This window comes from Lithobates pipiens, unplaced genomic scaffold, assembly GCF_037356315.1.
Source record: "Lithobates pipiens isolate NorthernLeopardFrog02 unplaced genomic scaffold, aLitPip1_a1.2 Scaffold_3, whole genome shotgun sequence".
NCBI classification, from domain to species: Eukaryota; Metazoa; Chordata; class Amphibia; order Anura; family Ranidae; genus Lithobates; species Lithobates pipiens.
The window spans coordinates 126,352,719-126,424,807 of NW_027507790.1; the positions used below are offsets into that span (position 1 = coordinate 126,352,719).

The window sequence follows — 72,089 nt, forward strand, 5'->3', positions numbered from 1 at the left end:
ACTGCCGGAGGGAGCCAAGGGCCAGGATCCTACAGCCTTTACAGGGACTTTTCTCCGCACCCTCCTTCCCGAGCATCGTTTTCTCAGCATTTTGCCATAGAGAGGGCCCACAAAATGCCACCTGTACGAAGCCAACCGGGCCCCCCGTACACCTTAATTTTCAGGCTACTAAACTTCCATGATCGGGATCTGACACTCCATGAAGCACGAAAAGTGGATTAGCTTCGGTTCGAGCATACAAAGATTATGCTGTTCCTGGATTACTCTGTTGACAGCCAGAGGCTTCACAGAACCTTCGACCTTTGGAAAGCTCAACTTCACACCCGAGGCCTAAAGTACAGCATGCTGTTTTCGTTTCGCTTGTGGTTTGTGGATATAGAATAGGTAACTATGTGTTTTTAGTGTATATGCCCAGGTACATCTCCCTGTGCCTCCCTTCCTTCCCCAGGGTTGTGCATGGCCAGGACTTTCAGTCATGAAGTGAACAATGTGCTTTTTTTGTGACACTTAAGCATCTGTCCTTTCCCTACTACGTGTCTCCGCTGTAGTTACCCGTCTAATGTCTGTTACGGGATGCCCCTTTTTACCGGGCTACTCTATAGCCGACTGGGATGAAAGCCCTTCCCGGATGTCTGCTCCCTGCCGCAGCACCTTTGACGCAGAATGCATGGGGGAGCCTGCTATTCTTTCATTGTGTTGCAGCACTGGTCAAGTCCTGAGAAGCTGGGCAGCAATCCTGGAGCCATTTGTTACCCAAACTACCTTGCCTCTCGGAGCTGCCCTCGGGGTACTCGGCAGTGTTGTACCTGGCCCTCGGGCCCCCTTGGTCACTCGATTTTTCCCTTCCACTGATGATACATTCCCAGGGTGCGCCCCCTCATGGAGAACTGGAGGGTATACAGGGAGACCCTTGCCCAGGGAGTTTATAGTTTCAATTGTTTTATTCTGTTAAGTTGCTTAAGTGTGTGCCCTTAGCTAGTACTAGGTGTTTTTTTTTTTTTTTAATTCTTCACATATACCTTTTTCTTTTATACAGGTTTTACAGGCAGTTGCCTACAGACTGAACTGAATCTACAGACCACTTTGGTGTTTGGTGGTCGTTCACTTCTCCATTTACCCCCATAGGAGAATTTCCTAGTGTGTGAAGGGTATGGTTTTGATTCTGAGCACTCCGAGTTCCCCAACGTATGTGCAGGGTGGATGGGGATGGGATTATATGTTATGGCTGTTCTTTTTTTTTTTTGAGTTGGTTGTTACTGTATGCAGTGGTTTGACATGGATACCTCCATTAGCCTTTGTCATAACCAAGGGCTGGGTGTACAATGCTTCATTTGTGGAAGGTTCTGTATTGCATCAACCTTGTCACTGCTCCCCTGGTGGTTATACTCTGCTATTACTGACATGGCCCCCATAAGATTAATTTCCTGGTATGTCCAGGGACACAGTTCATTCCAGTTCATCTGACCCCGGTGATGTACCTCCTGACTCAGAGATGTGCTGCTTGGAAAACTTTGCCCCTTACCCCAGTTGGAATGATCAACCTCGTTAAAATGTCTGTGCTGCCTAAATTTCTGTACATCTTTAGACAAACCCAGGTTCACATTCCGAACGTGTTCTTTAGCAGATTGGACAGCTTGATTATCTAATTTATTTGGAATGGTAGCGTCCCTAGAATAGCCAAATCCACTCTGCAACTACCTATCACATTGGGTGGCCTTGCCCTGCCCTTTCTCAAATACTATTGGGCTGCTGTCCTTGCCAATCCCACGTCCACACTGGAGGTGGCATTGCATGGGTCCTATTCTGAACTGCGAAATTGAATACATTGTGGGCCCAGATCCCACCCAAATATCACTCCCTCAATGTGGACCACACTAAGGGTTTGGGAGATTGTTAGGACCAGGGTTCAGAAGCCTAGTGGCTGGTCCCCCCACACTCTGCTGTGGGGGAATCAACAGTTGCTGCATTTCCAATCTATTTTGGATCCTGTGCTGTGGGGCCCGCTTTGAAATTAAGACATTGGCAGATATTGTATCTCCTGATTACTTACCGTACGTTTGATGACTTAAAAAAAGCAATGGGGGGTTACCCAATCACATGTTTTTTAGGTATCTACAGCTCCATCATGCTTTTCGGTCCCAATTCCGTCAATTCATTGTGATAGAGATCACTGGTATTAAACGATTACTGAGTGCAGCAGATTAAACTAAACCCTTCTCTACTTAATACTCTGTCCTGGTGGGGCTGGACACCTCCAAAGTTTCTCAGCAGTTCTCGGTGTGTGGCAGACAGATATACCCATGTTGGCCGATGATGACTGGGAAGAGGGCATTCAGCAATACCTCTCTCTGGTGATCTCCACCAGGGACAGATTCAACCAAATTGAGTTTTTGCATAGGACATATTTCTCCCTAAAATGATTAGCTAGAATATACCCTGATAGAAGCTTGATCTTTCCCAAATGTGCCTCGGAGGAGGGCTCTTTCTTTCATGTTGTTTGGTCCTGCCAGCACTTACAAACTTTCTGGAAGGAAGTTGTTAATGTTATTAATTCTGTAAGTAAACTAAGAGTACCTTGTGATCCGATACCACTACTGCTTGGTATAGTCGACACATTGGAAGCCCCCCAATCCAAGAAACTATTTGTTTTCTACGAAGTCTACTATGCAAGGAAGGCAATCTTGCTGCAATAGAGGGGCCATCCCCTCCGACTATACATCAATGGAGAACCCTGAAAATAGAGGGGCCACCCCCTCCGACTATACATCAATGGAGAACCCTGAAAAAATGTGTCAATACTTTTGTACAAACTGACCTATCTGGGACGCAATTGGCCGAAAATTTTTTATGAGGTCTGGGCATCCTGGGTTCGCGAGGAGCAGCTGTCTTTGGAGTAGGGATCGGAACTAGGTGACCATCACCCCTGAAATATGTTGAATATCATTTAACTAGACGTATACAAGATCCCATAGGACATTCACTACAGGTGCTCCAGCAGTTCCCCATGCTCCGGTACTGATGTCCTACCACCCCCCCCCCCCCCCCCAATCTCCTTGCTTGGTACTTATCTGTATGACTCTGGATATATGATGCCTTCACTGAAGATGGGAATCCTTCCATTTTCCATTTTCCTAATTTCCTGTTCACTATACATTTTGAGTTAAATGCCTGTCTCCTTACCTAAGTAGAGCAATAGCTATTCTTCAATTGTAAGATGCAAATCTACTGCTGAATATATGATACTGTCTTAATGCTCTTTCAAATAGCTTACCGTTTTTTGTACCATCTGCATTGACCTTTCCAACTGTCATATTTACCCTTTTTTGTTTTTTATTGAAAATAAATAAACCTTATGTTAAAAAAACAAAATGACCCACATCTTTGCTTGCTCCCCATCTTCTGCAAGTTTTCTAACCTTGGATGGGTTAAATACACAGGCCACCAGAAAGGTAAGTATATTGTCACGTCTTTTACAAATGACCTATTGAGCAAATGATGTGATGAGAGGGTCAGTACACCTGTTCATTTTAAAAAATAAACAGGTGTACTGACCCTCTCATCACATCATTTGCTGAATAGGTCATTTTTTTTTTAGATTTTTTTTTAACAGGGGAGGAGACCTGGCATGAAACGAATCAAGACCCAATGGAATACTTTTTTTTTGCAAAGCTGGTAAACATGGAGGTTTTTGCTTGGTTTTATATCAAATCAACTTTTTGAAGAAATTACTTCCCAGGGGTCAGAGGAAGCATTTTAAATTGTTCCCCAATATAGGCAGATAAGTTGCACATAAACCACCCTCCTGCACCACTGTCTAAAGTACACTCCCAAAGCAAGAGGGCATGTGGGAGGGTATCCGCAAGACAGTTGTCATGGTTATGCAGTGATCTTCCTCTGTTTGCTTACCTCCCCTCATGTGTTCTGACTAAGAGGCCAGCCACTTCCACCTGGTGGTTTTTATAACCTCTCCTCTAAGCATGGCTCCAAGCCAGGCCCTATCAGGGAACCCTATATTAACCTGTGCACTGCAAGCCAGTGGTGCTGATCAACCATTGTGTATTCATTGTGTGTTTGGCTTCCTGTTTCCTGCTTACCGTGTGCTCTACGTTTGTCTCTGTTACCGACCCTGGCATGTTCTCAACAATTCCTGTCTGCTTGTGACCTTGACCTTTTGGCATGTCCCTGACCATCCCTGTCTGCCTGCAACCCTGAACCTTTGGCATGTACTCTGTTGTTCCTGTCTGCTAGTTGCCTGACTTCTGCCTTATTCCCTTACTATCCTTGTCATCCCAGCCTGCTGCTTCCTTCTCCTGTAGTCTACTGTGAGCGTGAGCTGTGAGACCCTAGGGGCTGAGACCTGGAGCCAGACTGCAGAGAAGTCCATCCTCACCACTGGAGGCTCTGGTGAACACCTGCTGGCTCTTAGACTCTGCACCCTGGGGAATCTATGCTCTAGCTCCCATTGGGATCTGTTAGTGACCCTGTAGACCTGTGTCTTGAATCTCCCTAGGTACAATCGCAGCAGTCAATCCTAAGGTCCACTACATAGCGGTGCACTTCCAACTCCTACGGAGTGCATCTGTCACCTGGTCTCAGGTGACCTGACAACATTCCTCCTGTAACATAACAGAAAAATTGCCAAACCTTACCTAAGATGAATCTATTGAAAAGAATGGACTTTAGCAAGTAAAATTTCCTTTTAATCTTTGCTTTTCTATATAACCAGCCATAGGCAGAAAAGACCAGCAGTGTTTAGCTAAACATAGCCATTCATTATTCCCTTTATATTTGTTATTTCTTTATCAAGTTCTGTCGTATTGAATTATACAACTATATCTATGAACTAAATATAAATGGAAAACTATCCTAACTAACAAATTGTGAAGTTGTGATTTTAGTTAGAGTGGATGTAAACCCACTCTCATCATTTCTAAACTACTGCCATAGTGGTTATCTATAAGGCCTCTTGCATGTATCCTTACCTGTCAAATGTCTTCCCTCTCTCTGTTATGAGACCCAAAAAACTGCAGATTCTGTGGGCTGGTCTGTTGTCTGGAGCTCAGTGTTTGGAGTTGTGATGCCAGTAGACTCCCCACCCACCTCTAGACTCCCCTTGGCCAGGCATTGATATTTCTTACACTGAACTTCTGCTGGTCTTGTGGATTATGCCCCATGATCACTAACATTCAGTCAAAATCCAGGACAGTCACCACATGACTTCAGCATGTCCAATAATGCTGAGGTGTGGAGCAGCCAAATTTGGGAGAGCTGGAGAAGAAATGAGATGTACACACAATGCTTCTGTCACACTCATGCATGAGATATGTAAATCACCAGTCACTCACAGCAAGGGGGAGAAGTGGTCATCTATTTCTCTGTCTGACCATTTTTATCTCACTAAAAAAAGATAAGAGGATTGCTCAAAGCTGGATTAACTCTTTATGACAAGACTGGACACAGATGACATGAAATCCTATACTGTACAATGTACAAGCCTTAATTTAAAAAATATATATAGGGTTTACATCCACTTCAATACATGTTCCTCGCATATCTTTCAGTGAATGAAATGATGTACAGTATTTTCTGCCATCAAAAGGGATTGTCCAATAGTATCGTACAAATACACTTGAAAATATACCTATGTCTACTTTACGTCCATTCTCCACATGTAGAATGAAATGACCCTTAGTTGTATTCATCTCTGTGGACGAATTGATGTTTTCTGTAATAAATGTGGGCATTTGGCAGTGTGTAATCATTCAATGACCACTGCTTCTGCAAATCCAATCATTGCATCAATGGCTTTGTTATTATTGTGTGTTAGCGGTATTAACTTTCTATTTTTCTTCTTTATAAGCAACAGAAGAACAGCCTGGACAGTTAATCGTTATGCATTGTGATTTGCAATTGCATTTCCAGCTATAAAAAAGAAGTCAAAGGCCTGATCTCTGTGGTCATTCTTTGTATTGTGCTGGTATGCTTTATGTGGCAATTCACAGTCAAATGAATATAAAAGTCTATTCTAAAAATGACTAAGGCTATTTAGGCTAATGGGTCATTTACATCATAAGTAATATTCAATGTACAATTTAAGAACAAATTGCTTTAAATTGAGCAAAGACGCTTTACATTATGCAAGGAAAAATTGCTGAAACATTCTGTAGTTTTCCACTTGATAGGGAAAAATTAGTTAGCATCATGCCAAATGTCTGTGTGGTTGTCATAAATTGTCACATTTAATTACAATGTAAAAGATAAGTTCACCCAAAATAGTTTCTTTCTGGGTGCAAATGGATTCAAAGAAATTCAACTTTCTTCTTCTTTAAAACAAACCTTTGCTTTGTCCATGTAGAATAAAGCAACAGGTTTGATTTAAAGATTTAATGCTTTCCTACCCAGGAACACAATCCATTTACCTTCTGTTTGCTTCCTCACTACTATATTCAAATGCCAGAAGTAGAAAATATGTAAGACAGTACTTTTGTCAGTGAGGAACTATCACATAAGGGTGGGGAGGGGAGATAGTTCTCATCCCTGTGTAAGCTTCAACAAAAGTGCATAAGGCAACCTAATTAAATGAATGGGCTGCCCTAAATGTAAAGCATGAAACCTTGTGGAAACGCACATAAATACATAGACTTCAACACATCTGCATAGGTGTGAACCAAATTTAACCTAAAGAAGAAGTTTGGTGTAGATAAAAAAAAAGAAACATACATACTCACCTCCATGCTATAGCATCAGACTCATGCTGCAGATGTCCCCATGAGGCCCCATGAGACTGCGGGTGATACACAGAGGAGAAAGCAAGCTGAATTCCCAACTGTGCACAAAAGGCTTGTCAGAACCGGGATAAAAACTGACTACCCCTGTCCGAGACAATTACCTTGGGTAGCCCATGTAAGCGAAAGATCTCCTGAGCAAAAATGGAACCCAGTTCCTTAGAAGTGAGCAACTTCTTAAGTGAAATACAATGACACATCATTGTATTACACAATAATGTGAAAGACAGTTTTAAAAAGGGCTGTTTTTTTGGGAGCAGTGATTTTAATGATGCTTAACGTGAGAAATAAAAGTAAAATATTCCTTTAAATATCATACCTGGGGGGTGTCTATAGTATGCCTGTAAAGTGGCACGTGGTTCCTGTGTTTAGAACAGTCCCTGCACAAAATTACATTTATAACGGCATAAAAGTAATTTAAAACTGCTTGTGGCTGTAATGTAATGTTGGATCCCGGCAATATGGATGAAAATGATTGAGAAAAAGAGCATGGGTAACCCCCAGCCCATTGCCAGGCCCTTTGGGTCTTGTATGGATATTAAGGGTAACCCTGCACCCAAATTAAAAAAAGAAAAGGTGTGGGGTCCCCAGGCCCTATATACTCTGAACAGCAGTATACAGGCAGTCCCCGGGGTAACAAACAATATAGGGACTGTAGGTTTGTTCTTGTTGAATCTGTTTGTAATTTGGAACATGTACATTTTTTGAGTGTAGCTCCAGCTCAAAAAATCTATTTTTAAGCTTTTTGGATAACATAGGAAAGGGTTATCATCACCCCTGTAACATATGTTTTGCTGTCTGTGCCCCTGTTCAGAAGATTTCACCTCACTTTCTGTCCCAATGAAAATTGGATTTAGAAAATTTGTTTTTTTTAGGGAAATTAGGATTAGTGATAAAGCCTCAGTTGGGATACCTTTTTCCCATATTAACTCATACAGAAGAGAATTTCCCATCCTAGGGGTAGATTTCCTCTCACTTCCTGTTGTCTCCCTCCCTTTGGAGTCATTTGTAAGTCGGATGTTTGAAAGTAGGGGGTCACCTGTATATACTATACAGCCTGCCCTATATACTGTGCAGAAATTTGGGCCTTAGGTGTTGGTGGTACCAGAACACTGTAAGCCCTCACAGTTACTCTTTGTGGTTTCTGGAATGGGCCCTGCTGTAAAATATTATATCAAGAACTGTAATTACATGCCCCTGTTGAACAGGGGCAGAAAAATTGGGCCTTTGGTGGTAGTGGGGTTGGTGGTGGTGCCACAACACTGTAAGCCCTCACATTTACTCTTGGTGGGTGCTGGAACCTGCCCTGCTGTGAAATATTATATCAAGAATTGTAATTACATGCCTCTGTTGAACAGGGTCAGAAAAATTGGGCCTTTGGTGGTGGTGTGGTGGTGTTGCCACACATCCCTGTTAAACAAGGGCAGAAAAATTAGGTCTTAGGCAGTGGTGGTGGTGCCACAACAATGTAACCCCTCGCAGATTCTGTTGTTGAGTGCAGGAATGAGCCCTGCTGTGAAATATTATATCAAAAATCATAATTACACGCCCCTGTTAAACAGATGCAGAAAAATTGGGCCTTAGGCCGCGTACACACGGGCGGATTGTCTGCCCAACTTAGTCCGATGAACCGTGTTTCAGCGGACAATCCGCTCGTGTGTGGGCTTCAGCGGACTTTTTCAGCGGACAGTCTGACGGACTAAGTCTTTCGGAATTTCCGTAATTTTGTCCGTCCAAACTTGGTTTCAGCGGACAGTCCGCTCGTGAGTAGGCAAGTTGGACGGACTAAGTATGACGCATGCCCAGAAAGGATTTACAGGGCGGACAGGGCGGAAGCGCTCGGTCTTGTAAAACTAGTGTTCGTATTGAAGCTAGCATATTCGTCATGCTGCTAATTTTGTGGTTTTTTAATATAGCCCATTCTTTTCTTCTTCATAATGCAAGAAAAGTGAAGTAGCTTTGCTGCTTATATTCACACAGAGTTATACCGAATGTTTTTATTCATCCTCATCCTATGATTAATCTTCCAATTTTAGAAAAATATTTAAAAAAAAAAATAGAAAAAACAAAAAAAAAAAAAAAAAAAATATATATATATATATATATATATATATATATATATATATATAAATAAAAAATATATATATATATATATATGTATATATATATATAAAAAAATAAAAAATAAAAATATATATATATTATATATATATATATATATATATATATATATATATATATATTTTTTTTTTTTTTTTAAATTATAGAATTTATCTATTACTATATATTTTTGGAACTACTATTGTCAGTTAAAAAAAATTTTTTTTTTTTATTTTTTTTTTTTTGTGGGGGGGGGTTTGAAACAAGATGGACTTGCATTTTTTTTTTGGCCAAGCAGGACTATGTAAGTAGAGATAGATAGATAGATAGATAGATAGATAGATAGATAGATAGATAGATAGATAGATAGATAGATAGATAGATAGATACCCAAACCAGCATTTTAGCTTACACATGATTGCATGTTCAAAATCAGCAGAGCTTCCCCTCATTTCAAATGTTAAGCCTCAAATTTACAGCGACTGCACTTCCAAGTGCACTTGCAGTGCTTTAAAAATTGCACTTGAAGTTAGCATATTTATATTAACATGAACGTGTGTTTTGTAAATTACCCCCAGAGTCTTTTGACATGTACCTGCCTACTCACAAATAAACTCTGTTTTTTAAGCCAAAATAACAAAAAAAAAACATACAATATTTTTGGAAATAATAAATATTTATTTTTCGTCAGAACAAAACTAAATCAAGAGGGAGGCAACACTGGAGACAATTTTGATGTTTGTGAAGCCTTTTGTCCCCCAGGCACACATCAAGTGAGTGGCCACCAAAATTCAGAACCTGTGTAACATGTAAATAGGGAGCACAACATGGTCCTAGAATCCCAAAGACCAGGAACAGCAGCAGATGAGATCTATGTCCCCAGACTGTGGTACTACAACAGCCTGCGTCTTCTTTCAGAGCAGACTGAAGCCAGGCAGTCACTTCTGACTCTTCCGTCTAGCCTTCCCTCCACGCTTCGCTGGAGGCTGTGCCTCTGGTGGTGGACTTGTGGTAGGAGGAGGAGGAGGAGGAGGAGGAGCAGTATGGTCTGTGTTATACAGTTTGGTGGTCGGTGTTAGCTCACCCTTCAGACCCCGTTGAATGGCATCAAAAAAAATTGCTTCGCACAAGTTGCGCTGTGCCTTCTCCATTTCTAACAACCTGCTTGCTAAATAAGTACCGTAGGCCTCCTCAGAATTGGGGGGTTTGCTCAGCACTTGGGTGGCTTGGCGTATAAGTGCCAAGGACTCCTCCTCTGTACGTGTCATCCTCCTGGGCCTTTTGCTGGCTAGGCGGAGGGGAGGGACCTGGCTTTCGGTCCGACTCCTGCTGGGCCCAGCTAGCTCCTGTGTGTGGCTGGTCACGGCCTCCTCCTCCATACCACTGGTCCCGGCCTCCTCCTGGGTGAGCTCATCCTGTGTAAAAAAACAAAGAAATCAATAAATAAAATATGTCTATATTTTGAAATCATCAATCACTAACAATTTTACAGTTCTCACTTGCAAATACATTTGTCTTGAAATACAAAAGGCTATCATTTTGACACCATCATTTTTCCTTCAGTTCACCAAGATTTGAGCCACATTTGTGGAAACTACTGTATCCTTATATCTAATTTAATTTGTGATGAAATCCTAGATTTGGAAGCAATTCAAACATTGAACTTTACATCATTAACCACTTGCCGCCCGCCCTATTACAAATAGACGGCGGCAAAGTGGTTTCATAATCCTAACCGGACGTCATATGACGTGATCAGGATTATGAGCCGCTGCGCGCCCCCGGGGGTGCGCATCGCGGCGATCGTTGTTGCGGGGTGTCAGTCTGACACCCGGCAACTACGATCTCGGTAAAGAGTCTCCGACGGAGACTCTTTACCACGTGATCAGCCGTGTCCAATCACGGCTGATCACAGTGTAAATGGGAAGAGCCGTGATCGGCTTTTCCTCACTCGCGTCTGTCAGACGCGAGTAGAGGAGAGCCGATCGGCTGCTCCTCTGACAGGGGGGGTCTGTGCTGATCGATTATCAGCACAGCCCCCCCGAGGATGCCCACACTGGACCACTAGGGACACCACCAGACCACCAGGGATGCCCAGCAGAGGTAATTCTCCCTAGACCACCAGGGATGCCAGTCAGGCACAATGGATGCCAATCAGTGCCCATAATGGTTGGCAGTGCCCACAATGGGCATCACTGATTGGCATGCATTATTGTTTGGCACTGATTGGCACCCATTAGTACAGTATAACACCTGTGTTGCTAATGAGTGCCCACCTGTGCTGCTAATGAGTGCCCACCTGTGCCGCTAATGAGTGCCCACCTGTGCCACCTATCAGTGCCCACCTGTGCTGCCTATCAGTGCCCACCCATGCCCATCTGTGCCGCCTACCAATGCCCATCTGTGCCGCCTATCCATGCCAATCCGTGCCAGCTATCAGTGCCAATTTGTGCCACCTATCAGTGTCCATCCGTGTCGCCCATCCGTGTCGCCTATCCGTGTCGCCTATCAGTGTCGCCTATCAGTGTCGCCTATCAGTGCCGCCTATCAGTGTCCATCAATGCCACCTCATCAGTGCCACTTCATTGGTGCCCATCAGTGCCGCCTTATCAGTGCCCATCAGTGTAGCCCCATCAGTGCCCATCCGTGAAGGAGAAAACGTACTTATTTACAAAGTTTTGAAACTGAAACAAAAAAAAACATTTTTTTTTTCAAAATTTTCGGTATTTTTTTATTTGTAGCACAAAAAATAAAAACCGCAGAGGTGATCAAATACCACCAAAAGAAAGCTCTATTTATGGGAAAAAAATGATAAAAATTTAATTTGGGTACAGTGTAGCATGACCGCGCAATTGTCATTCAAAGTGCGACAGCGCTGAAAGCTCAAAATTGGCCTGGGCAGGAAGGTGTTTAAGTGCCCTGTATTGAAGTGGTTAATATTTGAGCAATCCTAACTTTAGAAACTAAAATATACCTGGCTCCAGCTGGGCGCATCAACTTCGTCCAGCAAGGAAGGGTCTGGATCTTCCAGGGATGGCTCACCTGAGGTGGAGGTAAGGGTGGAGGGAAGGGTAGACGGAAGAGTGGAAAGTGACTGCCTGGCTTCGGACGTGTCATCCAGAAAACGCAGCCTGTCATAATACCACAGCCTAGGTACATAGACCTGACCTGCTGCTGATCCTGATGTTTGGGAGTCTAGGATCTTTTTGCGCTAACGCCTATACACGCTACGCAGGTTCTGAATTTTGGAGTTCACAAAGTCAGTGTCTGCCTGGGGGAGTCGGGTTTTCACAAACGTCAAAACTGTCTCCAGTGTCTTTCTCCGGCCAGGACGGTTGGAATATTGTGGGTGTTTGGAATCCCAAAGGCTCCTGTGTGATTCTATTAGATCAATAAATGTGGAGAGGAAGGCCTCCTCCTTAAAGGGGTCTGGGTTATACTTTTGCATTTTGATTTCTGAAAAAAAAAAAAAAATAATAATAATAAAAAAAAAATAATGTCAGACCAAATGCACACTATTTATATTGTGACAATGTAGGCGAGACACACACTACACCCACACACACACACACACACTACCACACACGCTACCCCCCCACACACACACTACCCCCCCACGCACCCACACTACCACACACGCTACCCCACACACACACTACCCCCCCCCATACACCCACCCCCCCCCCCCCACACACACACACACTACCCCCCCCATACACCCACCCCCACCCCCACACTACCACACAAAACACCAACCCCACTCAACCACCAACCCACATAAAAATCAATTAACCATCAATATGGTGAAATTTCACTATATACATTCCTAACGCAGGCTTAAAATTAAAAGAAAATAAAAACATAACTATCTTACCGTCGCGTGTAGCACTCGTTGCTTCCGTTCGGACAAGCGTACGGCCTCGCGGTAACGCTTTATATACAGCGCATGTGTTCAAGCTCCGCCTGCGTCGCCCGCCCCTGATGTTCCGTGTGACCGTATTTCCCCACCCCTTTTACCCTCGTTCCGCTGTGGGAGATTGATTGTTGAAAATGGCGGACATAAATTCAGTGAGCAGCGCGGAGGAAAGCCCTGAACCCCATGCTTCCGGAGCAAGGAAGAGATATAAGGCCACAAACATGGCCTTTGAAGAGATGGTGGAGATGGTGGCTATATTGAGAAGGGAGGACTATGATGGGGATAATGGCCCGTACCCCAAACCCAATATCCGCAAAAGCGGCATCATGGACATGGTCGTCACAACTTTGCAGAGCAAATTTGGGGTACGAAGAGGCAAGGACCAGCTCCGGAAACGATGGTCCGACATTAAGTCCAGGGAGCCGGACCAATATCATCGCATCAAAAAGGTTTCTCGTGACTGTCAGACATAATCGTTCGTATAGGTATTATATGTAAATCTGGAGAATTTGATCGTAATCGTTTGTATAGGTATTGTATGTAAATCTGGCGAATTTGATCGTTTGTGTAGTTAATAGTTCATGTAATGAGCGCATATGGTTGTTCGTATATGTGGGCATAAATAGCATGAATTTGTAGATGGTGTAAATTTATCTGGTGTTGGATTAGATTTTAATTAGTTATTAATTTTTTTGTATTGTTCATGATAAACTGAATTGTCACACTCAATTTAGGATATACATTTTTAATAAAGTTTCATAAATTTATTCAGTGCAATGTAGTCTCAATAAAAAAATGAGATAGATAGATAGATAGATAGATAGATAGATAGATAGATAGATAGATAGATAGATAGATAGATAGATAAAATGCTGGTTCAACATCTGGACTGGGAATCATTTAGTGTAGTTTGGGACATCATAGAACATTTTTTGACATAATCACACACAGGTACTCCAGGGGATGATTCGAGTGTGTCCGTCTGTGAAACTTGGACAAAAGATATAAAGTATCACAGTTTGGTTAAAGGCTAGGTTCACATTGCTGCAATGTACGAGATCAAATGTGATTTGCACCGCACTGCAGTGCAAATCACATGTGATCTCTGTGTGATGCGATTTCAGCCATACCTATAGTATGGCTGAATTCGCATTGCATCCGGCCCAAACTTGTACATGGCCCTTTTTTTAGTCCACAGCCGAATCGGATCACATGGGTGTTCACACCATGTGGTCCGATTCCTGTCCGAGATTAAAGATTGCACTGTGATATGAGAACTAATTTGGAGGTGTCAATAAAACTTTACACTGATACTCCCAGCAGGTCACATAGGGCAGTGCGAACTGCCTCCGGGAGGCATGCAATGCGTGAAACCACAGTAGATTTGCAGCGTTCGCACATCGCAGCAGTCTGCACACAGCCTAACTAAAAAAATGTCATTTTAATGATGTATTAAACTAGGAGCTTGTAATAACCAGCTAATAATTGTACACCACTTCAAACCAATGTTTCATATTCCAATTTCTGAACTCAAATATCACTATGCTTAAAAGTATACCTTTTTTTGTTTGGTTTTTCATTCTCATAGGGAAACAAAGACTCAGACAAGAGGCGGAGCAGCCCAGGACCCCCCGACCTCACCAGCCTGATTGGGCAGTTAGCCCCAGCCCCGTGTCCATGATGGAGCTGCCCAGCCCCGTGTCCGTGAGGGAGCAGCCAAGCCCAGTGTCCGAGCTGGATCAGCCCAGCCCAGGGCTAGATGTGGAGGAGGAAGAGGTGGTGGAGATACACACCCCACAAAGTGAGTGTCTGACAACCCAGCTTAAGGTAAACAATTAATGGCTGTATATTTTAACCAATTTTTTATCTACACATGTTTTTAGGTGATGATCTGGTTGTGGATGGACAAGCCGCGGAGCCATTTTCCACAGACAGTGCCCAGAGGCTGATTGGGCAGATCATGGCCTGGAATGGCAGGATTGATTTCATGGAGAACAACATCCATGCCATGCAACACCAAATCCATGCCATGCAACAACAACTGGACACTATGAGGCAGGAAATGAAGAACATGATCGATGTTTTAGGGAGAATCTAAGCCCCTTTTCCCTAAATCGGAAGATCATGTTCTTCATTTCCTTGCCAAAAAGTTTTTAATGTTTTTAGAACATTGTTTTTAGAGGCCAAATTTTGAAGATGCACACGGTGTGTCAACATGTGCTATGTGCCATCAGAGGATCGCAATGGACGCATTTGGTGTTTGCAAACCCTTCCTCATTCTAGTATGTGAGAGGAAGGGATTGCACCCACCAAACACGTCCATTGATCACTCATGATGGTACATAGCACATGTTGACATTACCAATTTTTGGTGTGCATCTTCAAAATTTGGCTTTACCCCTTGTTTTCTGTAAATAGTTAAAAATTAGATTTTATGTATTTTTTTATAATTTTATTTTATATATATATATATATAGATATATCTATATATTTATATGTTTCCAAAAAAAAAAAAAAAAAAAAATATCTAAAAAAGAGGCACTGGTTGGAATGTGCACTATTAAAAATTCCAAAAAAAAAGATGTGTGTGTGTGTGTGTCTTCTTCTTTCAATACTCAATACCAGTTTGGGAAGTCATTTTGTGTTTTCTGTCACAAAAGGCCTTATTTACTATTGGCAAAAACCACTTTGCAATACAAATGCACTAGGACAGGAATATGCAATTAGTGAAAATCCAGCTGTTGCAGAACTACAAGTCCCATGAAGCATAGCAAGACTGACAGCCACAAGCATGAGACCCAGAGGCATGATTGACTTGTAGTTTTGCACCAGCTGGAGGTTGGCCAATTGCATATCCCTGAATTAGGAGAATGTAGGAGACAAGCAAACAAGAACCAAACTTAAAAATTTGAACAGACAATACATATTTCAAGAAAAATACATTTTTATTGCTCAGCTGGCATTGGAATAGCCCCCCTACCATTAAAATAGCTGACATAGCGGTCACGCACCTCACGTGCTGTTTGGGGGGCTAAGCCAGGAAGGGCATGATCCAGCCCTGTGAGTTCTGGAAATATTAGTCCGGCCTCAGGCCCAATAGGCTGCAGGTACTGGTTCCCTGAAAGTTTGCGGAGAAAATTGTGCAAAATGCAGCAGCACAGAATCACATAGTTCAGTTTATATTCTGCTAGGTTGATCGCTGTCAGTAACAGACGGAACCGGCTGGCCATAATGCCAAAGGCACTCTCCACAACCCTTCTTGCTCTGGCCAGCCGGTAATTAAAAACCCTCCTCTCCGGGGTGAGGGTCCTTTGGGGGAAGGGTTTCATCAGATGGTCACTCAGACCGAACGCTTCATCAGCTAGAAACACAAATGGTAGACCCTCCACATTCTCGGCATCTGGTGGCAAGTCCAGGCCACCAGTGATGAGACGGTGGCAGAACTCGGTCTGCCTAAAGACTCCTCCGTCAGACATCCGGCCGTTCTTCCCCACATCCACATAAAGAAAGTCACATTGTGCCGACACCACCGCCATTAGCACCACACTATGGAACCCCTTATAATTCCAATAGTAGGACCCCGAATGGGGTGGGGGCACAATCCTCACATGTTTCCCGTCGATCGCCCCTCCGCAGTTGGGAAAGTCCCAACGGGCAGCGAATTGGGAAGCCACAGTCTGCCATTCCTGTGGCGTGGAAGGAAACTGGGGAGTCAAACACAGGAAAAAAAAAATTAGTCATTAAATAAAAACAATTCATAACAAATAAAACTCAAAAACATTTTGGAACAAAAGTTAAACAGAAATATTGCTAAAAAAAATTCTGCAAAAAAAAACAAAAAATAGGCGGCCCAATTCACAGATTAATCAGCCCTCTCATGGACCAGGGGACATAAGTTAGGTGGGTGAGTGGGGTGGGGGTACTAATTAATGAGTAGACAATACCTGGAACCAATTTGAGTGGGGTGGGGGTACTAATTAATGAGTAGACAATACCTGGAACCAATTTGAGTGGGGTGGGGGTACTAATTAATGAGTAGACAATACCTGGAACCAATTTGAGTGGGGTGGGGGTACTAATTAATGAGTAGACAATACCTGGAACCAATTTGAGTGGGGTGGGGGGACTAATTAATGAGTAGACAATACCTGGAACCAATTTGAGTGGGGTGGGGGTACTAATTAATGAGTAGACAATACCTGGAACCAATTTGAGTGGGGTGGGGGACTAATTAATGAGTAGACAATACCTGGAACCAATTTGAGTGGGGTGGGGGGACTAATTAATGAGTAGACAATACCTGGAACCAATTTGAGTGGGGTGGGGGGACTAATTAATGAGTAGACAATACCTGGAACCAATTTGAGTGGGGTGGGGGGACTAATTAATGAGTAGACAATACCTGGAACCAATTTAAGTGGGGTGGGGGTACTAATTAATGAGTAGACAATACCTGGAACCAATTTGAGTGGGGTGACTAATTAATGAGTTGACAATCCATATATATATATATATATATATATATATATATATATATATATATATATATATATAGATATATATCTATATATATATCTATATCTATATCTATATACACACACACACACACACACACACAAAGGGTGTATACAAAGAGTATACAAAGGGTGGGGGGGGGCAGTAAAATAGTACAATGGAGCTGACAATATGAATTATAGAGAAGAACAGTCTCGGCTGTGGGTGTATAGGGGCCCAGGATTGAATGCTGAGGATGTTAGTGAAAGCAAATATGCACGTGGGACACAAAAAGGTAAAAAGCTCAAAAAAAATGACACAAAAAAATAAAAATAAAATAAATGCATGCATTCATATAAAGGGGACATTCACATCATATTCCTGTCATGGATATTAAAAGTCATGATGAAATGAATACAAACATACAATGCATATAATGCATATAATGCAATATTAAAAGAACAAACTTACCTTCATATATTCCTTCTGTAGGACCCGAATAATGGCAGAACAGGTCTCTGGAATAATGATCCCCAGAGCCTGGGGGGAGATGCCTGTCGAGAACTTGAGGTCCTGAAGGCTTCTCCCTGTCGCCAAGTAGCGCAACGTGGTGACGAGCCTCTGCTCCGGAGTGATGGCTTGCCGCATGCAGGTATCCTGCCTGCTGATATAAGGGGTCAGCAAAGCCAGCAGACGGTGAAAAACGGGGTCCGTCATCCTGAGATAATTCCTGAAATCATCAAGATTATTCTCACGGATCTCACGGAGTAAAGGCATATGCGAGAATTGGTGACGCTGGCGCAACCAATTCTTTGTCCATGAACTCCTCCTCACCCTGTTCACAGACTGGGCTCAGGTCAAAGTATTAACCCCAACACCAAGCCCCAATATAGCACGAACTCGTTCCCGAGTACGTCCACTCTCCATGGCTTTGAAACGGTCGGCTGGACAAACAAGCTCAACTGAACGCACTGAAGAACAGCCAGACCTATGAAGAACGACCTGAAACCCAGAAACGAGCGGACCAGAAGCGCCTAATAACAGGTACAACTGATCCACGCGTACCGAAAGACAGATACAAACCTCACAGGTAGACTGTGCCGCAGTGAACGGACAAATTAAGCTGAAGTCTGAAAAGCGCGAATCGTCTCTAACCGAACTTCTACTAACGCAAAGTCAGCAGAAGGAGCCCAAAGGGTGCTTTGCTGTGTCTTGGACTTCCTATTTCTAGTCCCGTCGTACGTGCCGTACGTCATCGCGCAAGCTTTCAGCGGACTGTTTGTTCGTCGTGTGTGGTCAAGTCCGTTCATTCAAAAGTTGGACGGACTGTCTGTCGGATTGTCTGACGAACTTAGTTGGGCAGACAATCTTGCCCCAAGGTATTCCTGCACCATGAAGTTTACTAGAAAAATTACATCAGGAATGGCCTGCAGTCAGTTATAGGCCATTCTTGGCTAGACCAGAATGCAGTGGATATATATGTAGGAGACTGTATATATATCCTCATGCACTGCAGATCACTGAATCACCTGCCTGCCTGCCTGAAAGCGTAGTTGAACACGTACAACAGAAATGGCCTGTAGTCAGGTATAGGCTTGGCTAGACTAGAATGCAGTGGATATATACGTAGGAAACAGTATATATATTTTATGCATTGCAGATCACTGAATCACCTGTCTGCCTGCCTGAAAGTGTATTTGAAAATGTACACCAGGAACTACCTGCAGTTAGATACATCATAAAGAAAAAGAATGGTCAATAATGTCATATAGTGACTAGTAAATGGAATTGTCCTCTAACCTCCAACGCAATATCAACAAAAAAAATGGTGTGGGTTCCCATAGACAGGTACCCCCAAAAGAAAGTGAGGATCACTGAGGAACAATGACCATTAATGTATTACTATTCAAAAATGTATTATATACAAAAGTACTTGCCATCTGACATTGACATATAAAAATGATCCTAGGTATGTCACTAAACCACATAGAACAAAATGTGTGAAAGGGCTACCTTAGGACACCCTATGTAGAGTAGGTATCCAATATTAGAAGAATTCTGTCCAAACCGGGCAAACACTAGCCTAGGGTGGGACATAAGCACACAAACAACTCGTGTTAACAAACAACATGTAACATAAATAACGTCCGGACGCCAGTAGGATCCGACCCTGGTCCCAAATTAGCATAAATACCGCTAAACTTGATAGAATACAAAATAAAACCAAAAAGCTACCAAATCAGCTAAAACCTAGCAACATGGGGCCAGTGTCGAATCCCCCCCGGTGGCTCGAGCCGACAAAAAGAAAAAAAGAGTATAGAACAGAAACTGACCAGGAAAACATGTACTGTAACCGTGAATCTCAAAATATTAATCACAACTTCCCCTGATATATCTGACAAAATCTTGTATCCACATTGATTACCATACGAGTTCCCGATAGTATCATCAGTAAGTATATAACAGTCGGTTGCGAATGGAGCTTGTATAGATGTTAAAGTACTGATGGTGAGAGTCACGGAACATGCCGCTATATAATTACTTCAAGCTTTCCATAATGGATTATTTGTACTCTGGCGACGTTGGTGTACAGTTATATAACAGGTTATAAACCGTTCAAGCAGGGCTGTCCATAGCATCCGCCGTGAGTACAGCAGTATCAAAAACAAGTTTAAAGTATGGCTACTTGCGTATATCACCGGCTCCACGTAGTCTTGAATAGAGCATTCTGGCCACAAGTCGCCAAGCTGGGGTGTCTCGCCCAATGCTGCAGTCCTGCGTACACTATCGTGCCACACCTGGTCAGTTCATCTTGAGTCCTGTTTGTTGTGGTCGGCTCACCACCTCATGGGGGATCTTCCCCGCTGCTTCCGCAGCGTGACGTCCGGGCGGAAATGACGTCAACGCGTTTCACAAACAATAGTGCGTAGCTTCGTCTGGATGTAGTGAGCATGCGCGGGTACTCCTTTATATTTAGTCCACCTCCCGCTGAAGATCTCACAAATTGGAATCTAAAGGAGTACTCCCCCTTAGTGTAAAAAGAAAGAAAAGTATGACTTAAATTACAGCGAGGCAAGTCCAAATCAAAATTTTCTCCAAAGATTTCCCCATTGTATTTAGATATGGCAATCATCCTTCAATGTTCTACTATCTCCAAACAGTTTTCCCCCATTGCTTATGGAGTTATTATGAAAGAGCAAAACTTAACGAATACCGGGCAGGATTAGTGGAATCTAAATTAACAGATCCGCTACACATATAACCTGTGAGGTATCTTCAAACGGAAAGACCGTTAGAAAGGATATACAGAAAAAGAGAGGAAAAAGTATAAAGGAATAAATATAAAAGGATCCAAAGTAATATCGAGAAGAGATCGAAAGGAAAGGTTGACATAGACCCAACAAAACAGTAGACAGGACAATGACCATGGACTGTAATTGGTGATAGTAAAAGAAATGGGTGGCTGGTAGAAAAAATTCTCTAGCCAGCACCTGGAAAGGCTTAGGGTTACCAGAACTGTGTAAGTAGATGTCTTGTACTTTGGTGAGGCCTTTTGTCGACCAACAGGCAAAGACTCCATGCATTGTAGACGGGAGGAACATGGGATTAGCTTGAATAGGCAGATAACGGGAGATACTGGAAGGCAGCCCTAGCAGTCTCCGGGTTTCCCTCCAGGCTACTATCGTATCTCTGATAAGTAGATTAGATTTAAGATGAATAGGTAACTTGTTTGGGTTTGAATGGAGGATAGCTGATAGGGCAAACGGCTCAGCAGCCGCAGCTTCCAAAAGGTGGTTCGAGTACCTGGACTTTCCTGATAACCAATCAAGACCTTGCCTAAGTAAGCATGCTAAGTTATAAAAATGTATATTGGGCAAGCTCGCTCCCCCCTCCTACTTCAGGAGGGACAACTTATTCAAGGCAATCCGTGTTTTTTTCCCGGCCCACAAAAATTTTGTCAGTGCAGTATGAATCATTTTGATATCAGAGTGTTTAATCAGAAGGGGGATAGTTTGCATGGGGTAGAGCAAACGTGCAAACGAGACCATTTTAAAAAGATGACATCTCCCAGCTCCTTTACAATTTTCGATATTACAGGTGGGAAATTAAGCGAGTAGAGGGACGAGGGTGTTCGGCCAAAACGAATTCCCAGATAGGTGATACTGTGGGAAGCTATCGCTAAAGGAGATTGATGAGACCAGGTCACGGCCATACTAGGTCTAAGTGACAGTATTTCACTCTTTTAAAAGTTGATACGCAACCCAGAGCATGATCGAAATGTCTGAAAGATGTCCTCAAGTCGCCTGAAGTCCCCAGCCGGATCGAAGCGTTTGGTCTCCAATGGTTACCCCGCTGATTCCGTCAGTCGAGTTAAGTAGCCTAGACAGAGGTTTGATTGGCAGGTTGAACAATAAGGGGGAGAGGGGGCACCCTTGGCGAGTTCCTTTTGTTAAGGGAATCGTGTCCAAAATAAAGTCAGATGTAACTAGCCTAGCTGTCGGGGATTCCTACATACGGTGTAGGAAATTCATGATTGGTCCAGAGAACGCTAGCCTTTCCATCACTTGAAAGAGCCAAGATAAACTAATGTTATCGAAGGCCTTTTCGGCATCCAATGACATTATGGCTACGTCTTGGTCAGGGTGCATTTTAGCGTATTCCAGTACCGTCAGGACTTTACGTATATTTAGTGTGGCTGAGCGTCCCTTAATGAATCCCGATTGGGCCGGGTGTAGCAGGGATGGGAGTAGCGATGCCAGGCAGGTTGCAATGATTTTAGATAGGATTTTGACATCTATGTTAATCAGTGATATTGGTCGATACGACCCTGGGAGGGTGTATCGGCCAAAGCATGCGGGTCATAGTGCATGCTTGGCCAATCATCAGCCAGCATTGCACTGCGATTAAGCAGTGCATTATGGGGCGTGACGTGCGCCTCGAATTTGGCAAGAACGCCCCATAATGTTTGATCTTCATCGAACGATCAAACAGCCGATGTTCGACTCAAACTCATGTTCAACTTGAACTCGAAGCTCATCCCTATTCTTAATCGTGAAACGATTGAGACCCCTATAATCACTACAAGGTCTCAGTTCCCCACTCTTCTTCCTCACGAAGAAGAAACAAGCACCAGCAGGGGACAAGGATTTGTGGATGAAACCTCGAGAAAGTGCATCTGCAACATACTCCTCCATGGTCTTATCCTCCAAGACCAAAAAAGGGTAAACCCGGCCATGAGGGGATATGGCACCAGGTTGAATGTCAATTGCACAATCTTACGGCTGGTGTGAAGGCAAACTACTGGCTTTACCTTTTTCAAAGCAATCACTAAAATTGCAGTACTCCTCCAGCAGGGAGGTGAGTGAAGAGGTGCACAGGACCTTGGCTACCTTCTGGAAGCATGTCTTACTGCATTGTGGCAACCAGGAGAGAACCTCAGCACAGAGCCAACTAAAAGAGGGTTTGTGCCTCTTTAACCAAGGATAACCAATAACCAGCGGCAACTAAGGTGAGGAAATAACTTAGAATTGTATTATCTCATGATGAAGAACCCCTATGGCCATGGACAATGGAACCGTCTCATGAGTCATATGAGCAGGTTGTAGAGGTCTGCCATCTAGAGCCTTAATGGCAAGTGGAGTGTCACACAGCTGCAGTGGAATCAAGTGCTTTGATACAAAGGCAGCATCAATAAACAAGTCTGCAGCTCCAGAGTTGATTAGAGCCTGTATCTCGACGGACAACTCAGCCCAAGAAAGGGTGATCGGAACCAGGGGCTTATCCTTCTGTATAATTGGGGACGAAACAACGCCACCTACGGTCTGTCCATGACAGGACCTCAAGGTTTGGACAGGTAGGACAAGACTTCAAAAAGTGACCTGCCTGGCCATAATAAAGGCACAATCTCTCCCTCCTCCAAAATGTTCTCTCATCCGCAGTGAGACGCCTGAAGTCCAAGTGCATGGGTTCATCTTCACTGACCGACTCGGTACCAGGAGGCATGGGAGATGAGGGAGGCATGGGTGAGACTGCAAAGCATCAGAGGCAAATGTACAGGAGGCTTCCGCAAGTGCTCCTTAAAAGAAAGTCTTTCTCTGAGTATGGAGTCAATGAGGATGGCAAACATGATAAACTTATCCAGCTCGGTGGGTATATCTCAGGCTTCTATCTCATCCTTGATGGAATCCAAAAGACCATGAAAAAAAGCAGCCACAAGGGCCTCATTGTTCCAAGCAACCTCTGCTGCCAGAGAACGGAATTCAATGGCGTAGTCGGCAACAGTTCTCGTACTCTGTTTGATGGACGTGAGGCACTTGGCAGCAGAAGCGAAGCGTACGGGAACATCAAATATCCTTTTAAAGGAGGCCACAAACTGAGGGTAACTCAAGACAACAGATTTTTGTGTCTTCCATAGAGGGTTTGCCCAGGCCAAGGCTCTCTCAGAAAGAAAAGATATCATGAAACCTACTTTGCTTCTGTCCGTGGGAAATGCCTGGGGCAGCATCTCAAAGTATATCTCCTGGTTGAGAATCCTTCTGCATTGGACTGGATGACCCTCGAATCACTGGGGAAGTGGAAGGGAACCAGACACAACTCAGGAGCATTTGTAACGCCATGGCAAACTGATCCATGCAGTGATCTTGCTCATCCAATCTGGAAAAAAGATTACCAACAAGTGCATTGACTGTATCTTCTGAATTCATGGCCTTCGCCTACTATCAGAAACCATGAAATCAGACTGAGACAGAGGTACAGTTAAATCACAATTGTTAAATTACAATTGTTTAATAATAAAAGTAAATAGAACAAACATAGTCAAAATATAACCAGAGTTCAGGAACCGGAATAGAGCCTTGGGGAGGCCAGCTCCATCTACCTTTATTGGGGGATACTCTTATCTTGTATAAGGCTAGCATGGTATACATTTCCAGGGGGACCCCTCATTTTTCTGGATCAGAGTTGGTGGTGGCGTGGAGATTCCAGATTTGAGCACTTATATTTTTTGTGCTCCATGTAAGCCCTTTTTTGATTCTAATATTCCTACAATATAAAAACAAAAAGCCCTTTTTTTATTATTATTATTTACCATTATTATTATTATTATTATTTTTTTTTTACTGTTTTTTATATACATTATATATTTTGTGTTATAGGTCCCTATCTCATTCCCCCTGATTGTCCCAGTGGGTTTGGGATGTGTTTTGATGGAGTCCCTTTGGATTTGACATCCTTGTTGAGTGTTGCACTCTTGGGCCCCTTAATGCTGTGGAAGCTTTATACCGGTTTCTGCATAGTGTCTAGGATGGAGGAGTGTTCCTTTCTAGGATCAATATTTTGATATGTAAGTGTGTTTTTTTACAAGCACTAGGTATACGTTATACAATGTTTGGAGTATGTTTGCATTCCATGTACTGTTATCATACTCTATAATTTCGGTTTGTGGCTTTCTGTCCCCGATTAAGAATTTATATGCTCTTTTTTCGAAACGCATCAGTCTTTTCAACTACCTACTACATTGAGTGATGTTTTTACATGTTCTCTTTGATGTAACTGTAGTTGATATTTTGCCACTTCTATTGCTATGTTGATGTATATCTATGTATTCCATGTTCAGTACCTTTGGTTTTCATCCATAAGATTTCTGCCATTTTAAGATTGTCTAATTGTTTTTCAATAAATTATATACTTTTTTAGATAAATCCATTCTCTTTGAGTAATTTTTTTTTCTTTGTTGATATTGCCTTTAAAATCCCAATTTTTTGAGGTCTCAATGTTTTGTATGCTAAGGGGCGATGGCAATTACATGCCAGTCTACATGAGCCTAATTAGTTTGAGGCAGCGCTCCTCTTTACTGGACGGCTTAAGTAGGCAGGACTGACAAGCAGAATATCAGCAACAGATGAGTAACTGTGGAGAGATAGAAGCTGGCAATTAGCCAACAGCTGAGCAGCCAGCTCACAGAAGGAAGGGCTGAGCCCAGCCCTGACACCACCTGACATTTGTCAAAATTAATCAGTCCTGGATTAGCAGCAGCTATCAAGCCCATGATGCTGATGTAACTGATTAAATATTTTTGGGTTCTGGAATCTCTGCAAGACTGTCTAGGCTGTCTAGCTTTTTATCTTGAAGTCATCTTTTGGTATAGGTTTCGTGGGCACAATTAATACCCAAGGATCGCCACCAACACCCAAAGCCCAATTTTTCCACAGCTGTTTGACAGGTGCATATACTTTACATTTTTTATAGAAAGGACAATTTTTGTTTTCATCAGGAGCACTTCTAGCCATTTGCTGTGCTTTCTGTCAATGTGTTCTCAGAGCATTCCATGGGGAAATTCTTCCTCCTTTCAATGATCAGGGGCAGCTTCAGCAGCAGAATGAGTTTGCCACTAAACCCCAAAACATTCCTTAATTGCTTTACTGGTAAGCCAGCAATGGTGAAACTGAAGTGGGATATGGAATACAAGGGATACCTGGTCTTTGTGGATGGCTACATGAACATGCAGCTTGCCAATACAGAAAAGTATATTAATGGGGAATTGTCTGGACATCTTGGAGAAGTTCTAATAAGGTGTAATCATGTATTGTATACACAAGAAGTACAATAGAAGGAAGACGATGGCGAGATGAGAGAATAAGGCAATTTCCAAATTAGTTTTGAAAATTTATTTTGAAACTTCTCATTTGAAGTTATTGTTGGAAATAGTTTTTGTATGTATTGTTAACAAAAAGAAACAGATTTCTTTTTCAAGAGTACCTCTATAGGGTTACGGTGTGAAGGCACCACCAACACCCAAAGCCCAATTTTTCTAAAAAAAAAATGCTAATCTTGGCCTGAGTGTACTATAATTTGGCTTTCTTCACATAAGGCTTGCTCACTGTGGTGCAAAAATGCATTATTTCTATCCAAAGTCTGTCAGACACCAGAATTTATCCCAAAAAATCTATTTTTTTGTTCTTTCTTTTTTTCTCAATATTTTTCCAAATTTTTGTTTGTTCCCTTGTTTTCCCAATTCTTTTTCCCATTTTTTTTTATGTATGGTGGAACCTCCAGCCCCTCCATTGAGATTTTATAGATCCATGATATACCATTTCTTGTGTCTGATGCTATATACAGCCACTCCAGGGGCTTTAGGTCTTCCACTGATCTTATCGGTTGTGGCAAAGTTGTAACGAAATGTTTCAACTGGCGGTAGCGCCATTCATTAATCACCATCAAATCTGTTTAGTGTTTTAATTTTTGAAAAGTGCATCTTTTCCCCTTTTCTATTATGTCCTTTAATTGTGCATTTTCATTTTTTTCCATTCTCCAAATAATCTCTCTTTTCCCGGTGTGAAATAGTTTGTTTCTTTCAGTGAAATTAATGGTGAGTTGTATTCCCATTTACCTTGTTTATGTATTAGATCCCAAATTATAAGTACATTCCGTGTCATTTTGTGTGTATTCTTACCCAGTGCACTGAATTGAGGTGGAATCCATATAATTCTACCCAATCACTCATCACTCGTGTATCACTCATTTTATTCTCAATTTGGACCCATCTTTTTTTCCTTTTTCTCCCATACCCACTTCATTACTCGTGATATTAAAACAGCATTATAAGATTTTTTAAAGTCTGGTACCTTTAGTCCACCTTGCGTTTTATCTTCCCTTACTATTGGTTTTCTATTCTGCCAAATTAACTTAGTTATTATGTTTTTTAATGCTTTAAAATATGTCTGAGGTAGAGAGATGAGCAACATTTGAAATTTGTACATAACTTGGTACTATTACCATCTTTATAGTATTTATTCGTCCTATCCATGAGTGAGTCCTTGTTGCTATTTTCCTTATTTCCACTTTTATTTCATTTAGTAGTGGGATATAATTTACCTGGTATATTTTCCCTGGGGCTGATGTTAATCTTATTCCTAAGTATTTTAATTCTGTCTTCCATGTGAATTGGAATTCTTGTTGTAGACTCCATTCTTCTTGTATATTTACATTTATGATTAACATCTCTGATTTAGAAAGATTTATTTTTAAGTTTGATATTTCTCCGTAATATTTCAGTATCTGCGTTAAATTGGGCATTGTACTTGGACTAGAGATGTAAAATAGTAAATCATCAGCGTAAGCTGCTATTTTATGCTCCTCATTTCCTATCTTAATCTATCCTATGTCTGGGTTATTCCTAATCGTTGCCAGAAGGGGTTCTAGTGATTTCACAAATAATAGCGGTGATAGGGGGCACCCCTGTCTCGTTACGTTGAACATTTTGAAAGGGAAAGATGAAGCCCTGTTGACCTTTACAGTTGCATCTGGATGCTTATATAATGCCTTGATCCATTGGACCATCCTTGGGCCTATTCCCATAGCTTCCAGGGTGTTCATCATAAATCCGCAGCCCACCCTGTCGAATGCTCTTTCTGCATCTGTCAACAGGAGTAGATCTGAGGTATTTCCCTCTCTGATTTACTGAAGCAAGAGCAATGTTTTCACCGCATTGTCTCTTCCTTCTCTGCCAGGGATAAACCCCACTTGGTCCGCGTGCACCAAATCAGTCATCAGATCTTCCATTCTTGTGGCTAACACTTTTACAAATAGTTTTGTGTCTGCGTTCAACAGGGATATTGGTCTATAACTTGAGCATAAAGTACTATCTATTCCCTCCTTTGGAATAATTGTAATTGAGGCCATCAGGGCTTCTCTTCCCATCTCATAAGTCCATTCATATATGAAAATAATTTTGGCAATAAAATGTCTTTACATTTTTTAAAATAATAGGTCACGAATCCATCTGGGCCTGGACTTTTTCCCAATGCTGAGCCTTTTAAAGCCATATTAATCTCTTCTTCTATTATGGGTTTTTCTAAGGCAATTACCTTGTTCTCTATTACTTGGGGTAATCTGGCACCTTTTAGGAACTCTTTTATCTTTTCCATTTCTTTCTATTTCCTGTTGACCCTTTTGTTTTATTGAATATCATGCCCCATAATGATTCTGGACAATTTTCGCTATTTCTGTTGTTGAAAATACCATCTCCCCGGTCCTATTCTGTATTTTTTCTATATAATTGACAGATTTTTTCTTCTTCAGTATTCTTGCCAGATATTTCCCTGTTTTACTTCCCCATAAATATCTTTCTTTTGTAGTTCTATTAAAGACCCTTCTCGTCTCCTGGTCCATTAGGTCTTTTAATTCATTCCTTTTTATTATTAGTGCCTGTAGCTGCTCCTCACCTCCCTTCTTATTTTAGTGGTGGTCGTCCTCTCATTTTCCCTCCATATTTGGGTTTTTCCTTCATATAGTTGAAATTCCACAATAACATCTCGAAGTAGGTCTGCTGATGTTTTTTTGGGTTTTCTGATCCCATGGACTCGTTCTAAATTAAGGCAAGCCCTCCACCGCTTTATCCAATAGGGTATTAAATATTTTATTCATTATATTTCTTAGATCTACTCCTCTTTCTTCTGGTAAAGCTTGGATCCTTAAATTCTGTCTTCTATTTTGGTTCTCTTGATCTTCTAGTTTATATAGCATTTTCCTCTGATCTAATTGCATATCTTTAACCACTTCAGCCCTGGGCCATTTTGCTGGCCAAAGACCAGAGCACTTTTTGCGATTCGGCACTGCATTGCTTTAACTGACAATTGTGTGGTGATGCGACGTGGGTCCTTTTTTTCCTACAAATAGAGCTTTCTTTTGGTGGTATTTGATCACCCCTACGATTTTAATTTTTTTGCGCTATAAACAAAAAAAGAGCGACAATTTTGAAAAAAATGCATTATTTTTTACATTTTGCTATAATAAATGTCCCCAAAAAATATATAATAAAACATTTTTTTTCCCTCAGTTTAGGCCGATACGTTTTCTCCTACATATTTTTGGTAAAAAAAAAATCACAATAAGTGAGTATTGATTGGATTGCGTGAAAGTTACAAAGTGTTTACAAAATAGGGGTTAGTTTTATGGCATTTTTATAAAAAAAAATGTTTTACTAGTAATGGCGGCGATCAGCAATTTTTATCATGACTGTGACATTATGGCAGACACATCAGATATTTTTGACACATTTTGGGACCATTGTCATTTATACAGCAATCAGTGGTATACAAATACACTGATTCCTGTGTAAATGACACTGGCAATGAGGGGATTAACTACTAGGTGGCAGTCTAGAGGTTAAGTGAGCCCTGGAGAGTGTTTCTAACTGTGGGGGGGGGGGTGGCTGTGTATGACACGGCACTGATCTCTGCTCCAATCACAGAGAGCAGAGATCAATGATACTGTCAGTATGCAAAAGGGGAGATGCTTGTTTAAACGCACCGGCGGCGCACACGCGATGGAATGGCGGCTGATTTAAAGGGACGTACCTATACGCCCATTTGCCTGTCCGTGCCATTCTGCCGACGTATATCGGCGTGCACCAGTCGGCATGTGGTTAACTTGTTCTTTTAAAAAAATTTCATTCTGGAGCTTGATTATCCGTTGTCTCCTCTACTCGTGTCAGCAAGTTGGCCCGTACTGTGGAGATTTCTAATTTGATAAAATTTTCCAGTCTTGTGAACGTGTCTGTCATTTCCAGTTGTATTGGCATTTGTGTACCAGCTCCTTGTTCCTCCATTTTATATATCTCCAGTTCACTTTCTGTGCTTATATCTATTCTGGATTGGTCTGAGGTCTCACCTTTCTTTTTTCCAGGGGCTTTTTTCTTGTCTTTATTCCCTTGTTGCTGTTTATATGGTCTGGACTCGTTGGGCTCCTTTGTCAGATATTTATTGATCGTACTTGTATTTTGTTTTGGGGTTTTTCGTTCATTGTCTTTTATAGTTCGACCTTAATAGTCGCTTTTTTACTTGTGATTTTTCGTTTTCCCAGGTTGATTTTCCACCTGGTGTACCTTCTTCAATTTCCTTAGAACTATATGATTATATGGTCTCAAATATTTATAGAAAATTCAAAACCATACATGGAGCCCCTCATGAACTCATAAAAATGTTATTGGGTATAGTATACCAGTGCAAGAACCTGTCTCTAAAAATAAATAAAGTGCTACATGGAACCACTCAGATTGTTGGGTCCCTTAAAGGGATAGCCATGTCAAATCCTCCCAGTACCAACAAGATTGTAGTCCATGGTTACTAATCCCAATCTTTGACGCCCGCTAGGGTATCAAGCACATCACATGGAAAGGGTGGGTAGGAAGAGAAAAAGAAAAGATAATAAAAAAGAAAAAGAGAGAAAAAACAAAGATACAAAAAGCAAGAAGACAAGGAAAAACCTAAGAAGGGGGCACAGAGGGGAATAGTTAGAATATAGCAACCAGAAATATGCACTCAGACCTCACCTCACTCATCCCCACTCTGCACTAGGTTCAGGTCTTACAATGAACCTGCAAGGATATTTTGCATTTCAGAAGATTCCCTGAACAACTTCCAAGGAAGCCAATTTTTATAACATTGTTTGTATTTTTCTAGTTCTCGTGCCTCCATCCTCTCAATATGGTCCATTTCTAAAATCCATTCAATCAGAGGTGGAGCATGTGCCTTTCACCAATGGATGCATTTAAAGGAGCTGGGTAGGATAGATAGCAGAGTAAATTAGTGGCGTATTGGGGACATTTCAGTCCCTGGTATGGAGCTGAGAAATCACATCCCAGAAATCATTTACAGGTGAACATTCCCACCAGATACTGTATGTAGTAATGAGCCCTCATCTCATGTGCTTGTTTTCTAATGACATACAGTGAGTGAGAGTAAACGCTTTCCCCCACTCCTCTGTTTTGATTTGGACATTCAAATCTAGTGCCCATTTATTTGTGAATTCTGGGAGGTGCGGATGAAGTTTCAAAATTAGAATCCTATATACCGCAAAGAGAATATGATCTGGTCTAGTATCTTATAAGAGCAGAGACTCAAAGGTATCTGGTTCTTCATTAAATACGTCTTCTGAGGAGAAGGAAAATAGAAAAGATGATTTAACCAGAGTAACTGTGGAGATATAGGAGCTGGCAATTAGCCAACAGCTGAGCCAACAGCTGAACGGCCAGCTCAGAGAAAAAAGGGCTGAGCCCAGTCCTGACAGTACCCCCTCCTTAATGGCCCCTCCCCCTCAGAGGACCACCAGGCTTGAGGGGAAAACGTCTATGGAAATCACGGAGGAGGACAGGGGCATGTACGTCCGAGGATGAGACCCAAGAGCGTTCTTCCGGACCGTAGCCTTTCCAGTGCACCAGGTACTGTATGTACCCATGGAACTTATGGGAGTCAACAATGGCTTGTACTTTATACTCCTCATGGTTCTCAACCTATACAGGGTGAGGATGTGGCACCGAGGTGGTAAAGAGGTTGCAGACCAAAGGTTTTAATAAGGAGACATGAAATACATTTGAAATACACATATTAGAAGGAAAGGATAATGCGTAAGCCACTGGATTAATCCTGGGAAGAATATGAAAAGGCCAAAATAACCGAGGTGCGAACTTCAGTGAGGGAACACAAAGTCAGAGGTCACGAGATGACAGCCAGACCTGTCCCCAATAGTGATGGACGAACTTCCGACGGGACGTTTCGCGAACGCGAAACGCGAACGGGCACAAACGTTCGCGAAAACGACCGTTCGCCGCGGGCTCCATTGACTTCAATGGGAGGCGAATTTCGCAAACCTTTAGGTCGAATTTGCGGCCACGGGGTAATTATTAGGGGGTAGCACGTAGTCCCACCACCTGGACAATAGCATAATACATGTATGAGGTGAATTTGGGATCGATAACTACAAGCATTTTTTTTTTATTTGGGAAATTGTTCTGACAATTCAGGACTATGGAGCTAATGAAGGCAATGGAGGAGAGGGAAGGTCAGGGACCAGGGTAGGCAAACAAGAGGGTGCAGGAGATACAGAGCACTGACAGCAGCACCGTAATACAGAGCACTGACATCAGCACCGTGACATACAGCGCTGACAGCAGCTCCGTGACATACAGCGCTGACAGCAGCTCCGTGACATACAGCGCTGACAGCAGCTCCGTGACATACAGCGCTGACAGCAGCTCCGTGACATACAGCGCTGACAGCAGCTCCGTGACATACAGCGCTGACAGCAGCACCGTGACATACAGCGCTGACAGCAGCTCCGTGACATACAGCGCTGACAGCAGCTCCGTGACATACAGCGCTGACAGCAGCTCCGTGACATACAGCGCTGACAGCAGCACCGTGACATACAGCGCTGACAGCAGCTCCGTGACATACAGCGCTGACAGCAGCTCCGTGACATACAGCGCTGACAGCAGCTCCGTGACATACAGCGCTGACAGCAGCTCCGTGACATACAGCGCTGACAGCAGCTCCGTGACATACAGCGCTGACAGCAGCACCGTGACATACAGCGCTGACAGCAGCTCCGTGACATACAGCGCTGACAGCAGCTCCGTGACATACAGCGCTGACAGCAGCTCCGTGACATACAGCGCTGACAGCAGCTCCGTGACATACAGCGCTGACAGCAGCTCCGTGACATACAGCGCTGACAGCAGCTCCGTGACATACAGCGCTGACAGCAGCTCCGTGACATACAGCGCTGACAGCAGCTCCGTGACATACAGCGCTGACAGCAGCTCCGTGACATACAGCGCTGACAGCAGCTCCGTGACATACAGCGCTGACAGCAGCTCCGTGACATACAGCGCTGACAGCAGCTCCGTGACATACAGCGCTGACAGCAGCACCGTAAGCAGCCCCAGGAGGAAGTCAGCACAGCACAGGGATGGTGTGATCCCCTCATAATAAGAACCCCCAGGAGGAAGTCAGCACAGCACAGGGATGGTGGGAGCCCCTCATAATAAGAACACCCAGGAGGAAGTCAGCACAGCACAGGGATGGTGGGAACCCCTCATAATAAGCAGCCCCAGTAGAAATATGACACCGCTCAACCTCTTCAAAGAGGAGGGTAGGGGCATATAGTACGGTGTGCTTTTTTGGGTCAGGGAAGTGAGCCAAATGAATTAAGAAGGTCTGTGTGCTTGATTCCAAAAATTGTTTATAGACATATACATGGTCTACTGATCACATGTGTTGAATTCCTCCGAGATCCATGCCTCATTCATTTTTAGAAATGTGAGGTAGTTAACACTGTGGTGAGCTAGGCGAGTACGCTTATCGGTCACAATCCCCCCTGCTGCGCTGAACGTCCTTTCGGACAGGACACTGGATGAGGGGCAAGCCAACAGTTCGATTGCAAATTGGGCAAGCTCTGGCCAGAGGTCAAGCCTGCCCACCCAGTAGTCTAGGGGTTCATCACTCCTCAGAGCGTCCACATCGGCCGTTAACCCAATGTAGTCGGACACCTGACGGTCTAGGCGTTCCCTGATGCTGGATCCGGATGACACCTGTCGATGGGTCGGCTGAAAGAATGACCTCATATCCGAAGTCACCAACACATCTTCAAACCGGCCTCTTCTTGCAGGCGCTGTTGGATTGGTACCCGCAAATCCTTCTCTGGGAGTGGGAATTGCTCCTCTGCCAGCGCACGCAAAAGCAGAATGCAGCATTTCTCGAAGCAAGGCCTGGAAGTGCTGCATTCTGACAGCCCTCTGCGACGGCGGTAACATTTCCGCCATTTTGTGTTTGTACCGGGGGTCTAAGTACGTTGCCACCCAGTACTGGTCCTTGACCCTCATGCTTTTTATACGGGGGTCCCTATTAAAACACTGGAGCATGAAGGCCCCCATTTGCACTAAAGTGGAAGCGGTGTGGTGGCCTGGCTCCTGCTCATCATCCAGGATAATGTCGTCCTCTTCATTCTCCTCTCCCCATCCTCGCACAACAGGGATCCCAGAAAGGTTTAAAGCATGCTCTTCTTGCTCCTGCTCATCCGCCCCGGCACCATCCTCCTCTGACTCCTCATCAGACTCCTGTTGTTGACTTGTCTCAGATAGAGTAGCCCCCCCTGGGAATTCATCCAGCATTGCGACTTCCTCATCTTCCCGCTCCTGCTCCTCCACAGCCTGATCAATGACACGACGCAATGCACGCTCCAGAAAGAAGGCATAAGGTACCATGTCACTGATGGCGCCATGGCTGCGACTGACCAGTTTGGTGATCTCCTCAAATGGCCGCAGAAGTCTGCATGTGTCGCGCATGAGCAGCCACTGGCGCGGTGAAAAAAAACCCAGCTCCCCAGAACCGTTTCTTTCGCAGAGTTCATACAGGTAGACGTTAACTGCACGTTTCTGCTGGAGCAGCCTATCAAGCATATAGAAGGTTGAGTTCCATCGCGTCGGGCAATCGCAAATAAGACGTCTGACCGGCAGATGGTGTCGCCGCTGAATGTCAGCAAGGCGAGCCATGGCCGTGTAAGATCTTCTGAAATGGGCCGAGATTTTCCTTGCCTGCCGCAAGATGTCCTGGACCCCAGGGTATTTGACAAGGAATCGCTGCACGACCAAGTTTAAGACGTGTGCCATGCACGGCACGCCCTGTTTCAATGCGCTAAGCAGATTGGCACCGTTGTCACACACCACTTTACCAACTGTCAAATTGAGCGGTGTTAGCCACTCATCTGCCTGTGAACGCAAAGCTGAAAGGAGTGCCGGGCCAGTGTGGCTCTTTGCTTCCAGGCACAACAGACGCAGCACGGCATGGCAACGTCTCACCTGGCATGTGGAATAGGTTCTGGGGAGCTTGGGCGGTGCAGTGGAAGAGACGCTAGCAGCGGAAAAGGAGGAGGCAGCTGAGGAGGAGAGGGAGGAGGATGGAGTAGGAGGAGGAGAAGAAGAGTCAGGCCTGCATGCAATCCGTGGCGGTAAAACCAAATCTACACGGGTGCCACGGGTTACATGCTTGACGGCCGTCAGAAGGTTCACCCAGTGGGCAGTAAAACTGATATACCTTCCCTGCCCGTGTTTGCTAGACCACGTGTCTGTGGTCAGATGTATCTTGGCACCGACACTGTGTGCCAGAGATACATTCACTTGCCGCTGAACATGGCCATATAGCTCTGGGATGCCCTTCTCTGAGAAATACTTCCTTCCTGGGACCTTCCATTGTGGTGTTCCAATGGCCACAAATTTGCGAAAGGCCTCCGAGTCCACCAGTTTATATGGCAGTAGTTGGCGGGCTATGAGTTCTGACAAGCCAGCCGCCAACCGTTGGGCAAGAGGGTTATCCGGCGTCATCATTTTTTTACGCTCAAACATTAGGCCCACGGAAGCCTGCCTTTTTGCAGAAAAATGTGAGCTTGGCGTGATGGAAGGTGGAGTGGAGGACAATTGTGAGGAGAGAGGAGAAGGAGAAGTAGAAGACGAGGCTGGACGGTGAGAGCCTGCAGTGTGGCTTTGTGTGTTCCGTTGCTCCCACTGGGCTCGGTGATGGCTGCTCATGTGCCTTCTTAAGGCGGTCGTCCCTAGGTGAGTATTGGGCTTACCGCGACTAACGCGTTGACTGCAAAGATTGCAGATGGCAACGCTATTGTCAGCAGCGGACACGTTAAAAAAAGCCCACACTGCGGAGCCATGTGCCGGTGTCCTGGGAGCGCCAGATGTGACCGTACATGGTCGATGACTCGCTCCTGATACATTTGCAGTCTGCTTTGTCCCTGCTGTGCAATGTAAGTCATTGCTGCTTCTCCTCCCTATCTGCTGGTCCATATCTCCCTCTGAACTCCCCTCCTCTTCCTCTCTTGTGGGCACCCACGTGACATCACTAGACACGTCATCATCAACGTCACCTTCCCCACCGCTATAAGTAGAGTAGGCAGCAACACCGGGGACCAACCTCCTCCTTGGGCTGATCTGGGTACTGGCGTCAGACTGCTGAGTAGCGCTTGTTGCTACCTCCTCTTCCTGATCCAATACCAAGAGTGGCTGCGCATCAGAAATGTCCTCTTGATATGGATCGGAAAATAATTCCAGTGACTCAAGCGGAAGGTATGTGGTGGTGGTGGTGGTGGTCGTGTTGTTGGTGGTAGTGTCTTTGGGGGTGCACATAGCAGAGAGTGAAGAAGAGGGTGCAGATCGAGAGGATGAGGAGGGTGCAGAAGAGTAAGGCTGAGCGAGCCACTCAACCAAGTCTGGTGCATCCTTTAAAGTAATTGAACGCACCTTCTGCAACTTCCCACTTTGGCTCAAGCCTGTTGCTCCTGCCCTACCCCTACCACCCCTGCGGAAGGGCCTGCCTCTTCCTCTGCCTGTCATTTTTTAAATGACCCTGTGACAAAACTCTTAGTCCCTATACCGATGAAGGACTGCTGCAGTATAGGGCAGCGGTCAGCAGTGGTGCACGTCAACCCTATCTATTGTGGACCGATAGCGGTCCTTACAGAACAGCAGACTGTACCGCACTCAAGCCTATGTACCGTAGCACCCTATACCAAGTTACCAGTCCTTATAAGAACTTTTGTGGAACAAGCAGGTTGTGTGTTAGTGATTAGCAGACTGTACGTCAGTCCCTATACCGCTGAAGGACTGCTGCAGTATAGGTGAGCGGTCAGCAGTGGTGCACGTCAACCCTATCTATTGTGGACCTATAGCGGTCCTTACAGAACAGCAGACTGTACCGCACTCAAGCCTATGTACCGTAGCACCCTATACCAAGTTACCAGTCCTTATAAGAACTTTTGTGGAACAAGCAGGTTGTGTGTTAGTGATTAGCAGACTGTACGTCAGTCCCTATACCGCTGAAGGACTGCTGCAGTATAGGTGAGCGGTCAGCAGTGGTGCACGTCAACCCTATCTATTGTGGACCTATAGCGGTCCTTACAGAACAGCAGACTGTACCGCACTCAAGCCTATGTACCGTAGCACCCTATACCAAGTTACCAGTCCTTATAAGAACTTTTGTGGACCAAGCAGGTTGTGTATTAGTGTTTAGCAGACTGTACGTCAGTCCCTATACCGCTGAAGGACTGCTGCAGTATAGGGCAGCGGTCAGCAGTGGTGCACGTCAACCCTATCTATTGTGGACCGATAGCGGTCCTTACAGAACAGCAGACTGTACCGCACTCAAGCCTATGTACCGTAGCACCCTATACCAAGTTACCAGTCCTTATAAGAACTTTTGTGGAACAAGCAGGTTGTGTGTTAGTGATTAGCAGACTGTACGTCAGTCCCTATACCAATGAAGGACTGCTGCAGTATAGGGCAGCGGTCAGCAGTAGTGCACGGCAACCCTATGTATTGTGGACCGATAGCGGTCCTTACAGAACAGCAGACTGTAACGCACTCAGGCCTATGTACCGTAGCACCCTATACCAAGTTACCAGTCCTTATAAGAACTTTTGTGGACCAAGCAGGTTGTGTGTTAGTGATTAGCAGACTGTACGTCAGTCCCTATACCAATGAAGGACTGCTGCAGTATAGGGCAGCGGTCAGCAGTAGTGCACGGCAACCCTATGTATTGTGGACCGATAGCGGTCCTTACAGAACAGCAGACTGTACTGCACTCAGGCCTATGTACCGTAGCACCCTATACCAAGTTACCAGTCCTTATAAAAACTTTTGTGGACCAAGCAGGTTGTGTGTTAGTGTTTAGCAGACTGTGCGTCAGTCCCTATACCGCTGAAGGACTGCTGCAGTATAGGGCAGCGGTCAGCAGTAGTGCACGGCAACCCTATGTATTGTGGACCGATAGCGGTCCTTACAGAACAGCAGACTGTAACGCACTCAGGCCTATGTACCGTAGCACCCTATACCAAGTTACCAGTCCTTATAAGAACTTTTGTGGACCAAGCAGGTTGTGTGTTAGTGATTAGCAGACTGTACGTCAGTCCCTATACCAATGAAGGACTGCTGCAGTATAGGGCAGCGGTCAGCAGTAGTGCACGGCAACCCTATGTATTGTGGACCGATAGCGGTCCTTACAGAACAGCAGACTGTAACGCACTCAGGCCTATGTACCGTAGCACCCTATACCAAGTTACCAGTCCTTATAAGAACTTTTGTGGACCAAGCAGGTTGTGTGTTAGTGATTAGCAGACTGTACGTCAGTCCCTATACCAATGAAGGACTGCTGCAGTATAGGGCAGCGGTCAGCAGTAGTGCACGGCAACCCTATGTATTGTGGACCGATAGCGGTCCTTACAGAACAGCAGACTGTAACGCACTCAGGCCTATGTACCGTAGCACCCTATACCAAGTTACCAGTCCTTATAAGAACTTTTGTGGACCAAGCAGGTTGTGTGTTAGTGATTAGCAGACTGTACGTCAGTCCCTATACCAATGAAGGACTGCTGCAGTATAGGGCAGCGGTCAGCAGTAGTGCACGGCAACCCTATGTATTGTGGACCGATAGCGGTCCTTACAGAACAGCAGACTGTACTGCACTCAGGCCTATGTACCGTAGCACCCTATACCAAGTTACCAGTCCTTATAAAAACTTTTGTGGACCAAGCAGGTTGTGTGTTAGTGTTTAGCAGACTGTGCGTCAGTCCCTATACCGCTGAAGGACTGCTGCAGTATAGGGCAGCGGTCAGCAGTAGTGCACGGCAACCCTATGTATTGTGGACCGATAGCGGTCCTTACAGAACAGCAGACTGTACTGCACTCAGGCCTATGTACCGTAGCACCCTATACCAAGTTACCAGTCCTTATAAAAACTTTTGTGGACCAAGCAGGTTGTGTGTTAGTGTTTAGCAGACTGTGCGTCAGTCCCTATACCGCTGAAGGACTGCTGCAGTATAGGGCAGCGGTCAGCAGTAGTGCACGGCAACCCTATGTATTGTGGACCGATAGCGGTCCTTACAGAACAGCAGACTGTAACGCACTCAGGCCTATGTACCGTAGCACCCTATACCAAGTTACCAGTCCTTATAAGAACTTTTGTGGACCAAGCAGGTTGTGTGTTAGTGATTAGCAGACTGTACGTCAGTCCCTATACCAATGAAGGACTGCTGCAGTATAGGGCAGCGGTCAGCAGTAGTGCACGGCAACCCTATGTATTGTGGACCGATAGCGGTCCTTACAGAACAGCAGACTGTAACGCACTCAGGCCTATGTACCGTAGCACCCTATACCAAGTTACCAGTCCTTATAAGAACTTTTGTGGACCAAGCAGGTTGTGTGTTAGTGATTAGCAGACTGTACGTCAGTCCCTATACCAATGAAGGACTGCTGCAGTATAGGGCAGCGGTCAGCAGTAGTGCACGGCAACCCTATGTATTGTGGACCGATAGCGGTCCTTACAGAACAGCAGACTGTAACGCACTCAGGCCTATGTACCGTAGCACCCTATACCAAGTTACCAGTCCTTATAAGAACTTTTGTGGACCAAGCAGGTTGTGTGTTAGTGATTAGCAGACTGTACGTCAGTCCCTATACCAATGAAGGACTGCTGCAGTATAGGGCAGCGGTCAGCAGTAGTGCACGGCAACCCTATGTATTGTGGACCGATAGCGGTCCTTACAGAACAGCAGACTGTAACGCACTCAGGCCTATGTACCGTAGCACCCTATACCAAGTTACCAGTCCTTATAAGAACTTTTGTGGACCAAGCAGGTTGTGTGTTAGTGATTAGCAGACTGTACGTCAGTCCCTATACCAATGAAGGACTGCTGCAGTATAGGGCAGCGGTCAGCAGTAGTGCACGGCAACCCTATGTATTGTGGACCGATAGCGGTCCTTACAGAACAGCAGACTGTAACGCACTCAGGCCTATGTACCGTAGCACCCTATACCAAGTTACCAGTCCTTATAAGAACTTTTGTGGACCAAGCAGGTTGTGTGTTAGTGATTAGCAGACTGTACGTCAGTCCCTATACCAATGAAGGACTGCTGCAGTATAGGGCAGCGGTCAGCAGTAGTGCACGGCAACCCTATGTATTGTGGACCGATAGCGGTCCTTACAGAACAGCAGACTGTACTGCACTCAGGCCTATGTACCGTAGCACCCTATACCAAGTTACCAGTCCTTATAAAAACTTTTGTGGACCAAGCAGGTTGTGTGTTAGTGTTTAGCAGACTGTGCGTCAGTCCCTATACCGCTGAAGGACTGCTGCAGTATAGGGCAGCGGTCAGCAGTAGTGCACGGCAACCCTATGTATTGTGGACCGATAGCGGTCCTTACAGAACAGCAGACTGTAACGCACTCAGGCCTATGTACCGTAGCACCCTATACCAAGTTACCAGTCCTTATAAGAACTTTTGTGGACCAAGCAGGTTGTGTGTTAGTGATTAGCAGACTGTACGTCAGTCCCTATACCAATGAAGGACTGCTGCAGTATAGGGCAGCGGTCAGCAGTAGTGCACGGCAACCCTATGTATTGTGGACCGATAGCGGTCCTTACAGAACAGCAGACTGTACTGCACTCAGGCCTATGTACCGTAGCACCCTATACCAAGTTACCAGTCCTTATAAGAACTTTTGTGGACCAAGCAGGTTGTGTGTTAGTGATTAGCAGACTGTACGTCAGTCCCTATACCAATGAAGGACTGCTGCAGTATAGGGCAGCGGTCAGCAGTAGTGCACGGCAACCCTATGTATTGTGGACCGATAGCGGTCCTTACAGAACAGCAGACTGTACTGCACTCAGGCCTATGTACCGTAGCACCCTATACCAAGTTACCAGTCCTTATAAGAACTTTTGTGGACCAAGCAGGTTGTGTATTAGTGTTTAGCAGACTGTGCGTCAGTCCCTATACCGCTGAAGGACTGCTGCAGTATAGGGCAGCGGTCAGCAGTAGTGCACGGCAACCCTATGTATTGTGGACCGATAGCGGTCCTTACAGAACAGCAGACTGTACCGCACCCAAGCCTATGTACCGTAGCACCCTAGACAGACCAAGTTACCAGTCCTGATAAAGAGCTTTGTGGAACAAGTGAGTTGTGAATGATTAGCAGACTGCAGCAGAAGGGCAGCAGTCAAGTATAATATTCTTTCTATATTTGGAAGAAAGAATATTATACGTGTACAAGCCTATTACCGTACCACTGATACCAGTCCTGAAAAGAACCTTTGTGGAACTAATAGTAACAGCAAGTCTTTAAAATTATCCTCACTGCCTGACACACTGCTTCCTGCCTGTCCCTATACAAATTGGCAAAAAAGAGTAGGCTGGAACGATTAGCTGGAACAGCTCTTTTGTGGACCTGATAGTAACAGCTAATGATGATGATGATGATGATGATGAAGAAAGACTAATCTGGCTGAGCTGTCCCTAAAATAGCAGCATACAGCGCTCTGTCCCTTTATCTAAACTGACAAAAGAAACTCAGGCTGCTGACCTAACACCTATACCAGTCCTGAAAAGAACTTTTGTGTACCAAATAGCTAGCGTTTTCTCTGTCCCTACTCCACACAGGATCCTTTCCCTACAGTGACAGAAGAAAGAATGTAAAATGGCCACCGGATCGGGTGTATTTATAGGTTAGGGGGAATGTCCAAGTGTCCATGAGCTGTCATGTCTCAATTGGTTGTCCTGTAACACATGATAAACGTGTCACGAAAGGTTAAAGTTCTTGTATACATTAAACACGTAAGTCCGCCGGGGCGAACGACGGAAAAAGGCGTTCGAACCCGCGGACGGCGAAAGTCGGAAATTCGCCGCGAAACGACCGCCGGGCGAACCGTTCGGCCATCACTAGTCCCCAACCTGATAGCAAGGGGCAGGCGTCTGTGGTCAGAAAGGAGTCTGTACCTATCATAAGCATGTCCCAAAACCTCCTGGACATGTGCCCAAGTGCAACGAATACCACAGACATGCTCCTCTAAAGCAGGAATACTCTGCAGAACCAACAAGTCAGAAACATAAAAGATTGGAAACCAAAATTCACCATAAACAGGGATAATCTGGAAGCAGAATTCAAGGCACTGTTGTGAACAAACTCTGCCCATGGTAATAGGTCTGACCAGTTGTTATGATGGTCAAAAATATAGCAACGTAGGAATTGTTCCAAGGACTGATTGGCTTGTTCTGCGGCCCCATTAGACTGCAGGTGATAGGAGAAAGCAAGCTGAACTCCCAACTGTGCACAAACAACTCAACAGAACCGGGACACAAACTGACTATCCCTGTCCGAGACAATTACCTTGGGTAGCCCATGTAAATGAAAGATGTTCCAAGAAAAAAAGGAAGCCAGTTCCTTAGATGTGGGCAACTTCTTTAGTGGAATACAATGACACATCTTTGAGAACTGGTCAACCACCATAAGGATAACTGTGTTGCCCTGGGAGTTGGGGAACGCCACAATGAAATCCATAGACAGGTGGGTCCAGGGCCTCTCTCCATCGGGTATGGGTTGTAAGAGGCCCACTGGAAGGTGTCGTGGAGCACACACGGTACAGGCAGCTGCAAAGGCGGTTACATCAGCATGTAGACTAGGCCACCAGAATTGTTGGGAAATGTCTCAAAAGAGTTGATTCTTTCCAGGGTGGCCAGCAGCCTTGGGAAAATGGTAAGTCTAGATAACGGCAGTATGGAGACTGTCTGGGACAAAGCAGCGGTCACAAGGTTTATCAGGAGGAGCACGGACCCGAGCAGCAAGAATTTTGGCACCCAAAGGAGAAGTGAGACTGGTGTGAACCATCGCCAGAATACAATCAGGAGGAATCACAAGAGCCGGAAACGACTCCAACTTGAAAGTGGAGGAAAATTGTTGTGACAAGGCGTCAGCCCTTACATTCTCTTTCATGCTTAGTACCAGGTAAGAATGAGGCAATGTATCGTATTTATTGGCGTATAACACACACTTTTTTTCCACTTAAAATCAGGGGAAAATCGTGGCTGTGTATTATACGCTGATCCCTGCCAATCTCCGCTGATTGTGAGTGGAGCGAGCTCCTCTGAAATACACATAGCCGAGTGTACTCGGCTAGGCTCGGCTGCTCTCGGCTCCACTCACAATCACGCCCAGTCCCGCCCTATGATGCACATAAAACACTGACAATGGACACTGATAAGGCTGCATTGATGGGCATTTAAATGTAAGTTTATTTTCCTTAAACTTCCCTCCTAAAAGTTTTTTTCCTTAAAATTCCCTCCTAAACTTGGGGTGCGTGTTAAACACCAATAAATACGGTAATTAAAACTTGACAAGAAAAGAGCTCATCACGCCCTTCTGGGAGAGAGGCGTTTAGCCTCAGACAAGAATGTGAGATTCTTATGGTCAGTAAGAATGAGAACCTGCACAACAGTACCTTCGAGGAGATGTTTCCATTACTTCAGGGCTAAAATGACTTCCCACAGCTCTCTGTCACCAATCTCCTAATTCCACTCCACAGTTGACAATTCCTTGGAAAAGTAGCCACAAGGATGCAAAGCGCTCTCAGAGGTAAGAGGTTGAGACAGAAGGGAGCCAACACTAGTCTCAGAAGCATCAACCTCAAGGATAAAAGGTAACACAAGATCAGGATTTTCCAGCACAGGAGCAGAAGCAAAGGCAGCCTTGAGACTCTCACAGACCTTAACGTACTCCGGAGACCAACTCTGTGGGTTACCGCCCTTTCTGGTCATATCAGTCAGGGGCTTGACCAGAGATGAGAAGTTACGAACAAAATTCTGATAATAGTTGACAAAGCCCAGGAAACGCTACAGAGGATGTAAACCCACTGGTTGGGGCCACTGTAGGACTACTGAAAGTCTCTCTGGTTCCATCGAAAAACCAGCAGTGGAAATTACATAACCAAGGAATTTAACCTGTTCACGATGGAACTCGCACTTCTCCAGTTTACAATAGAGATTGTTCTCTCTTAGTTTCTGAAGCACACAACAGACATCTGTATGGTGGCTCTCCAGGGACTTGGAAAATATGAGGATATCATTGAGCTAAACCTCCACACATAACTGCAACATATCTCAGAGGACAACGTTAATTAATTCCTGGAAAACTGCCGAGGCATTACAAAGGCCAAAAGGCATTACGAGGTACTCATAATGGCCTGTTCTGGTATTAAATGCAGTTTTCCACTCGTCGCCCTCCTTAATCCTCACGAGATCGTATGCCTCTCTCAAATCAAGCTTTGTGTAAACCGTTGCTCCCTTAAGGCGGTCAAATAACTCTGTAATCAACGGAATTGGATAAGCATTCTTAATAATGAAACAATTGAGACCCCTATAATCAATACAAAGTCTCAGTTCACCACTCTTCTTCCTCACGAAGAAGAAACCAGCACCACCAGGGGATGAGGATTTGCGGAGGAAAAATTGAGAAAGTGTGTCTGTAACATACTCCTCCATGGCCGTATACTCCAAGATAGACAAAGGGTAAACCCGGCCACGAGGGGGTATGGCACCAGGTTGAAGATCAACTGCGCAATCATACGGATGGTGTGGAGGCAAACTACCAGCTTGACCTTTGTCAAAGACATCGCTAAAATCGCAGTGCTCCTCCGGCAGGGAGGAGAGCGAAGAGGTGCACAGGACCTTGGCTACCTTCTGGAAGTATGCCTTACTGCATTGCGGAACCAGGAGAGAACGTCAGCACAGAGCCAATCAAAAGAGGGGTTGTGCCTCTGTAACCAAGGATAACCAATAATCAGTGGAAACGTAAGTGAGGAAATAACTTGGAATTGGATTATCTCATGGTGAAGAGCCCCTACAGCCATATACAACAGAACTGTCTCATGAGTCACATGGGCAGGTTGTAGGGGGTCTCCCATCAAGAGCCTCAATGGCAAGTGGAGTGTCATGCAACTGCAGTGGAATTGAGTGCTTTGATACAAAGGCAGCATCAATGAACAGGCCTGCAGCCCCAAGAGTCTATTAGAGCCTGTATCTCGACTGATGACTCAGCCCAAGAAAGGCTGACTGAAACCAGAGGCTTATACTTCTGAATAACTGGGGACAACGCATTCCCTGGACGGGTAGGACAAGACTTAAAAAAACCACCTGCCTGGCCACAATGAAGGCACAATCTCTCCCTCCTCCTAAATGTTCTCTCATCCGCAGGGAGACGCGTGAAGCCCAAGTGCATGGGTTCATCTTCACTAGGGATGGACTATCTGTTCGAGTCGAACATGAGTTCAACTCGAACATTGGCTATTCGCCCGATCGCCGAAACAGCAAACAATTTGGGGTGTTCGTGGCCAATACGAAAAGCCGTGGAACACCCTTTAAAAGTCTATGGGAGAAATCTAAAGTGCTAATTTTAAAGGTTAATATGCAAGTTATTGTCATAAAAAGTGTTTGGGGACCTGGGTCTTGCCCCAGGGGACATGTATCAATGCAAAAAAATGTTTTAAAAATGAACGTTTTTATGGGAGCAGTGATTTTATTAATGCTTAAAGTGAAACAATAAAAGTGAAATATTTCTTTAAATTTCATACTTGGGGGGTATCTATAGTATGCCTGTAAAGTAGCGCATGTTTCCTGTGTTTACAACAGTTGCAGAGCAAAATTATATTTCTAAAGGAAAAAAAAGTAATTTAAAAGTATTATCGCTAGTGCCGGCTATTAATGAATTGTCGGTCCCGACAATGTACAGTATTTCACAAAAGTGAGTACACACCTAACATGTCTGTAAATATTTTATTATATCTTTTCATGCGACAACACAGAAGAAATGACACATTGCTTCAATGTAAAGTAGTGAGTGTACCTCTTGTATAACAGTGTAAATTTGTTGTCCCCTCAAAATAACTCAACACACAGCCATTAATGTCTAAACCGCTGGCAGCAAAAGTGAGTACACAAATTGGGCCCAAAATGTCAATATTTTGTGTGGCCACCATTATTTTCCAGCACTGCCTTAACCCTCTTGGACATGGAGTTCACCAGAGCTTCACAGGTTGCCACTGGAATCCTCTTCAACTCCTCCATGACGACATCACAGAGCTGGTGGATGTTAGAGACTTTGTGCTCCTCCACCTTCCATTTGAGGATAACCCCAGATGCTCAATAGAGTTTAGGTCTGGAGACATGCTTGGTCAGTCCATCACCTTTACCCTCAGCTGCTTTAACAAGGCAGTAGTCGCCTTGGAGGTGTGTTTGGGGTCATTATCAATACTCTGAAGGGAGGGGATCATGCTCTGCTTCAGTATGTCAAAGTACATATTGGCTTTTATGGTTCTCTCAATGAACTGTAGCTCCACAGTAAGGGGACAACAAATTTACACTGTTTTACAAGCCGAAAACGCACTACTTTACAATTTAGCACAGTGTAATTTTTTCTGTGTTGTCACATGAAAAGATATAATGAAATCATTTACAAAACAAAATGTGAGGGGTGTAAATGTGAGATACTGCGTATATATATATATATATATATATAGTTTAAATGAATTTTTCATTTTTATTGTTTCACTTCAGGCATCATTAAGATCACTGCTCCTCTAACCACTTTCGGACCACCCGTCGTCATTATTAGACATGGGCGCCGTCAAAAAATTTGTTTCGTTCTGTTCCGTTTCGATTCGTAATAAAATTAATTCGTAATTCGTATTTCGTGTCCGAAATTCCGTTCTGTTTCGTACGAAATACGAATTTACGTACGAACGTTCTTTACCATGAATTTAAAGGCGAAAACATTGCTCATTATGCTTATTATGACTTGCAGAAGACTTCTGAAAGTCTGCAGCAATTGGGTACTTTCCCCTGCTTGGCATGGAGCTGAGTGAGGGGAAGATGGCTCTCACCTAGCTCCATACCATTGCCAAAACATCACTTCCGCTCATAGCTCTTAAAGGGACATTTGTTTTTTTTTTTTTTTATTGCATTTTATTGTAAATATGAGATCTGAGGTCTTTTTGGCCCTGTCATGCTTTTTTTCTATTACAAGTGATGTTTACAAAAGTGACACTTTTTTTTTTTAAAGAACAGTGTAAAAATAAAAATAAAAAGTAAGGTTTTGTTTACATGAAAAAATTAATTTATTTTTTTGCTAGAAAATTACTTTGACCCTCCAAACATTATATATATTTTTTAAAAGCAAAGGCCCTACAGATTAAAATGGAGGGTGTTGTAAAAAAAAAATTTACACGCAATTTGCAGCAATTTTTTTAACGCAATTTATTTGGGAAAAACAACACTTTTGTAAATATTATTGCACTAAGACACACATATTGCCCAAATGTTTGATGAAATAAAAAGATGATCTGATGCTGAGTACATGGATACCAAACATGACATGCTTTAAACTTGTGCGCAAACGTGCAGCAGCGACAAACTACATTCATTTTTAAAAGCCTTTAAAATCCTTTTCATGTTACCACTTTAGATTTACAGAGGAGGTCTACTGCTAAAATTACTCGATCTGACCTTCGTGGTGATACCTCATGGTGCAATTACTGTTCACATATGACACCAGACCGACGCTTGCGCATGAGCACAGGGGGACAGGGGTGCTTTTATTATTATTTATTTTGATTTTTTATTTTATTTTTAAACTGTTCCTTTAATTTTTATTTTTTTTAATCATTTTTATTGTTATCTCAGGGAATGTAAATATTCCCTATGATAGCAATATGTAGTGACAGGTACTCTTTATTGAAAAAATTGGGGTCTTTTAGACCCTTGATCTCTCCTCTGCCCTCAAAGCATCTGACCACACCAAGATCGGTGTGATAAAATGCTTTCCCAAATTCCCAATGGCGCTGTTTATATCCAGCCAGACCTAAGTCATGAAATGCTCGTAGCTTCCGGTTTCTTAGGCTATAGAGATGATTGGAGTCATTCTGGTCTCTGATCAGCTGTATGGCCAGCTGGCGGAACCACTGGTTGCATTCTCGGGTTCCCTGTTGGGACAGGAGAGCCCAAGAAAACCGTGGAAGACGTGGGGGGGGGGGGGGTTCCATCCCACTGCTTGTAAAAGCAGTCTAGAGGCTAATTAGACACTAGGATTGCTTTTACATGAAATCTGACCACTGGCTGAAAAAAAATGATACCAAGATGATACCTAAACCTGCAGGCATCATTCTGGTATAACCACTCAAATTACAGCAACATACCAGTACTTTGCTGGTCCTTGTTGGGCATTTATTGTAATGTTATTTTTTTCATGCAGCCTGTGGGCTGAACGAAAAAAAAAGATTGATCGGTAGGTATGCCGACCATTAGAATGCCGTCCTACATGCACCATTTTTTTTATAACTGTGGTGGTGAAATCACCTGCTACAGCGCTGGAGTCGCTGATTTACGTATCGTGAGAGCAAACGCTGTTGCTGTCAAGATAAATAATTTATCAGTGCTGCAGCTGAATGACGTATCTGAAAAGCAAACAATGGTAACAATAAAACATTATCTTAACCGTCTTGAAACAGAAGGGCTGTGATGGTCTCTTCCTGGAATTTTTTTAGGAAATTAGACACTAGGATTGCTTTTACATGAAATCTGACCACTGGCTGAAAAAAAATGATACCAAGATGATACCTAAACCTGCAGGCATCATTCTGGTATAACCACTCAAAGTACAGCAACATACCAGTACTTTGCTGGTCCTTGTTGGGCATTTATTGTAATGTTTTTTTTTTCATGCAGCCTGTGGGTTGAACGAAAAAAAAGAGATTGATCGGTAGGTATGCCGACCATTAGAATGCCGTCCTACATGCACCATTTTTTTATAACTGTGGTGGTGAAATCACCTCCTACAGCGCTGGAGTCGCTGATTTACGTATCATGTTGCTGTGTATCGTGTTACAAACGCTGTTGCTGTCAAGATAAATAGTTTATCAGTGCTGCAGCTGAATGACGTATCTGAAAAGCAAACAATGGTAACAATAAAACATTATCTTAATAAAACAAATTGATTTTTTAACGCAATCTGTGCCTAAAAAAATATATGCCGAAGCATGGGAAAATCGCTCCTCCAAACCTGCTCCCATGCTTTGACATATATGCTCTTTTTTTTAACTGTGGTAGTGAAATCACCTCCTACAGCACTGGAGTCACAGTATCGTGGGAGAAAATGCTGTTGCTGTCAGAATATATAAACCCATGCTGCAGCTGAATGGCTTAACAATAAAACAAAGTAACATCACAGTATAACAGTAAGACATACCATACCTGCAAAGCAAATACAATAAAACATTACAGTTCTAAAATGCAGTAACAATAGAGAGAGAACAATAGATATAGAACAATAGAGAGTGAACAATAAAGAAAGAACAATGGAGAGAGAAGAAAAATAAAACCACAACTATTTTTGCCTTTTTTATTTTTTATTTTCTTGTGTGTTCTTGCACTTTTATATAAACTGTAAACATTCCAGATTTAAGTGTAAGTGTGCCCTAGGACTGTGCAATGCTATACCCTATGCTAATACTCCACTAGTGTGTGGTAGTGTTTGAAACAGTCACGATGCAGAGACCAGGTTGGTCAGGACAGGAGGGACAATAAAAACGGGTGTCACACCTAAATCCATGTTTTCTGCAGACACGACATATTCTTTGAGGATTTCTTTGGGTAGGGGTACCAGAGAGGGCATACGGAAAATGCCTCTCATGCAGCCGGCTCACTGTATTTGCATTGGGAAGGTGGGCCAAAGCACCGTCTCGAAACAGAAGGGCTGTGATGGTCTCTTCCTGGAATTTTTTTAGGAAAGAACCAGTTAGTCCTGAAACTTTGTATAGCACATAAGCATTCCGCAGAGCCAATTGGAATAAGTATACAGACACTTCTTTGTACCAGCATCTGGCCTTACGGGCATTTAGGTATGGTGCCAACAACTGGTCATTGAGGTCCACCCCTCCCATGTTAAGGTTGTATTCATGGACAGAGAGGGGTTTCTCCACAACACTAGTTGCCGTAGGAATTTGGACAGTCGTCTCTGTGTGAAGGGAGGACAGAACAAAAACATTCCATGTATCCCTCCACTTCACTGCTAACAAATTATAAAATTTCAAGCAGGCTCCCTCCACCCGTCTAAGTCGGGATTCTACAAGCCGTTGGGGGAACCCCCCAGCAATTAGATCGCGCAGTGCTTCATGCGCCAATTCCACAATCAAAAAGGTAACTAAAAAGCGTAACGCTTGTGTAATAATTGTCCACATACAAGTGGTACCCCTTTCCAAATAAGGGTGACACCAAGTTCCACACAATCTTACCAGCACTCCCTATGTAGTCTGGGCAGTTCTCGGGCTCCAAGTGACTATCTCTTCCCTCATAAACCATAAAACTATATGTATAGCCTGTTGCTCTGTCACAGAGCTTATACATCTTGACCCCATATCTGGCACGCTTGCTGGGAAGACACTGTTTGATAGACAAGCGGCCAGAAAACGTAATCAGGGACTCATCAGTGCAGACAACTCGATTGGGAGTAAACAATACTGCAAACTGTTGGTTGAAGTGGTTTACTAAGAGCTGAATTTTGTGGTTCCAATCGTATCCAGGGTCACCCTGAGGATGACAGAGTTCATTGTCATTGAAATGCATGAACCGTAAGATCTGCTCGTATCATGTCCTGGTCATGGAGGCAGAGAACACAGGCATATGGTGAATTGGGTCCGTGGACCAATATGACTGCAACTCACTTTTTTTAACTATGCCCTTGAGGAGGGATAGGCCCAGGAAGGTCTTACATTCAGAGACCGTAATAGGTCTCCAATCTCTGGTAATCTCTGGCAAGAGCCAACTGGGGATTAGCAGCCATGAATTGACCAGTATACAAATTGCTTTGGTCCACAGCAGATCTTCCATAGAAAATGGTGAATAAAAATCAAGTGACGTAAAATCAACTGTTTCCACCTGAATTTTGGGTTGGCCAGTGAATGGGGGAAGTACGGGTGCTACAGAAGTAGTGGGCTCCCAATTCAGATTAGCAAGTGCAGCAGGAAGGGCACTAAGGGCTCGACGGGCTTGTGTTTGTCTTCTTGGTGGCTGTGGGACTCTGCTTGTGCTAGCCACCACACCAGCTTGAACTGCACTTATGGGACTCGCTACGACACCAATTGTTATTGTAGTGCTGGATGTAGACCAGGATGTACTAGGCCGCTGGTGCTTGCTAGTTCACCAGAAGGATGAGCGGCACTAGTACTGGCTCTCTGCTCCATACGAGAGCCCTGCGGCTCTTGCACCTCAACAGCAGCAGAAGAACGGGTTCAGGTATGCCTTACCTTGGCAGAGACCACCACTCCGTCCTCAGAGGTATCTGTCAGGGTTCCGCTGCTGTCTACTGGCTCGTATTCTGAGCCTAAATCAGACAGATGGGTGACTTTCCCTTCAATCTCATCTGTCAAGCTCAGAAACATGTAGGCCTCTTCACTAGTGTACCTTTGATTGGACATTTTGACCTTTAAATTTACTGGTACATTAGTGCGACTCACAGGAAAAAAGAGCACCTGACTGTCAGCGACTGCTTCAAACGCTACCAAAAAAACTGTTAGCATTCGCAGGGATCAGGCATGACTCTGCGAATGCTGCGGTTATGTGTTCAGTGTTTTATAAGTGACAGTGATTGATTGATACTGGACTTGGGTGAGCTGGGCTGGGCAGCGGCCCTAAACACAGGTGCTAGCAGGTATCTGGGCTGATCCCACTAATGCTGCATTTTTGGGAACCCTAAACTATTGGGGACGCTAATATAGTTCTGATCAGATAAAAGATATTGATCCATTCAGACACTATACTACTAAGGGAGGTGCATGGTGCTTACGTGGGTGTTAGCGCTACTGGCACTAATCTGGCACTGCCCCTAACTGATGCTAAAACCTGATATCACCAACCAGGTGATCAGGGGATTAAACCTTTTATTAGGTAATATACAACGGATGCCCTGACACTATGTCCAGTGGAAGGATTTCACTCTGGAGGAGTTCAAAATGTTTATGGTCTTCACCAAAACATGGGGCTTACAAAAAAAATGAAGGACATGCCTATTGGTCTACCAACCCCATCCACCACATTCCCATTTATTCTTCTGTAATGTCCAGGTCCTGATACAAGATAATTATGCGCTTTCTTCATTTCAGTGACAACACACAGTGCCCTCCCCACAATCATCCAAATTACGATAAATTATATAAAATTCGCCCACACATTAATTTCTTTTCCCAGCGATTTGCAGAACTCTATGTCCCCATTTAGCATTTATATGTAGAAGAGTCCCTGGTACCCTTTTTAGGCTGGCTAGAAATAAAGCAAAACATTCCTAGCAAAAGGGCCAAACATGGAGTGAAATTTTATAAGCTTTGTGAGAGAGTCACGGGATATCTGTATGCGTTCCGATGGCAGGGTATCCATCCATGTAGTGGCCACACACGGGGAAGCAAAGAAACGGACCACCTCTCCATCTTGGACCCAAACATGAGCAGGGAAAAGAACACAGTAAAGGATGTTGCGGGCCTGTAACGCAGCTTTCACCTGATCAAAGGATTTCCTGAGCTTCTGTGTCTCAATGGAGTAATCCGAGTAGATTAGTAATTTGCTGTTTTGGTAATGGGCATCTCCCTGGACTGGACCACATGGAGCACTTCATCCCTGTCCCAGAAATTTAGGAGCCGTAGGATGAGGGTACATGGGGGGGGGGGGGGGGGCTCGGAGGGCCCAGGCCTGGGCAGAATGCTATGTGCTCTCTCAATGGTGTAATAGAGAGAAAAGTGAGCATTTGGCAACAGGGTACACAGCAGATCCTCCACAAAGACTGTGGGATTAGGGCCCTCCACTCCCTCCGCCAGCTCAACTATGCGGAGGTTGTTTCTTCTGTTGCAATTTTCCACCTAGGGATGACAAGTAATATATATAGTCGATGATAACAGTGATAAAAATCAGAGGCAATGCCAATATACACCTCCTAGTGCCTCTGATATTTATCACTGTTACCATCGACTATATATATTACTTGTCATCCCTAGGTAAGAGTGGCTAGGACTATTGTTATGCTCCCCCTTTTCCTAGGTTTATAATCAATTACCATTGATTATTATAAATATTTTACCTATCACAGGTGTTTTCAATATACAGCTGCTCCTGATGAGTGGAGACAATCCACGAAAGCTTTTTACTATTGGATGCCATGCCCCACTAGCCATGATTTTATTATGGGTTTGATTTATTTCAATCATCAATTTAAATTGTTGGTTATTACTGTATACACACTTTCGAATGTACTGTTGGTTTATTATTTATCATGTGTAACAATATCATTGGATTATAAATTTTATAGTGCTATGCTGATTATTATACTGTTAAAGTTTTTTCATTACATATTGATTCATTATTAACATATCCATTGTACTACCTTTTGGTGTGTTTCCAATAAATTACTAATTTAATATATTATACTGATTGAATTAATATACCCCTAAGTATCTTGTTTCATATAAAGTCCCACCTTCCCCTTTTGGCCCCTTTTCCCTTTTTCTTTATCAATTATCGGGGATGGTGTCTTGTGTACTGGATGGTCACGGCTCATACAAATTCCCACTTGCATTTATCTCTTCCAAACTGGGGCGGCGGTGGGCTCCACTGAGGCCTAGCGAGAAAACTTTTGTTTTAGGAAGCTGATTGTAAAATATTTTTTTTGGGCTTTGAGTTCAGATTACAGAAAAGATTGGGTGGATAATTAGCCTGTCTGCGCAGTCCACAAGTCCACCTGATAGGATACCTGGCTGGTTAAAAAGGACTGGGAAGCCTCACAGTAAGAGGCTGTGCTAAATACTTTTAAAACAACTCTGTGGATGGTGTACTGACAGCCTGTATGGTTGTACCAGAGAGAGTTAACTTAGCAGAACTGTGTGATGTTGACAAAGCTTATGCCTACTGCATGGATTTTGAGACATTGTTTTATGACTGACATTTTTTTTTCTGTTAGCTGGCTACATTACAATAAACATAGGACCAGTAAACCCTCAAACAGACTGTATGGTATGGTACCTTCCTGCCACAGAGCTACCATCTCATCCTGTCACTGATTTAGGCAAATATGTAAATGCTTTTAGTGAATTGAGACCTTCATCATATAAAAAAGGTTATAATGTATTGTAATGAACATACAACATGCCTTATGGTTTTCTGAACTGAGTCTAAAACATTTAAAGTGAACTTGTGGCCAGGCTATGAACATTAATTTACATATTCATAACAATAATGAGCTTTATGACAAATCCTCCTGTACTGTTTTTACTTTGGAAAGTTGCCACATTATTGCTGGGAGGAAGGAGCAGGATAAGCTAAATCTGCTAAACAAATCTAACTAGGTTAATCTAAACCTTCCCCACCCTTCCAACTTTAGTATATCTATTAGGAATGATGAGAATAAATTGCTCCTGAAGCTAGAGAGGTCAGTGAGGGCCTAAGCTTATTTACTGTTTTTTTAGGCATACTGTATATAAAAACTTCAATGTTTATAGTCTGATCATAGGTTCGCTTTTACATGTGGTCATGTATTAATAAAGCATTAAAAAATAATTCAAATACTGCAGGGATTTCCTGGCTTGAAACATCTGATTGGACATCTGAATATACTGTATCAAAGATCAAGTTTAGGATTTGTTCTTATCAGTGTCCAATTAGGGCGCTCCATGGTTCATCCAGTCCTTATGACCAGGGTGGCTATTCTATTGTGCTCATGCTGATATGATGGGAGTCCTGAGGGACCTTCCCGATGGGTAAGGAAATCGAATAGAGCATGCACCATATAGGGTGTGGGTCAGGAGTACACCCCTGGTGTGGAGGGTTCAGAGGGGCTGATTTGAATGGTGCTGTCTGGTCTAGTCATGGGCTGGGAAGACAGAGAGCCCATAGTGACCTAAGTGTGCCTTACTCTCATCAAAAGCTTGTGTCCGGAAGGGTCAGTGAGAAGTCCTACTTTTTCAGTAGGTGGACCAGAAACACACCCTAAGTGCACTTTCTCATGTGTGTTCACATGTCTTTTTTTTCACTTATAGGTGTTTCATTTTTGCGTACCTATCACAGGCTGTAAAAAAAAATTGCATTTATCATGATGAATAATAATCAACTGTAACACTGTATGCTAATATAAATCCTTGTTTACCACATATTACACTATTGTTCACTTCATTGTTTGCGATTAGTTTTCTAGACAATTGTCACAATAAATCCAAATTTATCATTTGTATTGTCGCTGTGTTTTTCCAGTCCTGAAGGCAAACACATTGGTGACATATTACATTTAAGCTAGTTTTCCAGAGAGGATGATAATATAATTTTCTTAACAGTGTAAGTAGCTGATTGAAATTGGATTATAGGACTGCAACAGCATCACTGTTTCTGAGTCATCAAAGTAAATTGCGTGATTCCACTCTAGGATTATAAAATGATATGACCAATATCTTAGGGGACATGGCAAAATATAAAGAACATTGTGAACCTTTGGCCCGCTGCCCAGAACTGCTGATCACTATTATTTTTCTATCTTCTGTTAAGCGACCCTGAATGTTTTATACACCAGTAGAATGTTGATACACCAGTTAATGTAACCTTGTAACATTCTGTCAGGTAACTTGACCAAAGAGTACTGCTCTTCACGTAAACCCAATCATGTGCTTTATGAACCCCAAATAAAATTATTAAGACTTGTTGAACCTCCCTCACTTGAAAATTAAAGTTTGCGTGGCATATGGGTAACATATAAGCAATAGGCTCTCATTCACAATATATTAATTAGACCTGATCAGCCAACTACAAGATTTTGATTCCTTCCTCAATAAATACACAATGTATAATCTCCATATACAGTAAACATAACAGATACACAGACAGAAAATATATAGTTAACTGGAATTAAATTAATTTAACTGATTTTAACATTGAAAACGTGTTAGGTTGGTAATCCAGGAGTATCAAAAACAGCCATCCAATGAAAGTTTTTGTAGCAAAAAAAACATGGTATTGTTACTCATCTCAACCCTCACTTGTCCAGTTGGTCCACTGCGCTTTACCTCAGAATCAAAAAACAAAAAAGAGCAGAGGTCCTTATAAATGTACATAATCTTATAAATGTACATTACATGAAATCTTTTGCCTTTGCTCTTCTTCATCAGAGTGACACCGTGCACACACACACACAATAATATATATATATATATATATATATATATATATATATAAACCGAGGCGCTTTCAGCCTCGTCCTTCACTGGACAATCGAAGTGCCAACAAACTGAGAATGATCTGAGAAGGGCCGGTTACCCTTTTATGCACACAATAGCTGCCATTACATGTTTTAATGAAAACATGCATCATTCACAATATCTACTATAATATTTCTGGCTTTAAGAAATGTCTGTGACATTCACTGCTGCACCAGATAGAAATATGATAGAGTTTAAAAGTATTCAAAGGGACAATGACTCTTTAGATTTTTATTTAGCGTATTTAGCACTAAGGCTTTTTAAATATCATTTTAATTACAGAAGAAAAACTGTACATATTTACAGAAAAAATATATTACAAAAACAGGAAAAAGCAAAATAAAAAAAAGGGATTAACAAAGTTCACATGGCCTTTGGTTCTGGTGGAGTCCAATTCAATGTAGATGCTGCAATGACAGAGTCACTAGCCCTCGGAGATGACTCCCAGTATTTGTACAAAGTTTCAGTTCTAAATTGTTGCAGATGCAGCCATCTTTTCTGGTCCCTAATGAAGGCATTTACAGAAAAGACAAAACCAATCAGAGTCTGAGGAGTGGGAGATAGGAGTGCTAAAGCATTTATGACAATTTCAGCATAACATCTCTACAGGCCAGATTTCTAAATGCATACATATTTTCTTATGGCCATGTGCTACAGTCTGATAACCAATATATTTTTAGACAGCATGAAATGATGATTTGATAGAGACTAAACATGATATGTACAAGAGCAAATACATAGCCTTCATGTTAAGCCTTACAATTGCATATACCCTGTGAAACAAACAATTTTTGGTACCCACAATTGTCCATAGGTGACACTGTAAAAGCTTATACAAGTGATCTGTTTAGAGTTAATCATGAAAAATGGCCCCAGAATTGTTGCTCTTACTCCAGTGTACATAGCCAAATGTTTATGTTTCAATATTTTTATTAAAGGTTTTCAGTACAATACAAACAAAAGTCTCATTAATGCGGCAAAGTATTACATCTAGCACAATGCACAATGGAGTAATGCACCGGTCAGTTCCTAAGACATGCTGGCGGTGACAAAATAGGTTCCATAACTAAAAACCCTGGATCACACAGGATCCCATCAGCCGATGCTGTTACCTCTTGAGTTTTATAAATATCCAATCGTGCAGCTAGCACCGCTAAATGAGAGATTTAAAGTAAACAAAAAACAGTAAAGAAGAGAGGAAATACCCAATAGCAGGGGAAGAGAGAAGAATAGAGAATAGGAAAAGGTGGAGAAAAAGGAGAATGGGGGAGAGCTGGGAGGGAGGGGGGGGGGAGGGAGCCGTAGTCCTGGATCCTCAAATCCTTGCTACTATGATAGCGTTAAACAGCGCGCGTCCTGGGATCATTAGTTAGATAGACAATCCATGGATCCCATATTCTATGGAACATTTTCATCCTGTCTTGAGACAGCGCAGATAGCCGTTCGTTTAGCATTAACCATGACATTTTATGTTTGAGCTGGGCTATCGGTAGTGCGGCTGATCTCCAGTTACGAGCTATGGTGATCTTAGCTGAAATAAATAAAAAGGTAAGGAGCCTCTGCTGAGGTCTGGAAGCCCCTGCCGCTGTGCCCCCCAAGAGGGCCAGCTTAGGTGATTTTTGCAGGTTCAGTCCTGTGATTGTGTAGACAAAGTTAAACACTCTAATCCAAAACCTTCTGACCTTCGGGCATGACCACCAAATATGGTAGGTGGTCCCCACCTGGCCGCATCCCCTAAAACAATGGGACGTGGCTCCCGGAACAAAAGCGGCCAATCTGGCTGGGACCATGTACCACCTCAACAATACCTTGTAGTTAGCCTCTATCACCGATGTGTTGGTGAGAGAGCGATATGCCGTCTCAGAGAGCGTGCACCAATCATCTAATTCAAAGGATTCCTGAAGGTCCCGCTCCCATTGGATCATATAACTCAACTTCTTCACTGTACCTCTAAGTATTGTGTAGATGGCTGATAAATGGCCTCTAATTTTGTCGTATTGCATACTCAACTGCTCCATGGGAGTCACGGACCCCAGGTCTCCCCTACGGGCCACACTCTGTACGAAATGTCGCAGTTGGGCACATCGAAACTTCTCCGAAGACAGCATATCAAATTTTTCCGTCAGAGCTTGTTCAGAAAGTAAGCCCCTATGGTCGCATAGGTCAGCAATGCGCAGTAGCCCTTTATTTGTCCACCAGCTGAACAGTTGAGGAGAGAGGCCCGGGGTGAACTCTTTGTTGTTAAGCAATGGCGCCAGCGGATTGTGGGATGATCTGAATTTATAAATTTTTGACAGTCTGTCCCATATAGCCAAAGCCAGGGACAGGGTAGGGCACAATATCAGCGGTCTATCTTTCATTGGAAGCCACAATAGCTGTGAAACCTGTGAGGGACGACAGGAATAAGATTCCATATCCATCCAAATAGCATGTGTGTGGCGTGAATGGTATCTGGTGAGGTGGGCCAGCTGAGCCGCATGATAATATTTCTGCAGATCCGGCAGGCCCAGTCCCCCATGTTTCCTTAGGGTGTACATTGTGCTCCTGTTCACCCTGGGCCTCTTATGTCCCCAAATAAACCTAAGGATTTCATTTTGCAACATTTGTAGATCCCTACGCAGTAGAGCCACCGGCAGGGTGTGGAACAAATACAGTATTCTAGGCAACACATTCATTTTAATAGAGTGTAGTCTGCAACGATGGAGGGTGTACCTGCCATTTCGCTAGGTCCTCTGTCAGTATCTTGTAGAGTGGGGGGTAATTCTTCCTGTATAACAACTGGATAGTCGGGGTCAGATGAATACCAAGATATGGCAGTGCCTCCGGCTCCCATTTAAATTGATATGTGCTCTCTAGAGCCTTCTGTGTGGCCTCCGACAGGGAAAGATTAAGAGCTTTAGATTTAGACTGGTTAACTTTCAACCCCGAGATTTCAGAGAAGGGTTGAAGAATCGCATATAGATTGGGGAGGGAAGTAATTGGTGACGTCAGTGTTAGCAAGAGATCGTCAGCGAACAGTAAGCATTTATGATCCCTATTTCCACACCTAATCCCCTGAACATCCTGACATTCCCTGATCCTAATGGCCAGTGGCTCTATCGCAAGAACAAACAGGAGCGGGGACAGTGGGCAGCCCTGCCTCGTACCCCTTCTAATCGGAAGAGGCTTAGAGGAATATCCTCGCAGCATCAACGATGCCGACGGAGTGTCATAAAGCGTTCCGAGGAGAGTCAAAAAGCGTTCGCCAAAACCATACCTGCGTAGGACATCAAATAAATATTCCCAAGAAAGGGAGTCGAACGCCTTCTGAATATCCAACGATAGCAACATTCCCCGTCTAGTGCCCCCACCATCCCAGTCCGATTGCACTGCAGATATAAGATTAATTAGTCTGCGGGTCTGATCCGATGACTGTCTATGCGGGACAAAGCCGGCCTGGTCAGGGTGAATATAGTTTGGCAGGAAAGTGTTAAGTCTAAATGCTAAAACTTTCGTTAAAATCTTTAGGTCTGTGTTGATCAGGGAGATCGGTCGATAGTTCGCACAGTCCCCGTGATCCTTGCCTGGCTTAGGAATGACACTAAGATATGCTACATTTTCATGTAAGGGTATTTTGCTTCCCCTCCGAAGCTCATTAAAATAAGAGCACAGGTGAGGAATCAAGACATCCTGGAATTTCCTATAATATTGGCCCGGAAAGCCATCTGGTCCAGGGGCCTTTGAGGGGTGTAGCGACTTAATCGCCATTTTAATCTCCAAGTCTGTGAATTCAGCCTCCATCAGATCCGCGTGAGCCCGTGTCAGCTGAGGCAGCGGGACATCACGGAAAAAGAGGTCAGCTCTACGAGAATCGTACGTAGTCTGTGAACCATAGAGTTTGGAGTAGAATTTGTAAAATTCCTTTAGAATAAGTTCAGGGTTTTGAGTGGAGCGACCCGTGGACAGCCTCAGTTTAGGTAATGTAGGCGTATGGGTTCGGGGAACCAGTTTCCTGGCTAACATGGTATTTGGCTTGTCACCCATTGTATAGTACCTATGTTTAAACCAGCCAATATGTTTTCCCGCCTGAGTCGTCAGAGCCAAGTTCAATTCCAGTCTAACGTCATCAATTGTATGTCTAATGTCGCAGAGCGGGTGAGCATGTTGTTCCCGCATCAGCCGGTCTAATTTGGTTTCCAGTTGTCGAATCGCATGGTCACGGGCCCGCTTTTGCCTAGAGCCTATTTGTATCATAATGCCCCTAATCGTGGCTTTGTGAGCCGCCCAATTAATCGCGGGTGACGTGTCCGAGGATTTATTACCCGCAAAGAACTGTTGTAGTGCTTTTTCTATTTCAGCGTGCAAAACAGGATCTTTTAACAGACTAGTATTCAAACGCCACGGGGCTGGGGAAGCTTTGGACCACAACCCAGTCAAAGACATTTTAATCAGAGAATGGTCCACCAGGGGGTGGACAGTATTGATACTGACGTTAGATACGGGAGCAGAGGTGTGCGGACCAGAATATGGTCTATCCTGGAATATGTGTGGTGCACCTGCGAGAAATGTGTATAATCCCTAGTAGTGGGATTGGACTCTCTCCATGCGTCAATTAAATCATAGAGATGCAACAGTCTAGCTACCCTATTGCTCTCAGTCGGCGGTCTTTTGAAAGCGGGTCTGTCAGGGTTGGATTTATCCATAATTCTGTCCAGCGGGATATTGCTGCCCCCCCCCCAAAATCACCTGTCCCTGGACCTTAGGCATCAATGTCCGCAACATCTTGCTAAAAAAGTCCACCTGTCCTGAATTTGGAGCATAATAGGATACAAAGGAAACAAGTTGGTCATGGATACATCCCACAGCCATGATATATCTGCCACCCTTATCCTTAATTATGGTGATGGGCGTAAAAGGGGTTAGTCTAGAAAAAGCTATAGCCACCCCCTCCTTTTTATCGGGTCCATTAGCTAAGTAAAACTGTGGATATTTAACATTAAGATAACGTGGGGCTGACGTCTTTGAAAAATGTGTTTCTTGTAGTAGCAATATATCCACTTTCTGTTTGTGAAAAAATTGAAAGGCTTTAGTCCTTTTAATTGGGGAATTAAAGCCATGGACATTATGGGTGATCACCGAAAATTCGGACGAATATGACTTAGCCATCGTGGTAGGGCAGAGCACTCTTACCTTGTAGCATAATGAGCATGGGTATAGCCTCCAATATATGGGACTCCCAGTCCACAGGCTTCCAGTACCAGCGTGTGTAAGTGAGGGTCAGGACCACAGCTCGGGGAAGATAGGGGGTAGAAAGAGAGAGGAAAAAGAGAAGAAACAGAGAATTAGTTAACATAAAAGACAAGGGCCGTAGGCCCGCAAACTTATACCAGTTAACTTGTGTAAACCGTATAACAATGTGGGAAATAATCCCTGCCGGATATAATGTCCTTTCCGGAAGTGGCAAGGGTACCCCTCTCCGAAGAGGGAAGGTAGTCTTGCAAAAGAGCAGCATGGATTTCCGATCCAGCCCAAATGGCCCTTGCTCCAAAGCAGGCCAGCAGGGCGGATTCAGGTCTCGCATACTATCGGACAGATAGTTACACTAGCTTCGCGAGTCCGTCCTACCCCAAGAGTAACGGCCCCAGGGCAAGCAGGCACCAAATGGCCCCTCTCGCCCCAGCGCCCTCCCCCCCAGGGGAGGCCCAGCGGGCCCCACCACAGGACAGACCCCGCACCCTCATGATATTCAGAAACAGGGTTCAAACATCAAACCGTGAGGACGCTATAAAACATGTCCAAAAAAAGAGAACAATAAGAAAAAGAATATAAAAGTAAAAAAGGAAAAACACAAGAACTTCAAGTCAGTCATGGGAGAACCGTTTCGGGAAAAATAATCCCAAAAAATAGGAAACTGCACTATGGTTGTGCTAACAGGGTGACTACGCAGTCGCGCAGGCACAGGCGGACTCGGGTGTGTCCCTCAAGTCAAAAAATAGTAGTATCCCTTCTGCTGCAAGTGGCAAGTCCAGGATTGCAAGGAGGGCACTAAAGTGCGTTTTCAGGTCTTCCGGGGGGTTCCTCTAGGTGGGTTCCGCTTGCGCTCCGTCCAAAGTGGGGAGAGAGAGCGGTGTGCTGGATTCGGAGGGGAGGAGGCTGGTGAGTCTCTCGAGATAATGCCCAGGCTAAGTAGTAAATCTTCGCCCTCCGGCAATGTGGAGAATGAGTAGGATTTGCCATTATAAGTGAAAGATAGTCTGAAGGGGAAGGCCCACCGATATCTGATCTGCTGGTTAATGAGATGTTGCAACAGGGGTTTCAAATTTCTACGCTTTTGCACCGTAGAAGGAGCAAGGTCAGTAAATAACTGAATAGATGACCCACAAAGAGTCAAGTCCTGCCGACTGCGGGCAGCAAGCATCAACTTCTCCTTGGTCTGGTAGTAATGCGGTTTAACAATAACATCACGAGGCAGGCCATCAGATCTAGGGGCAGTAAGGGCCCTATGGATGCAGTCAATTTCCATGTGATGCGGTGCTATGTCTGGGATCAAGTCCTTCATTAACTCCTTCATTGCCCCTTCCAGATCGGTATGCGTTTCGGGCAGACCGCAAATGCGCACATTGTATCTGCGAGAGCGATTTTCCAAGTCCTCGATTTTTGTGAGGGCATCCTCTAGCCTGTCCTGGAGGTCTGTGAGCATATGGGTGTTCTGGTTAACCCTTTTGACAGTGCCTTCAACTTTAGCTTCAACTATGTCAAATCTTTCACCAATACTGTGAATGTCCCTCTTAAGATCAGTGGTAGTCAAAGTGCAGGCCTTAGAAAGCTCCTGTTGTAGCATCGTGGAGAACCGGGCTAGTAACACTGTGTCCCCGGAGTAATATGCTGGCTGGGGTGCTATGGAAGCAGAGCTAAGCTGACTGGACATGGCCTCTGCCAGTTCGGCCATATTTTTATCCATAGAGGATCCAGGGGAGCCCACCAGTTCCTGTGCATCTTCATCTATGGCCAGGGAAGGGGGATGCGAACGGGACTCACCCTGCTGATCTTCCTCCATGTCCCCGGAAGATTGCGATGAGAATGGATCCCTGGGGAATTTCAGGGGGGTTCTGCTGGCTCCATCCCGCAGGAAGGCTGCTGCTCCGGAGGCTGGGCCTCGTGTGTCTCGGCGTCCCGGCGCCATCTTGGATTGCGGCCTGTGCTCAGGAGAGGACCCGGACCCCCCGGTGAATTGCAGGGCTTTGCGCTGACCTCTTTTCGGCTGACCCCGAGCCCGCCTGTTCATCACCCTCTCCGGAGCTTCCCCCTGCCGTTTTCGTCGCCGCTGTCCCGCTGGCTGTGCTCAATTTTGCTGTATTTGGGCCGGATCGTGCGGAGCTCTCTCAGAGCACGTCTGCGTCCGAGATCCCGCGCATGCGATACTAGCCAAATGTTTAGAGCAATTTTAGTGTTTTTGCTTTAAGTTCAGGCAGCATAGGTGCCACATTGTTGTGTGCTGATTTAGTATTATATGTCAAACTAAACTAAACTAAACTCAATGGGAGATGAATGTTAAAAAACAGTTCTGCTCATTTTCTGGGCTAATGGGGGAGGCATTGTCAAGCAAATGGAACAGGGGGCTGGGCAATGTCCTGGGGGATATGTACCAAAATAAAAATTAAAATTTTTTTTTGGCTGGAAGCAGTGACTAACCACTTCAGCTCCGGAAGGTTTTATCTCCTTCCTGATAAGGCCATTTTTTGCAATAATGGACTGCTTGCTTTAACTGACAATTGCGTGGTCATGCGACACTGTACCCAAATAAAATTGATGTCCTTTTTTTTCCACAAACAGAGCTTTCTTTTGGTGATATTTGACCTCTGTGGTTTTTATTTTTTGAACTATAAGCAAAAAAAGACAATGACAATTTGGAAAAAAAAACACAATATTTTTTACTTTCTGCTATAAAACACAGCCAATAAAAAAATGTAACAAATCAAATTTCTTCATCGATTTAGGCCAATATGTATTCTGCTACATTGCAAAAGTTATAGCGCCTACAAATGATGGGATAAAGTTATGGACTTTTTCTTTTTAAATTGTTTTTACTAGTAAAGGCGGTGATCAGTGATTTTTAGCAGGGTTAACTGTGTCCCTTGGGAGTGCTTTCTTACTGTGTGGGGGATGGCTTAACTAAAGAAAGACAGGGATCTTGTCAGAAACCATGAAATCAGAGCGAGACAGAAGTACAGTTAAATCACACTTGTTTAATAATAAAAGTAAATAGAACAAACGTAGTCAAAACATAGCCAGAGTTCAGGAACTGGAACACATAGTCAGACAAGCCAAACGTCAGGGAGCCGGAGATGAGCGTAGGAAAACAGCAAGCAGGATCTGGAGCCAGAAGGGATGTCAGCCAAGCAAGTCTTTTAACAGGAATGCAGGAGAGCATCTCTGTGATGTTGACTAAGGTGAAGGCAGAGCTCCTCTGGAGTCCGGACTGGACGGCTTAAGTAGGCAGGACTGACGAACAGGATATCAACAACAGCTGAGTAACTGTGGAGAGATAGGATCTGGCAATTAGCTGACAGCTGAGTGGCCAGCTCAAAGAAGGAAGGGCTGAGCCCAGCCCTGACAGTACCCCCTTCTCAATGACCCCTCCCCCTCGGAGGACCACCAGGGGAAAACGTCTATGGAAATCACGGAGGAGGACAGGGGCATGTACATATGAGGATGAGACCCAAGAGCGTTCCTCCGGACCGTACCCTTTCCAATGCACCAGGTACTGTATGCGCCCACGGAACCTACGGCAGTCAGCAATGGACTGTATTTCCTACCCCTCATGGTTCTCAACCTGTACAGTGTGAGGATGTGGCACTGAGGTGGTAAAGCGGTTGCAGACCAAAGGTTTTAATAGGGAGACATGAAATACATTTGAAATATGCATATTAGAAGGAAGGTCTAATGCGTAAGCCACTGGGTTAATCCTGCGAAGAAAACGGAAAGGCCCAATAAACAGAGGTGCGAATTTCAGTGAGGGAACACGAAGTCGGAGGTTGCGAGATGACAGCCAGACCCTGTCCCCGACCTGGTAGGAAGGCACAGGCATGCATCTGCGGTCATGGAGTCTGTATCTATCATTAGCATGTTGCAAATCCTCCTGGACTTGTGCCCAAGTGGAACAAAGACCACAGGAGATGCTCCTCTAATGCAAGAATATTCTGTGGAACAAACGAGTCAGGCAAAATGGAAGGTTGGAAACCATAATTGACCATAAACGGGGACAATTGGGAAACAGAATTAAAGGCACTGTTGTGAGCAAACTCTGCCCAAGGTAATACGTCTGACCAGTTGTTATGATAGTCAGAAATATAGCAATCTAGGAATTGCTCCAAGGACTGATTGGCTCGTTCTGCAGCCCAGGCATGTACTGGCCATTGGGACTACAGGGAGTTTCCCGGTGGGCCGATGGCTCAGTGGGCCGGTTTCAGTGACAAAGTAATGGCTGCACGGCTTGCCCTCAACTTCACGCAGTGATGTCAGAAAGATGAGAAAAATACAGAGGAGAATAAGTGAAATAATAAAAGAGGTTAGTGAGGACTCCTTATGTTATGCTACTTATGTTTCTTTGCACAATTATGTATAGTTTTATATACTGTTTTTGTGCTTGTTTGCAAAATTTAAGTGGGCTGGTCTGGATGAAGTCCAGGGCCAAATGTTTGTCCCAGTCCAGCCCTGCTGCAGCCACATTAGACTGCAGGTGATACGCAGAGGAGAAAGCAAGCTGAATTCCCAACTGTGCACAAAATGCTCGCCAGAACCAGGACACAAACTGACTACCCCTGTCCGAGACAATCAGCTTGGGTAGCCCACGTAAGCGAAAGATCTCCCAAGCAAAAATGGAAGCCAGTTCCTTAGAAGTGGGCAACCTCTTAAGTGGAATACAATGACACATCTTTGAGAACCAGTCAACCACCATAAGGATAACTGTGTTTCCCGGGGACTTGGGTAACTCCACAATAAAATCCATACACAGGTGGATCCAGGGCCTCTCTCCATTGAGTATGGGTTGTAGGAGGCCCACTGGAAGGTGTCGTGGAGTCTTACTCTGAGCACACAAGGAACAGGCAGCTATGAAGGCAGTTATATCAGCACATAGACTAGGCCACCAGAATTGTTGGGAAATTGCCAAAAAAGAGTTGATTCTTCCCAGGGTGGCCAGCAGCCTTGGGAGCCTTGAGAGCAGCCTTTGGAGAATGAGAGCTGATCGCCAACAGCTCTCTGTCACCAATCTCGTAATTGCACTCTGCAAGTGACAATTTCTTGGAAAAGTAGCCACAAGGATGCAAAGCACTCTCAGAGGTAGGACATTGAGACAGAAGGGCACCAACTCCAGTCTCAGAAGCATCAATCTCAAGGATAAAAGGTAACGTAGGATCAGGATGTGCCAACAAAGGACCAGAAACAAAGGCATCCTTAAGACTCTCAAAGACCTTTATGGACCAACTTTGTGGGTTACCGTCCTTTCTGGTCTTATCAGTTAGGGGCTTGACCAGAGATGATAAGTTACAAATAAACTTCCGATAATAGTTGGCAAAGCCCAGGAAACACTGCAGAGGACGTAAACCCATGGGTCAGGGCCACTGTAGGACTGCTGAAAGCTACTCTGGGTCCATCGAAAAACCAGCAGTGGAAATGACATAACCCAGGAATTTAACCTGTTCATGATGGAACTCGCACTTCTCCAATTTACAATAAAGATTGTTCTCTCTTAGTTTCTGAAGCACACAACAGACATCTGTGTGGTGGCTCTCCAGGGACTTGGAAAATTCAAGGATATCATCGAGATAAACCACCACACATAACTGCAACAAATCTCGGGGGACATCGTTACTAAATTCCTGGAAAACTACAAGGGCATTACGAGGTACTCATAATAGCCTGTTCTGGTATTAAATGCAGTTTTCCACTCGTCGCCCTTCTTAATCCTCACTAATTTGTATGCCCCTCTCAAATAAAGCTTCGTGAAAACTGTTGCTCCCTTGAGGTGGTAAAATAACTCCGTAATCAACGGAATCAGCAGGAGACAAGGATTTGCGGATGAAACCTTGAGAAAGTGCGTCTGCAACATACTCCTCCATGGCCTTATCCTCCAAGAACAACAAAGGGTAAACCCGACCACGAGGGGGTATGGTACCAGGTTGAAGGTCAATTGCGCAATCATATGGCTGGTGTGGAGGCAAACTAAGAAATCGTTAAAGGGCCTCATTGTTCCAAGCAACCTCTGCTGCCAGAGTACGGAATTCAATGGCGTAGTCGGCAACAGTTCTCGTACTCTGATGGACATGAGGCACTTGGCATGCGGAAGGTCAAATACCATTTTAAAGGAGGCCACAAACTAAGGGTAACTCAAGACAACAGGTTTTTGTGTCTCTCATAGAGGGATTGCCCAGGCCAAGGCTTTCTCAGAAAGCAAAGCTATCATGAAACCTACTTTGCTTCTGTCCATGGGAAACGCCTGGCGCAGCATCTTAAAGTATATCTCAATCTGGTTGAGAAACCCTTTGCATTGAACTGGATCGCCTCTAAATCACTGAGGAAGCAGAGCGGAACCAGTCATACCGCTCATAGAGGTTATACTTGAGGCGGGTGCCTGCACAGTGACTGGCGCAGCAGCAGGGATGGCCTGGTTATACCGTAGTAGCCACAGTGGGAGATTTAGGGTGAGCAGTGCGACTCAGGAGCATTTGTAATGCCATGGCAAACTGATCCATGCAGTGATCTTGCTCATACAATCTGGAAAAAATATTACCAACAAGTGGATTGACTACATCTTCTGAATTCATGGCCTTCACCTACTATCAGAAACCATGAAATCAGACCGAGACAGAAGTATAGGGATGAGCTTCGTGTTCGACTCAAACATTGGCTGTTCGTCCGTTCGGCGAAATCCGAACTCTTGGTCCGTTCGCGTCAAAATTCGTGTGGCGCGCACGGCCCACAATGCACTGCGATGGCGCAGTGCATTGCTGGCTCATGATTGGCCAAGCATGCACTGTGACCCCGCATGCTTGGCCAATCGCAGCGCCAGCAGCGAGGAGAGCCATGATTGGCCACAGGCAGGATGCCTGTGGCCAATCATAGCTCAGGCTGTGTAGTGCACGCCCCACACTATATAAGGCCGCCTTTGAGGCGGCCTCGTGTAGTGTGTTGGCATCTGAAGCAGTGGGTGTTCTGTGTACCTTCAACACAGTTACACACCGATCGTTTTTGGCTGATTTCCTATCTTGCTCTTGTGTAGTGGTTATTGTCTGTGCCCTGACCGCAGTATACACCACTATATTCACCTCACCTATATAGCTAGTGATCTATCTTTAATAATAGAGCTTGCAGTCAGTAGTGTTAGGAGATAGTGCGTGCTGTCTGCGTGCTCTGTACCCAGTACATACCGCTATAATCCACCTACATAGCTGTTCTCTATTTGAGCCCAATTGCCATCTGCAGGCCTCCAGCACAGCACAGTATACATCTGTATATACCCCTTTATCTCTGCTGTTTTCTGGTTATTGTCTGCGTGCCCTGACCGCAGTATACACCGTGATATTCACCTCACCTATATAGCTAGTGATCCATCTTTAATAATAGAGCTTGCAGTCAGTAGTGTTAGGAGATAGTGCGTGCTGTTTGCGTGCTCTGTACCCAGTACATACCGCTATAATCCACCTACATAGCTGTTCTCTATTTGAGCCCAATTGCCATCTGCAGGAGTTATTGGAAGTTGTGTGTGCCTCCAGCACAGCACAGTATACATCTGTATATACCCCTTTATCTCTGCTGTTTTCTGGTTATTGTCTGCGTGCCCTGACCGCAGTATACACCGCGATATTCACCTCAGCCTAAGGCCCAATTTTTCTGCCCCTGTTTAACAGGGACGTTTAAGTACAATTTTTGATGCAATGCTTTGCAGCAGGGCTAATTCCAGCAAAAAAACTAGAGTATATGGAAGAGGTTGCAGTGTGGTGGCACCAGCAGCAGTGCCTAAGGCCAAATTTTTCTGCCCCTGTTTAACAGGGACATGTAATTACAATTCTTGATATAATATTTCACAGGAGGGCCCCTTCCTGTGCCCACCCAGAGTAACGGTGAGGACTTATAGTGTTGTGGCACCAGCACCACAACCACCAAAGGTAAATTTTTCTACCACTGTGTCAGGGAAATAGCCGCAATCTCACGAGGTACGTTCGTGTTAGCGCGCGTCGGCGCCTACGTAAGCGCAAAGTAGTTTCTAGACGAACGACCGACGCTACGTCTAACCGGGCGGGCATACGCGGTGATGCTACGAATACACAACGTACTCGACGTAGCCGTACGATCGCTCCGACGCGCTCACGACGTGACCCGGTCACCTCGCCTATTTAAACGTTCGCCTGACAGTCCCGCATTGCTGGATTATCGTCAGCTCTCCTGTGAACCTGTACCCGTGTTTCCTGTTATCCGACCTCCAGTGTACCGACCCGGCTTGCTTGACCCGCTCCTGTTATTCTCCTGGCTCTGACTCCTGGCTTGTACCCGACGTTCCTGATCTGCTTCCTGCACCTGATCCCGGCCTGCCTTGACCATTCTCTGGACTTCCGCTGCCTATTCTCGGACTTCCTAGCACAGTTGCCCATGGCTTGCTTACCCGGTACTTGACCTCTGCTGCTGCTACCTGGCAACCTGTGCTACTGTGGGCACTGCATCCCTGTGTCAACTTCAGGGTTGTGCTGCGCTCGGCCGCAAGGGGAGCCCTCTCAGCATTTCGGCCTCACTCCCGACCGTGACAGTATAATCCAGCCATGTCAGAGGTCGACAGAGGTGACTCCCCATTGGAGGCCGTTTTACAAGAACTTACGGCCCTTACTCCAGCTATTCAGGAGCTCCGAGAGAAATATCACTGGCTGAAGGAACGCCTGCAACACCCGCTTGAACCACCCACCTTCTCTGGTCAAGTTCCTGCTTCTATAATCTCAGCTGCCCCAGAACCACGAGTCCCAGCCCCGGAACGCTTCTTTGGGGACCGAAGGAAATTCAGATCCTTCAAAAACTCGTGTTTTCTCTATTTCTCCCTGCAACCTCAGACCTTTTCTTCAGAAGCAACCAAGGTGGGGTTCACCATTTCATTACTGAGGGACGATCCCCAGACGTGGGCCCATGGCCTGCTGGAGCAATGCAGCCCTTACGTGGATACTTTTGACCTGTTCTTTGAAGCCATGGCCCGCTTGTATGATGATCCTTTCCGGACAGCTACAGCCGAAGCAACTTTGTACGCCCTTCGCCAGGGTGGGCGACCTGCAGAGGACTATTCAGTAGAATTCCGTACCTGGAGCTCTGACTCCGGCTGGAACGAAGCAGCACTAAAACATCAGTACCGTATGGGGTTGTCCGAAGCCCTTAAAGACGAGTTGGCCAGATTGGGGAATCCCACTACTCTTGAGGACCTCATCTTACTCGCCATCCAGCTCGACAAGCGTCTACGGGAACGTCAGTCTGAACGCACTCGGACTACTTGCTCCATCCAGGCCCCACCTTCAGCTCGCCCAGCAGTAGCCCCCGTTCTGAGGGGCATTCCCCGTCCCGCTTTAACCTCCGAAGAGAGACTTCTTCGTCGTCAGGCACACCTTTGTTTTTACAGTGGAAAATCAGGACATTTCATTAACAACTGCCCCACAAGGCCGAGTAAACCAGTCCCAAGCACCCCATCTCATCTTCAGGTAGCAAACTCAGCTTCTGCCCACATCACTCTTCCAGTCACATTGATGGTGGCAGACAGCGGAATCCCTCTACAAGCAATTATTGACTCTGGAGCCTGTAGTTGCTTCCTGGACTTAACCTTGGCTAGGAGTCTGGCTCTCCCACTGAACCTCAAGGAACAGAGACTGACCGTCCGTTTGGCCGATGGCTCCTTACCTAGTTCAGGTCATGTCACCAAGGAAACTAGTCCCATCCTGACGATCACCAATTCGGGTCACCGGGAATTCCTTAAATTTGATGTTCTGAGCTCTCCGATGTTCCCTGTTATCCTAGGGATCCCTTGGCTACAGGCTCACAATCCCCAGATCGATTGGCCCACAAGGGTGGTTTCCTTCACATCTGCCTACTGCCAGCAGCACTGCCTAGATTCCGTCCCCCACAACCTGCCCAGTTGTCTGACTGTACAACCTGTACCCAGTCCGGCTTCTCACATACCAACAGTCTACCAGGAATTCAGAGACGTGTTTGACAAGAGGAAAGCCGATATCCTACCTCCACACCGCCCCTATGACTGCCCCATTGAATTGTTACCCGGGGCCTCCATTCCTTTTGGTCGGATATTTCCCCTTTCGGAGACTGAACTGGAGGCTCTGAGACAATACATTGACGAAAACCTGGCCAAAGGATTCATTCGTCCCTCCTCATCCCCTGCCGGAGCAGGCATCTTCTTTGTGGAGAAAAAAGATAAGACCCTAAGACCATGTGTGGACTATCGGGAATTAAATAATATTACCCTCAAAAACCGTTATCCTCTTCCGCTTATCCCTGAACTCCTCCAGAGGTTCCATACCTCACGTGTCTTTACGAAACTCGATTTACGTGGGGCTTATAATCTTGTCCGTATCCGGGAAGGGGACGAGTGGAAGACCGCCTTCAGAACAAGATTTGGTCACTTTGAGTATTTAGTCATGCCCTTCGGACTATGTAATGCCCCGGCAACCTTTCAGCATTTCATTAATGATATCTTTCGGGAGCATCTTGACCACTTTGTTGTCGCCTACCTTGACGACATTCTGATTTTTTCAACCTCACTAGAGCTTCACAGCGTACATGTTAAGAAAGTACTATGTATTCTTAGAACTCACGGGTTATATGCCAAAGCCGAGAAG

The 72,089-nt window shown here is 44.4% G+C and overlaps 1 pseudogene; it reads left to right on the plus strand.

Annotated features, from left to right (window-relative positions):
• Positions 1–25,672: 25,672 nt before the first annotated feature.
• On the plus strand, positions 25,673–25,903 carry LOC143939997 (small nuclear ribonucleoprotein F pseudogene; annotated as a pseudogene).
• Positions 25,904–72,089: the final 46,186 nt, after the last annotated feature.